At 37.7% G+C, this 72,089-nt stretch overlaps 3 protein-coding genes across 3 annotated transcripts; all 3 read right to left on the minus strand.

The window, feature by feature from the left end:
• Positions 1–19,012: 19,012 nt before the first annotated feature.
• On the minus strand, positions 19,013–20,671 carry LOC127094562 (uncharacterized). The gene has a single exon (XM_051033383.1). The coding sequence runs from the start codon at positions 20,669–20,671 to the stop codon at positions 19,013–19,015; it is 1,659 nt and encodes a 552-aa protein (XP_050889340.1).
• Positions 20,672–41,784: 21,113 nt separating this feature from the next.
• On the minus strand, positions 41,785–42,669 carry LOC127094565 (uncharacterized). The gene has a single exon (XM_051033385.1). The coding sequence runs from the start codon at positions 42,667–42,669 to the stop codon at positions 41,785–41,787; it is 885 nt and encodes a 294-aa protein (XP_050889342.1).
• Positions 42,670–65,721: 23,052 nt separating this feature from the next.
• On the minus strand, positions 65,722–66,957 carry LOC127097016 (universal stress protein A-like protein). The gene is made up of 4 exons (XM_051035534.1): positions 66,623–66,957; positions 66,430–66,533; positions 66,108–66,226; positions 65,722–65,987 (listed from the first exon to the last, which is right to left on the minus strand). Exons 1-4 carry the CDS (start codon positions 66,855–66,857, stop codon positions 65,888–65,890), a joined length of 558 nt encoding a protein of 185 aa, XP_050891491.1. The 5' UTR covers positions 66,858–66,957; the 3' UTR covers positions 65,722–65,887.
• Positions 66,958–72,089: the final 5,132 nt, after the last annotated feature.

Consider the following 72,089-nt stretch of genomic DNA (forward strand, 5'->3'; position numbering starts at 1 on the left):
CACATGCCCTTTTGGTACCTTCGCTTATAGACGAATGCCGTTTGGCTTGTGTAACGCTCCTGCAACTTTCCAAAGGTGCATGATGGCAATATTCACCGATTTTCTAGAAAACATCATGGAAGTATTTATGGATGACTTTTCCGTATGCGGACAAAGCTTTGAAGAATGTCTTGAAAACCTAGAGAGAGTTCTAGAGCGATGTGTAAAAGTAAACCTAGTACTTAATTGGGAAAAATGCCACTTTATGGTACAAGAAGGAATTGTTTTAGGACACATCATCTCGAACAGAGGAATTGAAGTAGACAAAGCTAAAATAGAGGTAATCGAAAATCTTCAACCCCCGAAAACTGTGAGAGAAGTACGAAGTTTCTTAGGACATGCCGGTTTCTACCGACGATTCATTAAAGACTTCTCTAAAATAACTAAACCTTTAACCGGGTTATTAATGAAAGATGCTGAATTCATATTCGACAATAAATGTTTAGAAGCATTTCAAATGCTTAAACAAGCACTGATCTCCGCACCCATAATGCAGACACCAGATTGGAATGAACCATTCGAAATAATGTGTGATGCTAGTGATTACGCTGTAGGTGCTGTTTTAGGACAACGAAAGGATAAAAAGCTTCATGTTATATATTACGCAAGTAGAACTCTAGATGAAGCACAAATGAATTACGCCACAACCGAGAAAGAACTTCTAGCAGTAGTGTTTGCGCTAGATAAATTTCGTTCTTACTTGGTCGGAGCCAAAATAATCATCTACACTGACCACACTGCTATCAAATACCTCTTAACAAAAAAGGATGCTAAACCTAGACTCCTAAGGTGGATCCTTTTGCTACAAGAGTTCGATTTGGAAATCAAAGACAAGAAAGGAACTGAAAACGTAGTAGCAGATCACCTCTCTAGACTTGAGAACCTTGAACCGGAAAGAACATCGATCAACGATGATTTCTCGTACGATAAACTTATAGCTACTTTGGAAGAAAATAACGCTGATAAACAGGTAGAAACCACTTTAGCTATATCTGTTACACCGTGGTACGCTGACCTCGTCAATTATTTAGCTGCCGGAATAGTTCCACCTACCTTATCCTCCCAACAGAAGAAACGATTCTTCTATGACATAAAACACTATTACTGGGATGATCCCTTACTTTTTAAAAGAGGCCCCGATGGTATTTTCCGTCGGTGTATACCCGAAGAAGAGGTAGAAAATATAATCCAACACTGTCACTCCGCTCCTTATGGTGGACACGCAAGTACATCCAAGACCTGCTCTAAAATCCTACAAGCCGGTTTCTATTGGCCAAATATATGGAAGGATGTACATGCAGCTATTAAGAAATGTGACAGATGTCAACGCACAGGAAACATATCTAGACGTGATGAGATGCCACAAAAGGACGTTTTAGAAGTAGAGATTTTTGACGTGTGGGGAATAGACTTCATGCGACCTTTTCCATCCTCTTTCGGTAACAAATACATACTCGTGGCAGTTGACTACGTATCGAAATGGATTGAAGCTATAGCTTCTCCAACAAACGACACACGAGTAGTAACTAGACTCTTTAAGAATATAATATTTCCAAGGTTTAGTGTCCCAAGAATAGTAGTCAGTGATGGTGGATCACATTTCATATCCAAGGTACTCGAAAAACTACTGCTTAAGTATGGCGTAAGACATAGAGTAGCGACACCTTACCACCCTCAAACCAGTGGGCAAGTGGAAGTGTCTAACAGAGAAATCAAACAGATACTAGAGAAAACAGTCGCCACTTCAAGGAAAGACTGGTCATTGAAATTACCAGAAGCTTTATGGGCTTACCGAACTGCTTACAAAACTCCCATAGGGACAACCCCATTTAAGCTAATTTATGGAAAATCCTGTCACCTCCCGATAGAATTAGAACATAAAGCCTATTGGGCTATTAAAAATCTAAATTTAAACTATAAAGCCGCCGGCGAAAAGAGAATCCTTGATATAAGCGAATTAGAGGAACTCAAAAGAGACGCTTACGAAAATGCCAGAATCTACAAAGAAAGAACAAAACAATGGCATGACAAGCGCATATCAAGGAAAATCTTCAAACAAGGCGATACAGTCCTTTTATTTAACTCCAGACTAAAGTTATTCCCGGGAAAACTACGATCTAGATGGTCAGGTCCTTTTCAAATCACCAATGTTTTTCCCAGTGGAGTAGTAGAAATTAAAGGCAAATCTATGGAACCATTTACCGTAAACGGGCAACGTCTAAAACATTATCACTATGCAGAAAACACTGAAGATTCGCAAGTCTTGCACTTAGACGAAATGCCTCAAGAACTTATAGATTATAATTGATAGTTTTTATGTCGAGCTTGCGACATTAAACAAAGCGCTTAGTGGGAGACAACCCATAAATATTCTATTATTTTCTTCTATTATTATTTTTCTATTTCTTCCTTAATTATTCTTTTAATTTTTGTTTAGTATTCATTCTTAATTTATTTTAATTTATTAAAAAACTTTTCTCTTCTTTCGGCATTTGGCCAAATCCTGACTAAAACTCTTGTTTTTCTTTTCTCTAGCTAACACTAACCTGATGGGACAAATTGATCGTATGGGTATCAAATTCAGAGGAACAACTCAGAAACAAAAGTTTGAGGAACTAGCCACGAGAGAGATGCTACCTAGTCTGTATGCTGATGACTGGGCAATGACTGCCCTTGGACTAAGACAAAGTGTCCTGTATTTGCTGAGTCAGATAGGGTGGGAAACCGCTCCTATCCGTAGACAATTCGTCACTTACCGGAGACTGACTCTAGAATTCCTTAGTTCTCTGATCTATCTACCCAGCCATGGAAAAGGAATAAGCAGAGGTTTCATCCAGTTCAGAATGTTTAACATGGAGTACCAATTTAATATTCAAGATTTTACCAACCTTTTAGGTTTCCCTACATCCTTTGACACATTCACAGTGAGCCAAGAAGAACTTTTTGAATATAGAGAACTTGAACACTTTTGGGGTAACTTGACTGGAAATGACGATCCCGAGGAACATGAGTTTCTCTCTGGAAACATACATAACCCGACCTTCCGTTATTTCCATAAGATCCTGACCCACACCTTATTTGGGAAGAAGCCAAACAGTACCACAGTTTCACGTGATAAACTCTTCATCATATTTTGTGCTTCCCAGAACCGTCCAGTAAACGGGGCCACTTTTATGTTGGCAAATTTAGACCACCTTATCCAAGATGAACGAGCACCAATCCGAATAGGCGGTTTGATAACCATGATTGGTAATGCTATCGGATTACGTCAGCCTATGCTTGACTTAAGCCCTTTTTGTGGCATTACTACTATGAGTATACCCTTCCTCTTCAACACTATGTTTATAGCAAACCTAGGATCTGATGAGTTTGAGCTTATAATTAATAACCAAGTTCTTTGCCTATTCACCATGCCCGACCCTAGGACTAGTGTTCATAATCGCAATAATTGGCTCTACAATCTGAACGAAACCCCCTCTCCTGCTAGATCCACTGAATCCATCCAGGACTATGAGATTTGTGATGACCTGATTCCTTATGCTGAATCAGACCCTCAGACACCATCTGGTTATTATGACATTGATCCTCCTCCTCAACCTGTTCAGACCGAAGAATCGGCAATACCCGACCTTAGACATCATATGCCCGAAACTGATTATAACACTGCCATTGAAGCTTTGATGTCAGAACAAGACGCCCTCCGAGAAGAGTTCACCAGCTTGAGACACGAATTTCTGGGATACATGAACAGTATGACAAATCAGTTTCACGAGTTACTATACCATGTTAACTCCTTTGCTCCTCCAGCCAGAGATCGTGCAGATGGATAGAAGCCGTTTTTCTTAATTATCTAGCTTTAGTTAGTTCTATTATTTAATGTTATTTCAAATTATGTTCGTATTTGTTTCTCTTTCGCATTTTTGTTTTTCTCCATTGTTACATTATGATTATTTTATGAAGCTATTGAATTCTCCTATTTTATTATGAATTATGCAATATCTACCAAAAAAAATGCTCTCTACTGTTGCTGCCTACATAAATTATTAACAACATAATACATTTATGCACTATTATACAAAGTAGAATAGCATGCAGGAAAATTAAATAGCAAAATAAAATAATCTGAAGCAAAACAAAATAAATAATAAAAAAATAAATTACCAAAGTTATTCTGAACAACGCTAGCAGAACCTTGCCAAAAAGACTGTGTGACGAGCGTCACACAATCTTTGACGGACGGCACGCCAAGTACTTGTTACGCCCGTCACGCCCCTGTGACGAGCGTAACACCTTTCTGACTAGGTGAACGTTACAGAGCCGTTGGAGACGAACGTTACACCCTTTCACCTTTTTACCTTCCCCATTTATTCCCATTAACCCACATTTATTCACTTTTCAACCACCTCTTTTCCAACTTCCAATTTTTTTTCCTATAAATACCCACCAAACCTTCCTTCATTCACCACAAACCACTCTCTAATATCAAATACATTTCTTTTCTTTATTACTCCTTTAAATTCATTCATCAGTATGGCGGGAAATCAGAATTTCGGAAATATCATCTTCCGATCCGAAGATGAAAACTATCAAAGGGAGCAATTCGAGCGCTTTCAACAACGAGGTGTCACTTCTACCAGGTATCCTGATTCAACTTGTTTACAACAATTAGGATTACTTCAAGGTATCGAGTGGATGCTCCGCCTTGCCGATCTAACCTTTCTATGCACACATAATCAACCCACCTACCCATCCCTAACCTTAGAATTCTTAAGTTCATATGCGTACAACACTCCCACCGGTGAGGACGAATTCTTAACCGGTACCGCAACCTTCCGTATGTTCAATACCGAGTACTCCCTATCCCAAAACCAATTGAGTACCATGCTACAATTCCCCATAGAAGGTCAAGTCTACCCCAGAATCCCTCCAAACCTAAACTGGAGCACAGTTGCTGCTTTCGACCTCTTTAGGAAAATATCCGGTGTAGATGCCAACAACTGGGAAGAGCTCCTTGTTTCCCATATACATAACCCAACTATCCGGTACTTTATCCGCATCCTACAAAACACAGTTTTTGGAAGACCGAACAACAGCAAGGTCAACGCAAAGGAACTATTCTTCCTCGAATGCGTCTTCGAACCGAATGCTAAGGTAAACGCCGCCTCCTTCCTATTTCATCATATCCGCACCTTATGTGCTAGAGGCCGTCAACCTTTTGTAATTGGTGGATTAATCACCACCATAGCACTTGGCTTAAACCTAGGGGACCGACTCCAAACTTTAGAATCTTTACCTCCCCTCTTTATGGATATAGGCTACTGTCGGTCCAGCCGCCTAATAAAGAACAGAGTAGGCGGAAAATATTACCTTATGGTGAATAACCAGGCAGTCCCAAGCGTTGTTCTACCCAACATTGCCTTAACCGATGTCACCAATCCCAACCGCCACCTCTATGATCTGAATGCTCCCGAAGCTACCGAGCCTTCACATACAAACCCGTCTGCAGACGAGTTCGAAGACATGGAGCAAGGTGATAACGCTCCTGCACAACAATCAGTCCCGCTCAACCCTTCCGATACTGCAGCTGGCCCATCCTCCCGACGTCGTCGACGAAGAAGGCCTGCAACCAACGACGACATCATGGATGCTATTGATGGTATGCAAGCACAGAATCTTGAAATGATGCGCCAAATGCAACAACACCAGGAAGAGAGGAATGCCATAACCGACCAGCGGTTCACTGATTTGCTTAGCAGGTTCGACAACTTAGAAGTACGTCAAAGATCACCAGGTCCAAGAACAAGAGGCGGCAGGCAACCTTAACTTTAGTTTTTTTCCTTTCTTTTTGTAATTCATTTTTTTCCTTCAAACATTGAGGACAATGTTTCATTCAAGTATGGGGGGGGGGGGGGGGGGGAAACCATGTTCTTTCTATCCTCCTTTTTCCTTTTCAAGTATGTATCTTTCTTTTCATTGTTATTTCCCTTAATATATATATATATATATATATATATATATATATATATATATATATATATATATATATATATATAATAAAATAATATTTCTTATAATATAGATTTATTTTAAGTTAAGTCCCAAATGTGAAAACCTTCTATTATCTATTCCCCTCAATTTTCATGAGCCATAACAAAAATTCATCACACTCAATAAGTATAAAGGTCGCTTATTTTATAAAACTTGAGTGAAATCAAGACAAAAATTATTACCATAACAACGCTCTAAGAACCTCAACATGTTAGATCAGAATAAGTACCTATTATACCAATCCCTTGAACTTTTAGTTTTATAGTAACCCCGAGTAGTTTATACGAGAAGTCAGCACCATCTCAATAGCAAACTACGTGGAAGGCCGATGAATATAAGTGAATGATTCCCAAAGTAACATAAAAAAAAATATATATATATATATCAAGAAATGCACTAATTAAGTTAGGTGATCCTTACCAGATCATTTAATCTAAAGGTTGCAGATCATACAAAAGCATAATATGAAAGATCCATTATGAGTTGGTTCAGCAGGTATCTGGTACTGAACTTGGTAGGGCGGACTACGGTCCGATCCCCCGCAATTTGCAATGGACTGAATAACGAAGTTATCCGACTTATGTACCAGAACTTCTAGCTAAAAGGGGATCAGAATCACTAACCGGTTACTCCACTATGTGCGCGAAAAGATAAAGGGCTTAATGTGATTTTGCTAGAATGAAAACGGGTGAAATAAGAGTAAAGGAACTAGGATAGCTATAATGGCATTACTCGAACTGGTTTGCATAAGGTGAGGTTATCTGAGGTTGTGACGGTGGTTGTTGATGTCAAGATTAAAACCAAGTTACTTCTAAACAAGGTTTACAGGCAACCTAGTACGAATTGATGTGTGTTTCGAAATTTCATCTGGCTAAAAAATTTTAAAACAAGTTCTATACTGTATTTTGCTTGAGGACAAGCAAAGATCTAAGTATGGGGAAGTTTGATAACATGAAATAGTATCACATTCTAGGACTCAATTTAATTAAATTATATTATTATTTACTTCAATTTATTTCATTTTATTAGATATTACGCAGTATTTTCTTTTTATTTATCTCAGGTGGTTTATTTGAAGCACAAGTAAAAAAGGAAGAAAAGGAGGTGCAAAAAGGAATGAAAAGAAGCAAATATCAAAAGCCAAAGCCCAGCCCAAAAAGCACAGGCGTTGTGCCTGTGACGAGCGTCACGCTTTGCACACTCCTGTGACGAGCGTCACACATGGTGTGACAGACGTCACACCATTCCCCTATATTTTTGGCACCAGGAACGCAACAGACCACGTTGAAGCTACTTTCACGCTTGACCCTTTTACAACGTAATGGCTATATTTACGGAAAACCCTTGGAAGCAGTTGCAATAAGTATCAGTATAAATAGAGCTTTTTGGAAAGCTCTCGGTTCCACACTTTTTCCAGCTTTCTTTGCCGTTTTCGCTTTTTCGCATTTTTCCTTTTCCAGCAGCTTAAGTATATTTTTACAGCAATACTTGTACGAGTTTTATATTGTTTTCCCTTGCAAATTTCTATTTTCCTTTTTAGCATTTAGTTAATTCTTTTTCGCACAATAGTTTCTACACCGGAAACTATTGTGTACGTTTTACCGGATCTAACCTTACGTTAGAATCTAGTTTTTTATTCCTTCGCTTTTATTTTATTTTCCTGCCTGATTGAAGAATTCAAGAACAGATCCAACCGACCTGTGGTGGAGTGTTCAAGACTGCTATTTAATTTCTCAGGTTCTTTAATTATTGTTTGAATTTATATATGCCCTGTTTTACTGTCTATTTATATTATTTGCCTGAGATGAATCTGTTTATGCATGATAATTATTTAAGTCTGTTTAGCATGTCTGGCTGATTCACTTAGGTATCGGTATGTAGAGTAAGCGGAATGAAGGAATCAAAACCAAATTGGTTAAATTAAGTTTAAAACTAAAATCACTCTTTTTACGGTCTCAATTTACAGGTTTAATAACAAGGTTTTTGTACGAAAGTGAAAGACATAAAGAAGTTAAAAGCAATAGAGCGAGAGTTTGAGTTTTTGACTGGACAGTGAAAATTGGACATTAATTCTAGATCAGGGCGAGAGCTATTTTTAGAGTTAATTAAATTCTAACCTTTTTCAAAAAGTATTTTTAAAGATTGAATGTGAGGACGAGAGTTAAGCATTTGAATTTAATTATATAACCTAAGTCAACAGAGCGAGAGTTTGAGATAAGGGTGTTTAAACGATTAGTGTTTTCTTAAAAAGAGTTTCTACGGATCCTATTGTTTTCAAAAAGTGGTTTTTGACTTAACTATAAGTGACAGCTACGTTAATATAAAATCATAGTTTATTCAACAGAGCGAGAGTTTGAGATAAATTTTTTAATCAATAACGTCAACTGAAAAGATTTATTTTAAAACCAAGAAACCAACAAAGAATTGATTCCCTAATTACGACGAACTACATACCGATATCCACTTATTAGATATTTATTTTAGACCTTATATTAGTTTTAGCTTTTCCCCCAAACAATCAAAGTATTACCTGCCTTAGCTTTACGAAGTAACCTTAGATAACGGTATATCGATTCATAAGTCCTTGTGGGATCGATATCTTTTAAAACTACACGATAGAACTGTGCACTTGCAGTTTGTACCCCAAATTCGACTCATAAAGTCGCGATCAACAAGTTGAGAATCATGGAAGATATGGAATAATAGAATGCTACCTTTAGGGAAACTTTGGCTCAAGTCTAAGGCAGAATGGACACCTTCCAATGTAACATGAACACTATATTAGAGTACCTTCAAGCTTAGAAGGCCACTACCTCCACTTCTGCTGCCAATCTTGCTTCTACTGTAGTTACTGATGCTATTGCCGTCACCACTTTTGTCGATGTTGTTGTGGATACTGTGGTTCAACCTATGAGCCAATCTATCTGTCATCCATTCCCTAGTAGGCACGCCATTGCCTATCCCTGGGGATTGCCTCCGAATTTTACTCCCCAAGCTGCTAATGGGAATGCTTTTGTGCCATATCAACCATTTGTTGTTCATCTTGGCAATGGGAATCCTGTTGCCCATCCTTGGGGCATGACCACTATTTCTCCTCAAATGGTTAATGCTGATAGCCACGAGATCAACCCAGAACAGGTTCTTCAGACTTTTGCACCAGTGATTGTTGAGACTCCCAATGACAACGAAGATGAATACAGAGGCCCAACTCTCCACCTTTGTCTTCCTCCTCGAGCTACTCAACCTACTGTTCAGAATTTAAATCAAGGTGTTCACATACCTCCTCCTCCTCATCTTGGGGCATCTTCTACTGTTGCACCTCCATTTGTGTAACCTGGGGCACCCTACACTCCATATCAGAATTAGTATGGTCAGACTGTTGGTCAGATGGTAAATCAGGGTTTAATGTATCCTCAAGGGTATCCTTAATTTGCTTTTCCTCCAGTCATCGCTCAGACAACCTCTCAGGGTGTTCAACCTCCTAATCATCAAGTTAATCCTCAACCTGAAAATCAGATTGTTGTTAATTCAGGTTAGAACACACAGGCAGACTATCAACTACTTGATGAAAGGAATAAGAGCCATTGAAGGTTTCTTCGCTTATGGTATGGATGCTAAGGACTTATGTTTGGTTCTTAATGTGGTGCTTCCTCCTAAGTTCAAAGCACTAGACCTACCAAAATACAAGGGTTTAAGTTGTCTAAGAAGTCATGTCATCATGTATTGTAGGAAGATGGCATCCTATATTGATAATGATGAGCTTCTCATCCATTTCTTTCAAGATAGCTTATCTGGGGCATCCTTAGACTGATATATGAGCTTGGAGCGCATTAAAATCAGATCTTGGAAGGACTTGTCTGAAGCCTTTCTCAAGCAATACAAATATAACCTGAACATGGCTCCCACTAGGTTACATCTACAAAATCAAGCCTGCAAGAGCAACGAAACGTTCAAGGAATACACTCAGAGATGGTGCGAGATGGCTTCCCGAGTTAAACCTGCACTGACAGATGCCAAATTGGTTGATATCTTTATGGGCACTCTTCAAGGTCTATACTATGAGAAGATGGTTGGTAGCTCATCATCCAACTTTGCAGACATGGTGACCATTGGAGAACGTATTGAAAATGGGCTAAAAACTGGAAAGGTTGCTAGTATTGATAGCCAGATAGTGGGCAAGAAGTCTCTGGGTTTTGATAAGAATAAAGAGGCCAAGGCAAAATTCTGTAACAGCAAAGGTCTATCCTCCAGTTCAAGCACTTATGGCTCCTATGCCATACTACCCTTATCCATACATTACCGTTGCTTAATATCAGCAACCTGCATACCAGCCGCAGTATCAGCAACCTCCACAGGCCCAACTCCTCAGAATCAGTAAAACAACAGAAACTAGAATCAAGGTCAACATAGACGGTTTGATAAGAAGCGTCCTCAGCATGACCAGATCCATGTATCATACACTCAGTTGTTGTCGTATCTTGTTCAGCAAGGGCCAATTGTGCCAAAGGGGATTCCGCCTGCAATGCCTCCCTAAAATAACAAGCATAATCCTAATGTGTCTTGTGCGTTCCATGTTGGATACATAGGGCATTCTACAGAGGATTGTTTGGTCCTTAAGGCCAGGGTATAAGAGTTAATTGATCATAAGGTTTTGTCATTCTCTGAAGCAGGGCCTAATGTCATAACCAACCCGCTGCCAAACCACTGTGGACAGATTATTAATGCAATTAGTGGCGAGGATTGCTCAGATTCAATGGCTTCTTCAGAGGAGTATCAGGGCTAGAAATATCACATTGATTTAATCATGTCTTATTTGTAATCTTTCCTTGTTTGTTATATGTTGTTCATTTGTAAAACTTGTATGGTTTTCAGATGATAATAATAATGAAATAAACGTGCATGTTTTGCTTAAATCCATTCGTGTTCACTCATATTTTATTTATCAGTATCAAACAGTTTGTCAAATAAAATCAAAAGAGAATGACGCAAATTAAAATACGCAAGATCGTTGCCTGTATGCTTTTGAATAAAGACTGTGTTGATGATGTAAGGCATTGTTCAATCCCTAAACACCGAATATATAAGGAAGTTAATCCCTAGTCAACCCCTTTGGGCCTTGAAGTAGGAGTTTATTTCTTTATACATACAAACCCTCATGTTAAACCAGAGGCAGGGTAGTGTTCAGTTCAGTTTAGGCTTGTGATCGATAAAATAGCAAGCATACTATTTGCACCAATGTAGTAATAAAATGGGAGTTATCCCGAGTATCGATCTCGAGGACTGCGTAATAAGTACAAATCTTTACAATAATTCTATTGAACAAAAGATCATAGGGGGTTTGATGATTGTTTTTAAAATAATAAGAACGAGAATAAATTATATAAAGCGTATAAAAAACTGTTAACCGATATGAGAAAGCATGCTAAGGTAAGATGTGTGAATTGCTTTGTACTACACTACTTCCATATTATATAACATCTAGTTGTAATTATTCAAAACCGATTCTCAAGAATTGTTTTCTCTAATTCCTTAGCCGAAAACCATTAACAGTCAATTTCAATCCTAATTCCTTAGTTATTCAAATTGACGTTACGAAATATGCAATTGATCAAGAATTAACGGCTACTACGGTTTGATCCTTATTCCTAAGTGATTAAACAGAAGTATTATTATACAACAAACGATAAGGTGGTTTGTCCAACCTAAACCTTAACCAGAGATCAAAATTCCATTTGTCCGATAAAATAAAGCATTAAGAACGTTGTATAATAATTTGAATAAAGAAAACATCGATGATCATAAGAACATAGAAAAAGTGTTCATACAGTAGCAATTCAGGGACACCCCCTAGCATTGGGGGGGTTTAGCTTCTCATAATATTCAAAGACAGTAAATTACAAAATAGAGACATTACAATTTGTTATTGATGAAGGTTGATCTTCAATCTCTTCCGATCTTGAAGATCTCTTCTTCTCTAAACACCTTGAAAGCTCTCTTCTCCTTTTGTCTTTTTCTTCTACGATCAAAAAGTGCCCTCTCTCTTCACCAAAATGCAGACTAAATAGGTTCCAATCAACTAAAAACCTCATGAAATACCCAGACTGCCCTCCGAACGTACACAGGGATCAAAACAATAAAAATCAGCAAACGGGGCGAATTGGCCAACACGGGCCGTGTTAGGTGACACGGGCGCTCGTGTTGGCTCTCTGTCAAATTAAATTCTTCAGCTCTTGCTGACACGGGCACCCGTGCCAGCTGACACGGGCACCCGTGTCAGCCCCTTGGTTTCTTGATTCTACAATCTCTATTCTGCACATGCTGACACGGGCACCCGTGTCAGCCCCCCTGTTTTTGCCTTTTCTTGCTTTGCACGATGTCCTTGGCTTCCATTCTTCCGGTACGCATCTTTCGGGCTTATTGTTAGACCTGGAAACCAAACAGCATTGCCACGGAAACGCATAAAATGCGACAAAAAGAGATGAACTCCTAATACAACATAAAACAAAGCAGAAATTTATAAAATTCGGTAAACTTAAGAAATCAACTAAAAGAAAGGACAAAGTGTTACCGATTCTTGAAGATTCATGCTAGATGGATGATGAAAACTAAGTGCAAATGGTGACTGATCACAACCCGAAACTTATCTCATTGCTTGTCCTCAAGTGATGTAAGAGACAACACAGAGGTCAACCATGGATTCTCTTCTTACCACAATATAGTTGATGCTATTCGCAACTTATCTTCCTCCTTCCCGATTAAGCTTCTGGTTCATCCATTCAAACTATCCACTACATTATCATATTAGAGTGTTCCTTCACCTGCAAACTTCTTCACACCACTCACCAAATCTCTCAGGGTTAAAGTGTTTAGCACTCATGATATCAAGGTATGCAATATCAACTCTTAATTTTTGAATAGATTCTACGTTAACTACACAAACCAAATTCACACACTTTTAGAGGTCTTCCGGGTTGTAGCGGGGCTTAGGTACGGTGGGGGTAGACAAGAAAATGGATGACAAAGGTTTAGAACTCGGCATTCATGTTGTTGCTTTTCCTTGTGCACAAATTCTTTTATGGGGTGTTGTCCAACTTGACTCCTTTTCACTCAATTTTTCTTTTGAGTATCCCATTAATGCATGAGTCTTTGACTTAGGCAAGTGCTTATACTTCATTTCTATTTTTCATTTCTTTTCTCTTTTTTTTCGGTAGAAGCGGATGTTTCTACACACTTTTTTTTCTTTTTGTTGCACTTGTCCTTTTTCAAAAATTTTCTAAGGATCACCACCCCAAACTTATCTTTTTGCACAAATTTTACACTACAACAGTCATGCCAAGCGAAGGTAGGAAATGTTTTGCTTATGGTTAACATGACGGTTTACACAAACAAGGGGGTACAGTCTCAACGGGTTTAACAAAGGATAAATACAAAATTATGGATGGCTAGAAAGGCTAAAAGGGTGAAAACAAACAACGTGCCTCAGTGTGCGTCTTTGTATTGTGCTGTATCAGTAGAACTTACGCAAAATTAGAGAGATAAAGTCATACCTGAATGCGCTCTTTTGTGTTTGGTTATGTTGAAATCTCACCATGTTGGATAAGCTTGCAGGCTCCAAACCACTCTTTATGGCAAACAACCTCTTTTTCAGCTTGGGTTTACCTTCCCCTCTTTTGGTCTAGAGTTGCCAAGTTGCGTCCAACATTTTCTTTCTCAGCTGTATCAACTTCCAAGTTGCCTCGGGAACAAATCTGGGGTTACATCTTTCCTCACTGGTCACTAGTCCATCATTTATCCAGTAGAATCCACTTTTATCGATAACTTAAGGAAATAAACAGCCACACAAAGACAAAACAAAGTAATAAAGCAAACAAACACAACTAAAAATAAAATACAAAACAATAACACCCCCCCCAACACACATACTTGAACCAAACATTGTCCACGATGTTTATTGTCAAGATAAGAGGGGTACTCACAATGTTTACTGAGGAGGTGGGGGCGGGTACGGATAATGCAACATCATGCGTTGCATCATCGCATTCATCTCATTCATCTCACCCAAAACCGTCCCTTGGCGGCGTTGTTCGACTCCGAACCTAGTGAGCTCCTCACCTTGCCTTGATTGCTCCGTGCGAAGGTGACCGATCTCATCTTGAATCCAACCCATTGGTCTTGTGGCATGGAGTAGGACCCCGAAGCTTGAGTCGGTTCTTGCAGTTGCTGGTAAAACGGCTCCTCAGTGCTCGATGCACCCTCCATATGTTCATCTGTAGGTAAAGAATCAAGAAAATCTTCGTCCCCCTCATCCAGGTCGGGACACTCATAAAGCCAGTTGGCTCTGTTAGTAATACTGATGAAATCATAAGCGGGTAAAGCAAGAACATAGACTTTTTGGTAAATAAGAGAATAATAATCTTGTTTTACCTCAATCATGCCTTGTTGAATCAACACGGCCATGTCCATTTTATTTTTACCCGACACCTGTGGAGAGTCAACAAGCGCAACACCAAATCCAAAATGGTCGGCAATCTGTGTGATCATGCCGCCAACCAAAATGTCGCCTGAAGTAGCGCGACCAACTCTACCTAGGTAGTCAGCTGCAAATGCTGCTACGTTGATAGGAGTTTGTGCTGCCATACTGTACGGAAAGAACAACTCCCTTTGGGTGGCGACACCGATGTTATCTCTGCGACCAAACATGGTGTACGCCAAAGCCTTCTGCGAGTACCTGAAACAAGGGTTATGGATACCCGATGCTTTTGCCCCTTTGGAAACATATTTAGTGTTACCTGTTATAGCAGTCCATAACTCCGCCAAAACAAAAGTATCGGGCACCGTTCCAGGGCCTACGATTGGGAGTTTTAGGATACTCCCTAACTCATCCACATACAATTCCATATCAGTATTAAATAAACGAAAATGCAAAGTACCGTAGTACTCTTTCTCCGTTCCATTCCACCTATTTTTCAGCTTAAATTCAATGGTACTCAAGAATTCAAGAGTAATACGCACAAAAGTTGGCGCTTCTAACTGCATGAATTCCAACATACCTAAGGTGTGGAACATTCGGTGAACCTCAACTTACAACCCCAATTCCTGCAAAGTGTCATTACACATGTACCTGGTGGGGGTTAATTTTCTTTTAAGATGAACCGCATACCTCTTTTGGTGCTCCAAGTTTTCAAACATAATGTCGTGCTCATTCAGAGTTCTTCTCGCCCTTTGACGTGGCCGGGATGATTCCGCCACATTTTTGCTTCTGTCTACTCGGCGAGACATGTTCTTACCTGCACACAACAAAAAAAAACTTGAAATTGAAAAGAGAGATTAGGCAAAAAGATTACCGTAGGAAGGTAGAGGATGGAAAATGGAAGAACTTTTGTGAAGACGGATGGAGATTTGGTGGAGTTATGAAGTGAAAGTATGGAGCTTTATGTGAGAAAAAAATGGAGGTTTTTAGGTATTTTTGAGCGAAAGAGAGATGAAGGTGAGAGAATAAGTAAGAGAAGAGGTTAATGAGGAGTGAATGGGTGATAAAATGGATTTAGTGGGGGAAATTCGATGGTGCGCCCAAGTGCCAACGGGATTTTTTTTTGAAAAATATCCCACTGCGCTTGCTGACACGGCCGTGTCAGCTGACACAGGCGACCGTGTCAGCGTAAATGACCTCCTTGACATGGGTCGTGTCCTTCCATGTTACAACTTGTTCACGCAGGGGCTGACACGGGCACCCGTGTCAGGCCCCTAGAAAACTTCCTTCCTGATCACTTCCTGACACGGGTAGTGTCAGCTGACACGGGCACCCGTGTCAGGCCCCTGATTTTTCATTTTCTTTCATTGCTTTCTCGAGCTGTGCCAGGCTTCTGCTTCCGATTTTTCCAGAGACTTTTTGCGCACGAAATTTTTAGCTCCTCTAGCAAACATTGTTCAAACCTACAAGTAAATAACACAAAACCAAACAAAGAAAATAGTTAGACACTAAAGCGTGGGTTGCCTCCCACGTAGCGCTTCGTTTAACGTCGCATGGCTCGATGGTTGTTCATCTTATTAGACAAGATGAACAACATCGATTTGGCCAACTTCTTGCTCCACATTGTAAGGCTTCAATCTTTTGCCATTCACTTTAAAAATGTCCCCATTAGATAGATTTTTTATTTCGATTGCTCCATGGGGATATACCTTGTGTACCATAAATGGACCCGACCATTTCGATCTCAGTTTTCCCGAGAACAACTTCATCCTCAAATTAAACAATAGTACCATTTGTCCTTCCCAAAATTCCTTCCTTTGGATCCTTCTATCAAGCCATTTTTTGTTTGATCTTTGTAGATTTTGGCATTTTCATATGCCCGGTTCCTAAATTCTTCTAACTCATGGAGTTGAAGGACTCGGGATTCTCCCGCTTTCGCAAGATCCAAGTTAAGGAATTTTGAAGCCCACAAAGCTTTGTGTTCAAGTTCTAAGGGTAAGTGACATGCCTTACCATATACCAATTGATAAGGGGACATACCAATCAGTGTTTTGAAAGCAGTTCGGTATGCCCAAAGCGCATCATCAAGCTTACTTGCCCAATCTTTGCGAGAAGCATTAACCGTCTTCTCCAGGATTTGTTTCAGCTGCCTATTCGACACTTCAACTTGACCACTTGTTTGCGGGTGGTACGAAGTGGCTATCTGATGTTTTACATTATACTTCAAGAGTAGCTTCTCCATTAGGTAATTTAAGAAGTGAGTTCCTTCATCACTTATTAGAGCTCTTGGCACTCCAAACCTGACAAATATATTTTCTTTCAGAAAGTTGACTACCACTTTTGCATCATTCGTTGGTAGAGCGACTGCTTCTATCCACTTGGATACATAATCCACCGCCACCAAAATGTAATTCCTTCCAAATGAAGGTGGGAATGGTCCCATAAATTCGATACCCTAAACATCGAAGAGTTCAACTTCCAACATGGGGTTTTGCGACATCTAATTTCTTTTCAAGATGTTTCCCATCCTTTGACACTTATCGCACTCCTTGATTACTTGTTGAGCATCTTTGAAAAGTGTAGGCCAATATAAGCCTGACTAGAGGACTTTGGTTGCGGTTCTATAACCACTAAAGTGTCCACCATAGTCAGAGTCATGGCATGCTTTCAGGACATCTCTTTGTTCTTCTTCGGGAACACATCTTATGACCAACCCGTATACTCCTTTCTTGTACAAGAGTGGGTCATCCCACAAGTAAAACCTGCAATCATGCACAAACTTTTTCTTTTTGTTAGAGTCAAATTCGCTAGGGATCACCCCGCCTACAAGATAGTTCGCATAGTCTGTGAACCATGGCATTCCAATAACAGCAAGGATGTGTTCGTCAGCAAACTCATCCTTTATTGGACGTTTTTCATCATTCTCCTCTATGGGGGACATCCGAGAGAGGTGATCTGCCACAGTATTTTCACACCCTCTTTTGTCACGACATTCCACATCAAACTATTGGAGGAGTAAGATCCATCTCAACAGTCTTGGCTTAGAATCCTGCTTAGCAAATAAATACTTCAAAGCAGCATGGTCAGTATAAACAATGACTCTAGAACCCAACAAATATTGCCTGAATTTATCGAAGGCATAAACCACCGCTAGCAACTCCTTCTCGGTAGTCGCATAGTTCATTTGTTCAGGGTTCAAAACATGACTAGCATAATATATGACATGCAACAGTTTATCTCTACGTTGTCCAAGAACTGCTCCCACTGCAATGTTACTCGCATCACACATGATCTTAAAAGGTAGAGACCAATCTGGAGCAATGATAATTGGTGCCGTCACCAGTTTATTTTTTATAGTTTCAAATGCAATGGCACACTCTTTATCAAATATGAAAGCCTTGTGGTTAACCAATAGGGTAGTTAAAGGTTTAGCTATCTTAGAAAAATCTCTTATGAACCTGTGGTAGAAACCTGCATGCCCTAAGAAACTTCTTATACCTTTTTCGTTCATAGGAGGGGGTAGCTTTTCTATTACCTCGATCTTGGCTTGGTCCACTTCTATTCCTTTGTGAGAAATTTTATGACCCAAGACTATGCCTTCTCGCACCATGAAGTGGCACTTCTCCCAATTGAGAATCAAGTTGGTATGTTGGCATCTTTATAACACAAGGGAAAGGTTAGTTAAACAATTATCAAAAGAGAAACCAAATACCGATAAGTCATCCATGAAGACCTCCATATGCTTTTCGAGCATGTCCGCAAAAATGGAAGTCATGCATCTTTGAAATGTGGTTGGTGCATTACATAACCCGAATGACATTCTTCTGTAAGCAAAAATACCATAGGGGAAAGTAAAAGTTGTCTTCTCTTGATCTTCTGGTGCAACCGCTATCTGATTATATCCAGAGTATCCATCAAGGAAACAATAGTACTCATGACCAGCCAACCTTTCCAACATCTGATCGATGAATGGTAAAGGAAAGTGATCCTTTCTTGTCGCCAAATTCAACCTTCTGTAATCGATGCACACACGCCACCCCGTGACCGTCCTTGTAGGGAGCAACTCATTTTTTTCATTCTTTATCACGGTAGTTCCTCCTTTCTTTGGAACCACATGAACATGACTCACCCAAGAGCTATCGGATATGGGATAAATCAACCCAACATCTAATAGTTTAACAACCTCTTTCCTAACCACTTCCTTCATTGTGGGATTTAGTCTTTTTTGGGGTTGCACCACTGGTTTGTGACCATCCTCCATGATAATTTTATGCATACATACCATAGGGCTTATCCTCTTCAAGTCTTCTATTGCCCATCCCATTGCACTTTTGTGCTTCTTCAGAACCTTGACGAGCTTGTCTTCTTGGGAAACTTCTAGATTATAGCTTATAATAGTCGAGCATTTCCTTTCAGAATCTAGAAAAACATACTTGAGTTTTTCAGGCAATTGTTTCAGCTCAGGCACTTTCTTGTCTCATATTTCTTTTCCTTAACCTGGGGTTCCCTCAAGTTTTCCCATCGGAGTGATCGGGATCCCTTAAAGGGTGGTTGTGTTGCCATCATAGTTAACACTTCCCTCTCCTTTTCATCAACTTCTTGAGTGTCTTTAGAAATTGATAAACTTAGAACTCTCTCCAAGGGCAATTGTGGTTCACCTAAAGGATTATTTTGTAGAACCATTTGATCAATCACCTCTATGTGTTGGCTGGTAGCCACATCATCTTTGTATCTCATGGTGTTACGCACATCAATTTTTAACTCTTCATCGTAAACTTTTAGAGTCATGGTGCCCTCTTCTATATCTATCAAACATCTTCCGATCTCCAAAAATGGTCTACCAAGAATGAGTGGTATCTCTTCATCTTCCGACATTTCTAAGATGACAAAATCCACCGGAAATACAAACTTATCAATCTTCACAAGAACATCTTCCACCACTCCATAAGGTCTCTTCACAAAGTGGTCACCAAATTGAAGTGTCATTATGGTATCTTGCACTTTTCCAATCCCCAACCTCTTGTAAATGGATAACGACATGAGACTCACACTTGCCCCCAAGTCTATAAGGGCCTTTTTGAAAAACCTATCCCCGATAGTGCAAGGGATAGTTACCGAGCCTCGATCTTTCTTCTTCACTGGAATCGTCATACCCTGCAAAATTGCACTACAAGTTTCGGTTAGTACAATAGGGTCAGTGTCAGTGCTCCTCTTTTTAAAAATAATATCCTTCATAAATTTAGCATAAGAGGGCATTTGTTCAAGTGCCTCTAAGAACGTAATGTTAATCTCAAGCTTTTTGAACATCTCCAAAAATTTCTCGAAGTTCTTCTCATGTTGCTCTTTCTTCTTATTTCTTGTGGGGAAAGGGAGTTTGATAACCAACTTTGATTCACTAACTTTTTCTTTAACCACCAGTTTAGGTACCACCACCTCTTCACTCCCAACCTCATTTTCTTTTATTTCCAACTCAACTTCAAGCAATTGGTCTTCTTGGTCATCATCTTTCTCAGGGACTTGTTTCGATTTACCACTCCTTGTGGTTACAACACTCACATTATTATGCTCTCGTGGATTTGTAACTGTAGCACTCGATAATGCACCCGGTGTTTGAGAACCCGCAAGTTGTTGAGCAATCTGACTCATTTGCACTTCCAGATTTTTTATTGAAGTACCAGTGTTTCTCAGATTACTTCTAGTCTCCTCTTGAAATTGTGAACTTTGAGCCGTCATTTTTTCAATGGCAATTTCCCAATTTGCTTTTCTTGGAACCTGTTGTTGAAATTGTTGTTGGGATTGGTGAAACTGCTGCTGGTAAGGTTGCTGTTGTTGTGGTCGATACTGTTGTTGTGGTTGGCTTTGATATTGGGTGGGCGCTTGCTTATGAGCATTTCCTTGCTGGTCCTTCCAGGAAAATTTTGGATGATTTTTCCACCCAGGATTATAAGTATTGGAGTAAGGGTTGTTCTGCTTCAGAAAATTAATCTCTTCTACCTGTTGTGCAGTTGCCACACAATGCATGGCGAAGTGAGGTCCCCCACAAATTTCACAACTAACTGCTTGAATAGGTTGAACTAGTTGAACTTGTGCCACCGTTTGAGTGTCAAGAGCCATTTTCTTGATTCATCGCTCTACTTCGGCTGTTATTTTATCTTCCATCTTCACCACTTAATTTGCTAGCTTGAGATCAATGATACCTTCAGGTTGACTTATAATGCGGTCATAGAGCTCCAGATGTTCATTTGCTGCAATGGCTTCAATGATTTTCTTTATTCCAGTGGCTATTGTAAAATTTGTTGAGCCATCGGCAACTGTGTCTATGAGTTGCTTAGTCTTCATTCTAAGGCCATTCACAAAATTTTGCATCTGTTCAGTTGCATCCATGTTATGAGTAGGACATGCAACCAACAATCGTTTGAACCTCTTGTAAGCGTGTCCGAGTGACTCTCCTTCCTTCTGTTTGAAAATAACAATATCATATCTCTTACGGATATACACAGAAGCAGGGAAGTACTCATTCAAAAATGTTGTCTCCATTTGTTGCCAAGCTGTTATGCTTCCCGCGGGTAAAGAGTAAAACCAGTCTTCGGCATCTTCCGATAGTGTAAACGGAAACATCACCAACTTTTTAGCTTCCTCTGAGTGTCCCTCAATTTTCAATGATGTTGTCATGGTCAGAAATCTTTGTAAATGCTTGTTGGCATCTTCATTGATTTTTCCAAAGAACGGTCTCCTTTCGAGTTGACGAATCGCTGAAGGGTGTAGCTGAAAATGATCAACATTTACCGGTTGGTTCACAATTGTTAACCTTCCAGTAGGAGCATTTGCACCTCCATAGTCACCCAGAAGTCTTTCCACAGGAGGTGGAGCTTCAGCCATTGGTTCAGAAACGGTTTCGGAGTCTTCCGAATGAACTGAAATAGCTTCTTCTTTTTTAGACTCAGAAACAACGGGGGTTGCTTCTGAAAGTTCCAACCTAGCTTTTCGTCGTCTTGCACGCATTAGTCTTTCTGGTTCTGCGTCAAAAAGAAATTCAGTTGAGGCCTTACCTCGCATACACAGATTAGAAAATTATTAGAATTTATAAAAATAAACAATAGTACATAAATTTTTTGGTTGCAGAGCAACAAAATTTCAATTGAATTATTTTTCAACTTATACTTTGGCAGTCCCCGGCAACAGCGCCAAAAACTTGATCGGTAAAATAGCAAGCGTACTATTTGCACCAATGTAGTAATAAAATGGGAGTTATCCCGAGTATCGATCTCGAGGACTGCGTAATAAGTACAAATCTTTACAATAATTCTATTGAACAAAAGATCATAGGGGGTTTGATGATTGTTTTTAAAATAATAAGAACGAGAATAAATTATATAAAGCGTATAAAAAACTGTTAACCGATATGAGAAAGCATGCTAAGGCAAGATGTGTGAATTGCTTTGTACTACACTACTTCCATATTATATAACATCTAGTTGTAATTATTCAAAACCGATTCTCAAGAATTGTTTTCTCTAATTCCTCAGCCGAAAACCATTAACAGTCAATTTCAATCCTAATTCCTTAGTTATTCAAATTGACGTTACGAAATATGCAATTGATCAAGAATTAACGGCTACTACGGTTTGATCCTTATTCCTAAGTGATTAAACCCAAGTATTATTATACAACAAGCGATAAGGTGGTTTGTCCGACATAAACCTTAACCAGAGATAAAAATTCCATTTGTTCGATAAAATAAAGCATTAAGAACGTTGTATAATAATTTGAATAAAGAAAACGTCGATGATCATAAGAACATAGAAAAAGTGTTCATACAGTAGCAATTCAGGGACACCCCCTAGCATTGGGGGGTTTAGGTTCTTATAATATTCAAAGACAGTAAATTACAAAATAGAGACATTATAGTTTGTTGTTGATGAAGGTTGATCTTAAATCTCTTCCGATCTTGAAGATCTCTTCTTCTTTAAACACCTTGAAAGCTCTATTCTCCTTTCTGTCTTTTTTTTCTACGATCAAAAAGTGCCCTCTCTCTTCACCAAAATGCAGACTAAATAGTTTCTAATCAACTAAAAACCTCGTGAAATACCCCGACTGCCCTCCGGACGTACAGATGGATAAAAACAATAAAAATCAGCAAACGGGGCGAATTGGCCAACACAGGTCGTGTTAGGTGACACAGGCACCCGTGTTGGCTCTCTGTCAACTTAAATTCTTCAGCTCTTGCTGACACAGGCACCCGTGTCAGCCCCCTGGTTTCTTGATTCTACAATCTCTATTTTGCACATGCTGACATGGGCCATGTCAACTGACACGGGCACCCGTGTCAGCCCCCCTGTTTTTGCCTTTTCTTGCTTTGCGCGATGTCCTTGACTTCCATTCTTCCGGTATGCATCTTTCGGGCTTATTGTTAGACCCGGAAACCAAACAGAACTACCACGGAAACGCATAAAATGCGACAAAAAGAGATGAACTCCTAATACAACATAAAACAAAGCAGAAATTTATAAAATGCGCTAAACTTAAGAAATCAACTAAAAGAAAGGACAAAGTGTTACTGACTCTTGAAGATTCTTGCTGGATGGATGATGAAAACTAAGTACAAATGGTGACCGATCAACTTGCATTCAAATTTCATAAGGAGAATATCTCACCAAGTGATCAATCGTATCATATCACTCTCAAGAGGATGGAATCACCAATTCAAACGGTTATCCCTTACCAACAAAAAAGAGTGAGAAAGTCACGAACCTTACAACAAATCGAGAAAGCAGTGTCACAAGATTTGCTCAAATACAAAAAGAAAAGATGAGACAAAATGAAAAAATAAAAAGCAAATGAAAAGCCCGCTAACTCAAGAGCTCGAAAACAAGATTGACTTAGGCAAAAGTTAGGGTATCCTGGTGGGCTGCAGACCCAAAGGATCAGCCTAGGCAAAAATAAGGGTAAGCAAAACAAAAGATTAAGAGGGTCAACATCAAAATCCTCAATAAGAGAAAATATATGTGATTACAAACAAAAACAGAAGGTGAGTGGCTATCGCTCCAAACTCTCATAGGGTTCATTCGCCATCATTGCTGATATTCAAAATCCTTTTCCGAAAGATGAACGCTCGTTTTAAGCTAACTGAACGTAGGACTGGAGAATATCACGAAGAATGGGTGGGTTAGATTAGGTCTTGAGCCTTATATCCTTTCCTTCTAAACCGTGAACCAGACCACGTTACAACCCTCAAAAGGCCTAATTGAAGCATGGTCTATTTCGAAAGCATACTATGGTAGGATCACGTTAAACTGACTCCTAAAGATTTACTTGTAATCTGTATTGATACTGATATGGCATTCTAATACTAGATGTCATAATCTTAGTGAACACACTTGAGTTTTCAAAACTTGCATGATCATGACATTACAATTATTATTTGCAAAATGAGCATTTACATGCGAGCAGTCATTTGACATTAAGGAAGCTTACACAATGGGAAGGTTAATCAAATTCCTGATATCCCATAGCCCAGATATCTTCAAGAGACAGTCAATCTGGGGCAACCACGTCAAGATTCTACAAATCTCTATAAATCAGTCGGGTAGGGGCAAAGTTACTTCAAAGCTCATATGGGGGCAGACCACCTCAAGAGCCTGAGAAGTCAATCGTTCCCAAGATTGTTAATCAAGAGAACACAGTTTCAAGACACCTGGGCAAGGCAGTTTGAGATACTCAGACGTTGAGACCACTCCATGACGAGTGACTGGGGCAATTGGTGCAGATATCCAGTATATTGGGGCAGAGGCAGGCTACACAGGTACAAGCTCTCTCCATGTTTCCAATCAAGTCCAGAGGTGTGATTGCAACTACTTAGTTTGAAGTAGGTGTCAGAGAGTCATGTCTGGATGACCATATCCTAGCCCAAAATTCCCACCTCCCTCTATATGAGCATCTGGCCTAACCATCGCATAAATCATCATCATGTATAAATCACGTTGCTTCACTCATGCATATTATTCATTTAGCATAACATGAGGCTGTTTGTGAAAATCAGAGGAATCAAATCCCAATATTTATTGGCATCTTCAAAATCCAAACTTGCCTGGTACCTTTTAAAGGCAGCTCGTTTGACACTCCTTCCAAAATCCAACTTGCTTGGCACCTTTTAAAGCCCAATTCGTTTGGTACCTTTTTCCAACCTTTAGGGTTGACGATCCTTTTTCGGACCTTTAGGGTTGACGACCTTTGTTTCCAACCTTCGCGGTTGTTGAATCCTTTTTTTGACCTTTTGGGTTGATGACCTCTGTTTCCAACCCTCGTGGTTGTTGGATCCTTTTTCCAACCTTTAGGGTTGAGGAACCTTTTTCAATCTTCAGGGTTAATAAATCTTTTTCCGACCTTTAGAGTAAATGACCTTTGTTTCCAACCTTCGCGGTTGTTGAATCCTTTTTTCGACCTTTTGGGCTGATGACCTTTGTTTCTAACCCTCGCAATTGTTGAATCATTTGTCCAACATTCGTGGTTGATGAACCTTTTTTCAATCTATATGATTGATGAACCTTTTCCCAACCTGCGCGGTTGATGACCTTTCCTTTTTTTTCGAACCTCTGTGTTTGATTTTGTTTCCAATTGTTGAACTGACGATTCATTTTTGAAATCCCTTGATTGCAAGGGTATTCTGAGAAATCACGGGCTCTCTGATTAGCATATGTGGCCTCATGTTTCATAAAATAATAAAAGATACATATATCATGCATATCATGACCCTCATTGTACCATATCCCCACAGTACACCAATAAAACCACCAACAGACGAACTTGTAAAAGTCAAATTGTCATCCCTACAGCCATATGATTGTCCCCGAGAGGCAAATTTTTGGATACGTTAGTATTTAATCCTCTTCCACCTCGAATACCTAAAAAGCTTCCGCAATTCTTGTATTAAGGTTCAAGAAGATTAAATAGGGGCAGCTGTTGTACCCCAAAATTTTCCCTCCCCTTTTCACTTTTTATTCAACTTATAACTTAAGACCCGTCTGTACCTATTCATACTTCATACATGTGCATCATACATTCACACATATGTCCTAAATATTATGCTTCACTAAACCTTAATCAAGGAAGATGTGTCCTAATGGGCCTCATGGCTTGTCTTTTCATTTGGTGATGTTGGAAACCTCAATCTCTTGATCTGTGGGACATACATTCATGAAGACCTCATTATGGCATCCCTTAGGGAATGAAAACCCTAATGGTGGCTCCTAACCCTAATATCATGTGATCTTTCACTTAGTGTGTTTTACTCATCCTCCTGTGCTTGGTTCATTCATTTGGTCTCCTTGGTTGTGGTCCCATCTGTCGCGGTGCGAAAAATACCCGAGCGTAAGGAACGCTCGAAATATAAACAAAACAGAGTCGCCACCGAACTTTATTTATTCCCAAAGAGGGAAAGGGGAAATATCGATAAAACCCACAAAAATCAAAAAGAAATGGTCGTCGCAACCAAATCGGGTACAGGAGTCGGTTATGCAAGAGGAAGGTATTAGCACCCCTCGCATCCATCGTACTCGATGGGACCCATTTAGTTAGTTTCGTGTTAGAGTGTTAGCGTGATACCGTTTGAGAACTTCTACTTATCGAGTGAGAAAAGAGAAAGAAAGGAAAGACTTAAGGTTTTTTAATATTAATGTGCCTAACAAGATTTCGCAATCCTGCTCCTACATATCTCCAGGTGCTATGAAGAACTCAAGGCATACGTAGTTCTACCTAAAGAGAACTACTAGATGGATTGCTTTTAAAGAGAGTGATGCTTGGATCACATTTGAGCGATTAAACTTTTACTTGCTGCTCACTCTTGGAGGCTGAAGTCTTTGTTTGTTTTGCATCAAAATAGATGTTGCATACTCTTTTCTGAAAATGTTTTCGGGGTCGCACGAGGGCGGAAAATAAGTTTGAAGAGTTTGAGTTGATTTTAAGCGGAGACAGGCATCCAAGCAGGGAGCTCTACTGCAGTACTCGAATGCCCGAAAAGGAAGAGGCCTAAGCCCAATCACTCTCTTTTCATCCAAAAGTTTGTTGTGAAAATGTGTGGCAAATTAGGTCAAAGTTCATTAACGGAAGACAATTAATCAGACATAGAGCTCTACAGCAGTGTCCAAATAATCGGGAAAGAGAAGGTCGATACCCAATCAATCTTTTTCTTCTATAAGAGAAATGACTTAATTCTGGTAATTACTGTATGTTAATATGGAAGACGAATGTTTGAACATTGAGCTCTACAGCAGTATCCTAACATTCGAAACAGAGAAAGTCTAAACTTAATCAGCTTCTTCCATTTTTATTGAGAAAAGATAAATAATCTTATTAATTAACTTTTATTAGTGAAAAAAAACGGCATGATATTTGACCCAACACCTAAATAAGGTTCTAATCCTAGATTTAAGATATTATTTAAAATTTAAAGTAAATCAATTTTGAATAATTTTCCTTAATCAACGTCCTAATTATTTTATAAGCATAAGAGGTGTTTTTTATGATAGGTATAAGTTTCAATTAGAATCATAACCTAAAAAAAATGATGAAATAAACAATTAATAAAAATTATTGAACTTTTGTCCAATTTAAAAAAGAATTCCATATGTTGCACAAGAAAGCTAAAGAGAAACTTCAACCAATATATCAATCACGTGCAAACTTTTTCTAGATTTTAAATAAACTAGTCAAAAATTGTTATAAAAGATAATAAAAATATATGAAACAAAATCAACAATGTATGAAAAGCCTTGAATACAAACATCACGTACAATACTAAAAAAAATGATAATGTTTCTGTGTTCTAGATTAATTGTAATTTTAAATATTTTTATTCAACTTTTTAAGTTTATTATATATTTAAATGATTAAAAAAAACTCTGTATAATCCAATTTAGATATATGAATCATATTTTCACATAAGTAGACAATTTTATGCCAAGTAACACAATTATAATATTAAAGAAGCAAGTATATTTAGTGGACATTTAATATAACATGATATAACACACATGCTTATTTTTTGTCTATGTTTTCATTATGGTTTCACATGTAGACAAAAATTGAAAATTAAAACATGTTTATCATCCTAACAAGCTGTATAAACAAGAATCTATAACTCAATAACTGTCCTCTCTCTCATACAAAATTGAAACAAAAATAAAAGGAGAACCTTTCTTCTTCACTCAATGTTCTTTATCTTTTCAAAATCAACACTAACCCTCCTTTCTCATTCAAAGAAACAAAATTAAAAAAGGGTAAAAAGAGTATTAGCGATCCAAACCTCCAAATGGATGATGTCGGTGATGCAATTGAGGGGTGCACGACGGCAGCTGCACGAGACACGGTGGGGGCGTGTGGAATGTGATTCGTTTCAGTTTCAGAATGGTGGTCAGAGTGATATACGGTTCAGCGGTGAGCGATGGTTTCAAACTCACGGTTGTTTCGATTATGACTCGAATCTTCTTCTCTTTTTTTGTGTGGCTCATGCATGTTGTTTGTACTCTTTTTCCTTACTACTCGTTGTTATTTGATGATTGGGCTTGATGTTGTTGTTAGAGAGAGTTTGAAATAAGTTACGGTTATGGAGGTTGTAGTTTTTGAAGTGTCGCTGCTTTGAAACGGAGATGGATGCTTGCGAAAGGTCACTGTATGGTAATTACAAGAAAATGAGGATTATGTTGGTTTTTCAAGTGAATTCATAGTATTGTATGTGTGTTTATTACGGTAAGTGAATGAATGTTGGATGAGAGGGATGATGGTGTATTATAAATGGAGTGTGTTTGCGGTTTACTGTCATGAAAAAGAGAGGAAAGTGATGTGTTATTGTGCTGCATTTTCAGTAGAATGAAAACCTCATTTTTCTTGATTTCTATTTTTACTTTTCATTTGAGAGAGAAAGTGAGGTATGAATCCAGCTTTTTCTTTATATTACCAACAGAGAGAGATATATCATAGGTGTGTGTGAGACACCTTGTTTTTTATTCAGAGGGAGGGAGTTTTCCGCCTGAAAAATATGAGAGAGAGAGATAACGTGTGGGTTGGTTTTAGTGCTCTTCCAAGTTGTTGTGAGGTTGACTTGAGAGATGCAGTGAGTAGGTCAGGTTATGGGGCTCAAGAAAAAGTTATGTCAATCCAAGTAGCAGAAAAAGAAAAATTAAGTACATGAATAGCAGGAAATATGATTATGTGAATGCAATATCACGTGTGAATAGAGGTAGAATTCTACTATCAACCAAATTATCTTATTTTCTATTTCATTTCCCCTTTTTTTTTGGTATTGAAATATGTTAGTTAGAAAAGAATAAGATACAAATCTATCATTTTCAATAAATTCAAATTAATTACTCATTAATCCTAGTTAATTTAAATAATTATTTTGACTAAAAAATAAAAAATAAAGGAATAACAAAATGTTTAAAAAATATTGGATACAAAAATGCCCGAAAAAATAAACGGAATGCACCAAAATGATCAATGCAAAATAAACTTTTTCGAAAAAACATACAGGTTTCGACAAAATTTTGAAATAATAATAAAATGACCGGTAAAAGGCTCGGGTTGATTGAAATGCGGTTGAAAAAGTGGTCGAAAAATTAAAATGAGCATGCCAAATTAAAATACGTGAATCGTAGATTAATAAAACTGACATCTGCAAGCTCAATTTTGAAATTTTTCGCCCGATAATTCGACGTACAGTTGAGAAACAATTTGACCGGTCTGTCTGTAGATCCGAAAAATTAATTCGAGCGACATTTTAAGTGTTATGTGAAACAAAATGCATGTTGTGACAAGTATAAAATGCAAACAACTTTTAAATGCATTGAATTCATGACTGAATAATCGTGAACAAATAACCAGATGCAAATGAATTGCTTTTGGACCATTTACTGCTGATTCTCAAACACAAAGAAAACCTATAAAGATTCAGACGATGACAACACTTTTGATTATCATCTTCTGAACCTCTGAAATAAGATGCAACATAATGAATGATGCATGGAGATTTGAGAAATCAAGTTTTTTTTTATTTCTTAATCAACAAATGACTGAATGAGTGTCATCAAGACCAGATAAAATTCCAGAATTCATGACTTTTCATCTAAACTCTGATAAATGCTTTTAACTTATGAAATACGTGACAAAATGGATCAATTTTACTATAAGGATGCAAGTGAAAACTCAGGGTAAAATTTAGGGTATGACAGTTGCCCCTATTTAAACATCTTTAACTAGAGGATATGAAGAACTCTTCTTTAAATCATCATGGTGAAAGATAGTTTAAATACTAAACAGACCCAAATTTTGCCCTTTAATGTAGAAGAATGATATGCTGATGATTATGACCGAATGCACTTGGATTTAAGAAATACTCTTGATTTCTTAATCAACAGACAATAATGCAAATGAATGCAACGAGATTTAAGAAATACTCTTGATTTTCCTAATTACCGTGCGATATGCATGTAAATGAAGGTTAAGAAGTAATCTTGACTCCTTAAAAATGAATGCGAACGAATTGAGAAATACTCTTGATTTCTCAACCGTATGAATGACAAATGATATGGATGCTAAGAAGTACTCTTGGTTCCTCAGAGATGAATGAATTAAGAAAAAAAATCTTGATCATCATATGGCTGAATGAAAATGCAAATGAATTGAGAAATGCTCTTGATCTCTTAATCATCGGATGATAAATGATATGAGAAATGCTCCTGATTTTTCAAATGCTATGCAGGTTAAGAAGTACTCTTGACTCCTTAAACATGAATGAAAATGAATTAAGAAATACTCTTGATTTCTTAATCATCATATGACAAATGATATGTATGCTAAGAAGTACTCTTGACTCCTCAGAGATGAATGAATTAAGAAAAAAAATCTTGATCTCTTAATCATCATATGGCTGAATGAAAATGCAAATGAATTGAGAAATGCTCTTGATCTCTTAATTCTATGAAGATGAGTTAAGAAATACTCTTGATTCCTTAATCATGAATGCAAATGAATTGATAAATGCTCTTGATTTCTCATATGACATGCAGATGAGTTAAGAAATACTCTTGTTTTCTTAATCATGAATGTAAATGAAATATGTATGAGTTAAGAAATACTCTTGATTTCTTAATCATGATAATGCATATGAATTAAGAAATACTCTTGATTCCTTAATCATGAATGTAAATGAGAAATGCTCTTGATTTTCTCAGATGAAATGCAAATGAATTAAGAAATACGCTTGATTCCGTAATCATGAATGTGAATGAATTGAGAAATGCTCTTGATTTCTTAGATGACATGCAAATGAGTTAAGAAATACTCTTGATTTCTTAATCATGAATGTAAATGAAATATGTATGAGTTAAGAAATACTCTTGATTTCTTAATCATGAATGTAAACGAATTGAGAAATGCTCTTGATTTCTAAGATGACATGCAAATGACTGGGGATGAGAGAATCACGTTCAGTTGCTCTTTACTGACATTAGGTACTCCTGGGAGAACAAATGATCATATTCAACTTCTCTTGGCTAAAGATGTCATATTCAACAACTCTTGGCTGAAACTGATGCTTTCAACGACTCTTGGTTGAAGCAAAAACTGTAAAATAAAATAATGTTCAGCTGTTTTTTACTGAAACCACTGCATTCAACCGCTCATGGTTGAAGCAAAACTGGGAGATAAAAATAGTGTTCAACTGCTCTTGGCTGAAACTACTGCATAAAATAAAATGGTGTCCAACTGCTCTTGGCTGAAGCTAATGCATTCAACTGCTCTTGGTTGAAGTAAACTGCTGGAAAATAAAATAGTACTCAGCTGCTCTTGGCTAAAACTAATGCATTCAACTGCTCTTGGTTGATGCAAATTGCTGGGAAATAAACAAAATGCTTCCTTTGGGGAATAACCACATGTTCACCTGCTCTTTGCTGACAGAAGACTCTTTTGGGGAATGAGAAGATCCCGGAGACTTACTGGGGGATGAAAAGTTAATGATATTCAAAAGGATTAACCCTACTCTCAATTATCGAACTGATAGGTCCAACCTAATGCTGCATCGCATAGTAGATCAACATGGAACACTAACTCTTCCGAGGATTGATTGAAGAAACCTGTTGGGGAATACAAGAGACTCTCTGGGAAATAAACACACAGGAGGCTCGCTGGAGATATACTGAGGAACATTCAGTAAAACTTGTTTGTTCATGGAACTCTCGTCTATTAGACTCATTAGGGAGATTGTTAACTTATAAATAGATGTCCATCTAGACAACTACTTCAAAGAGACTTGCTGAAGATAAAATTATTGGGGATACCTTTCTCAAGGAAGCATACTGCTATGAAACTCGCTTGGGAAGTTCATGAAGTTTTGTTGGAGAAAATACAATGTTGGAGAAACTCTGTATGGAGATATCTACTGGGGAAACCAAGCAGAAATTCTGTTTACACCAAAGTTCCAACGGAAGAAAATCAATCACCTTGCTGGGGAAGAAACTCGTCTTAAGAATCATTACCAACAATGAATGTATTATGAAAATACTATAGTACTGGAGAAGATAACTGCTATACTCTTGAGAACACCTCTTGCATCTTGGTCTGCTGAGGATTACACTGAACTTTCTTGAGAGGTTGCTGAATTCGGCTGAGGTTTATGCATGATCTGTTTTTGTACATGATATGCAAAATGAATGTGAATGCATGAATATATTAGTTTATGCATTTTGTGGGTATCAAGCTCGGATTCCCCAACGCCTTGTCTTGAATAGCACTGACACCATGAAATAATTTTTTTGTTGCGAAAAACTCTGATTTCTGCTTTTTCGCCAAGCGGGCTTTAATGAGGACTTCTTGCTTCTGGAAGAAAATCCATTTCAAACTTGCCTTAGATTACAATGATCCAGGAAATGTCCCACGTCTTGTGAACCAGATGCATTATTGTAAACCAACAAAAATTCCTTTTATACTTTCAAAATCAAAACAAATTAAAGTTTTCAAAAGCTTTGTCGTTTCCACTATTTTAATCTTTTTATCTTATCAAAAATAAAAAGCGACATTAAGCAGAAAAACAGAAACAATTGGTAAAACAATGTTCAACTGAACAATTTTATTTGATGAGAAGAATAACTCATACATGGGGTTCATGAAGATGTAAACCCCTCTAAGAGGAGATTACAGAGAAAGAAAGCAAGTAAATGGCAACAAAAATTTAACTGATTTTCCAACGAAATACAACTTTGCTACTATCCCCTATGTCCTCTAGTCTTCATTACTTTGCTTCTGGAGATGGTAACTGGACTGTTTTATTCCATCTGAGCTTTATTGCAGTGTTGACTTGTGTCACAACAGTATTATGCCTTTGGATATTCCCTAACTTTTGCGCGAACTGCTCCTTAAGAGTTTCAGTTCACCGGGAGATTTTACCCTTTTTTTCCTAAGTCGCCCTTTCGGGTTTTCGACTTACCGGGCTTAATTTTTTTTATTTATCCCTAATTTTTTCTTGAGCCACCCTTTCGGGTTTTCAACTCACCGGGATGCTCATTTTTTGCCTAAGTCGCCCTTTCGAGTTTTCAACTTAGCGAGCTTTTATTATCCATCTCTTTTTCTTAGGCATAATACTTTCTGACTGCATCAGAATTGACGGGGTGTGTCAACTCTTCTCCGGCCATGTTCGTGAGAACTAAAGCTCCACCAGAGAAAGCTTTCTTCACCACAAATGATCCTTCATAGTTTGGAATCCACTTGCCACGTGAATCCTTCTGGAGGGAGATTATCTTTTTCAAAACTAGTTCACCTACATTAAACTCTCGAGGTCGGACCTTCTTGTCAAATGCCCTCTTGAGTCTCCTCTAATATAACTGACCATGACACAATGATGTCATCCTCTTCTCTTCAATTAGATTGAGCTGGTCAAATCTGGTTTGAATCCATTCTGCTTCTTCTAATTCTGTTTCCATCAAGACTCTCAACGAGGGGATCTCAACTTCTATCGGTAGCACAGCCTCCATGCCATAGACTAGTGAGAAAGGGGTTGCCCATGTTGAAGTGCGAACAGCTGTTCGATATCCATGCAAAGCAAAGGGTAGCATATCGTGCCAATCTTTATAAGTTTTCACCATCTTCTGAATGATCCTTTTGATATTCTTGTTAGCTGCCTCTACAACTCCGTTCACCTTTGGCCTATAAGGTGACGAGTTATGATGTTCAATCTTGAAATTCTCACACAACTCCTTCATCATCTTATTATTCAGATTTGATCCATTATCAGTGATAATCTTGCAAGGAGTTCCGTAGCGACAAATTATCTCTTTCTTGATAAACCGAGTGACGACTTGCTTTGTCACATTGGCATAAGAAGCTGCTTCTACCTACTTAGTGAAGTAGTCAATGGCAACCAGAATGAACCGATGTCCATTTGCAGCTTTAGGCTCAATCATACCAATCATGTCTATGCCCCACATTGAGAATGGCCATGGAGCTGATAAAACATTCAGAGGAGTAGGTGGCACGTGCACCTTGTCAGCATAAATTTGGCACTTGTGGCATTTCCTGGCATAGTGGTAACAATTTGTTTCCATTGTCAACCAATAGTAACCAGCTCTAAGGATTTTCTTCGCCATTGCATGTCCGTTTGCATGAATTCCGAAAGAACCTTCGTGGATTTCTTTGATTAGTAGGTCGACTTCATGTCTATCCACGCATCTGAGCAGAACTAAATCAAAGTTTCTTTTGTATAGAACACCACCACTTAGGAAGAAATTGGATGATAACTTTCTTAAGGTCTTTTTGTCTATGATGGATACATCATCTGGATACTCGTGCTTCTCAAGATATCGTTTGATGTCATAAAACCAAGGCTTGCCATCTATTTCTACTTCAACTGCCAAGCAATGTGCTGGCTCGTCTAGACGTTGAATTGTAATAGCAGGTGATTCGTTAGCCCACTTGACCTTGAACATAGATGACAGAGTAGCCAAGGCATCGGCTAGTTGATTCTCCTCCCTAGGAATATGATGGAAATTAATCTCATCAAAGTAGGGGATTAGCTTCATGACATGCTCTCGGTATGGGATCAAATTGGGATGGCGGGTCTCCCAATCTCCTTTGATTTGATAGATGACAAGTGCTGAGTCCCCATACACTTCAAGAATCTTGATTTGTAGGTCAATAGCTGCTTCAATTCCCTAGATATATGCTTCATACTCCGCCATGTTATTGGTGCATTGGAAACATAACCTTGCCGTGAAGGGAAGATGAAAATCCCTTGGAGAAGTTATAACAGCCCCAATTCCGTTACCCAATGCATTTGAGGCACCATCGAACACGAGCGTCCACCGCGATCCTGGTTCGGGTCCTTCTTCCAGGCCTGGAATCTCATAGTCTCTTATGTACATGACGTCTTCATCTGGAAAGTCGAGTCTCATCGATTGATAGTCCTCCACTGGCTGGTGCGCAAGGTACTCTGATAACACACTACCCTTAATGGCCTTCTGAGTTACATACTGAATGTCATATTCTGATAACAACATTTGCGAGCGAGCGATTCTTCCAGTTAATCCAGGTTTCTCGAAGATGTACTTGATGGGATCCATCTTGGATATTAACATTGTTGTATGATAAATCATATATTGTCTCAGACGACGAGCAACCCATGCTAATGCACAATAAGTCTTTTCTAGCATGGAGTACCTGACTTCACATTCTGTAAACTTCTTGCTCAAGTAGTAGATAGCATGCTCTTTTCTACCCGTCTCATCATGTTGCCCCAGTACACATCCCATGGATTCATCGAGTACTGTTAAATACATAATGAGAGGCCTTCCTGGAACTGGTGGCATAAAGATTGGCGGTTCTTGCAGATACTGTTTGATTTTATCGAATGCACTCTGGCAATCATCACTCCACCTAACGGCTTGATCTTTTCTTAACAACTTGGATATTGGCTCGCAAGTGGCTGTCAGATGCGAGATGAATCTGGAAATATAGTTCAATCTGCCCAAGAAACCACAGACTTGCTTCTCTGTCCGAGGTGCTGGCATCTCTTGAATACCTTTGACTTTGTCAAGATCAACTTCTATGCCTCTCTGGCTCACAATGAATCCTATAAGCTTTCCAGATCTGACTCCAAAAGTGCATTTAACAGGGTTTAAGCGCAGTCTGTATTTCCTCAATCTTACAAACAACTTCTTCAGATGAATAACATGCTCCTCTTCTGTCTGAGACTTGGCAATCATGTCATCCACATAGACTTCAATCTCCTTATGCATCATATCATGGAAAAGAGTCACCATGGCCCTTTGATAGGTTGCCCCAGCATTTTTCAGGCCGAAAGGCATTACCTTATAACAGAAAGTGCCCCATGGTGTAATGAAAGTTGTTTTCTCCATATCTTCGGGAGACACTTTAATCTGATTATATCCTGAGAATCCGTCCATGAAGGAGAATACAGAGAACTGAGTTGTGTTATCTACCAATACATCAATGTGAGGTAACAGAAAATCATCTTTGGGACTAGCTCTATTCAGGTCTCTGTAGTCTACACACATTCGAACTTTTCCATCTTTCTTCGGAACTGGCACAATATTAGCAATCCACTGCGGGTAAGTTGCAACAGCTAGAAAACCTGCATCAAACTGCTTCTTGACCTCTTCTCTGATCTTGACAGCCATGTCTGGTCGAGTTCTTCTCAACTTTTGCTTGATGGGCGGGCATTCCAGCTTCAACGGTAGCCTGTGCACAACTATGTCGGTGTTGAGTCCTGGCATATCCTGATATGACCAAGCCAACACATCCACATATTCATGTAGTAGCTTGACTAGTTCCTCCTTCACACTTTTTTTCAAAGCAGTTCCGACCTTGACTTCCTTTCTATCCTCCTCAGTCCCCAGATTGATCACATCCACTGGTTCCTGATGAGGCTGAATCATCTTTTCCTCTTGTTTCAAAAGTCTGGTCAACTCTTCTGGGAGTTCACAGTCTTCCTTACCATCCTCTTCAGCTTGGTTAATCGGGAGGTCAAAGTCATAGGGAATTATAGCATTGTCGTGTTCAATGGATCCAATTATTAATGATCTGCATGGAAATGATTTTTTCTTTTTAGCGGAAGATTTTGAAAAATGAAAGTGATGTGAAATCAAAATTTCCATTTTTTAATTTTGTTGTTTATTTGTTTGTAAAAAAAAATTAAAAAGATGAAAGACAGGGATCTCAAAAAATGTGCTTTGTATTGATGATAAGGCTTAAATATTAACTCAAAATGGGCCCTACAAAGCTATCCATATGCCTTGGGCGTGGCATTGGATGTTTTTAGAAAACAGTAAATTACTTTGAAAAAGAAACTATATCCGGAACATTTATTGCCTTCCAGTTAGTGAGAGTGGCATCCGGAGGTCCACGAAGCATTATCTTGGACAAATCTGGATCTTCATCTTCAAGAGCATTCACTTGATCATCACTTCAAAAACCAGGTTTGGAGAATATTTCCTGGATGCTAGGAACCTTCCCCTGATGTATCTTCTGATCTTTGAAAAGTTCAATAGACGGCTGATATCCTAATCCACACTTGTCTTTCTTCTCAGGCAATTCAATCATTGTGCCCCAACTTCCAGGGCAACTAGCTTCAATTGCAGCTTTCACACTCTTCCACGAGGTCATGACCCCCTTGGGTTCTTCAACAAGTTTCGGCTTAGTCTGGACCACATTGACCACTTCAAGGGCTTGGAGAGGAGTTTCAACAATGTCTTCACCTACTTCAATGTATCTGAAAGAAGTCAAATGGCTGACAAAAATATCTTCCTCTCCGGATACTGATACCAGTTTACCAGAAGTAACAAACTTCAGCTTCTGGTGAAGTGTCGAGGTGACAGCTCCAGCAACATGGATCCAAGGTCTACCTAACAGACAGCTATAGGCATGCCTAATATCCATTACCTGGAAGGTAATACGGAAAATTTGAGGGCCAATCAGGATTGGGAGGTCAATCTCCCCAATAACTGTTCGCTTGACCCACCAAAAGCTTTCACTATCAAAGCACTGGGTCTCATCTGCACCCCTTCAATATTCAATTGTGCCAGGGTAGTCTTAGGTAACACGTTCAAGGATGAACCTGTATCTACCAGTACTCGAGCCAAAGTAACATTTGTACATTGAATGGAGATATGAAGCGCCATATTATGTTCTCGCCCATTAGGGGGTAAATCATCATCAGTGAACATCAAACAACTACTAGCATTGAGATTAGCAACCACATTATCAAACTGAATAACACTGATGTCTTCTGCCACATAAGCTTCGCTCAAGAACTTCAATAGAGCAGTCCTATGAGCCTCAGAACTCATAAGTAGAGAAAGAATGGATATTTTTGAAGGAGTTTGGTTGAGCTGATCTACGACCTTGTAATCACTCTTCTTGATGATCTTCAAGAATTCTCTATCCTCTTCAGCAGTCACTGCTTTCTTAGATGAGCCTTCTCCTGCTTATGGAGGATTCACCTCTTTCCCCTTCGTTGGTTCAACTGTTGGTGCACTTTCTTTGTTTGGGATCACTTCAGGAGCGAAAACCCTTCCACTTCGAGTCACACCACTAGCTCCAGCGATGTTAGTCACATCTGGCTCTTTCAAGATTACTGGTTTGTTACCCACATAAACTACAGGCTCATAGTTCCAAGGCACTGCTTTGGTACTATCAAATGAGAATGGAGCGGGAACATAAATAACCATGGGCTCAATCTTCTTCACGGACTCTAGGTCAACGTTTCTCTGATAAGGGACCACAAAAGGCTTGGGAAGCCTCTCTTGATCAAACACAGGCACAATCACAACAACGTCCTCATCAATCTTTGCTCTAGTGAACTGAATAACCCGCTGATCCATCAAACGTTGAAGATAAATTTTGAATTCACCACACTGATCAGGATTGGACAAACACACCACACAATTATCATGTACTCCATTCATCAATTCTGCTTCCATCAATCTAGCATGGACCACTATTAAAAGAGTCTTCAACTTGAACACATCCTTTATCAATCCATCATCAGTTGAACTTCCTATAGCATTGACACCTGAACTATCATGTTTAGGCAAAGGATTGTTCCCCACATTTGGAACATCAGCAAAAGACAATATTTTCTGATCTATCAACTCTTGGACCCGAAGCTTGAACACCTTGCAATTCTCTGTTGTATGACCCTCTGAATTAGCATGAAAGGCACATCCATCATTCTCATCATACCAAGGCTTATGCGGCTTCGGCATTGGAGGTAATGCCCTTGGCACGACAGTCCCATTCTGAATCAGATACGGTAGCAATTGAGTGTAAGTCATTGGGATAGGAGTGGTATTCACATTATTGTACTGTTGATATGGCCTCTGTTGATTTGGTCGTTGCTGTTGAACTAGACGTGGTTGATTATTTTGTTGATTTCTCTGTTGATGTTGAGGTGGAGGAGCCTGGAACTGAGGTTGTGGAGCTTGATATTGAGGAACTGGAACTAGATACTGAGGTACCAGAGCTGGAATAGGAACATGAGCAATTGGACGGTAAGGCATGGTTGGATATTGAGCAGCCGCTACGTAAGGGTACTGATAATAAGGCACAGAAGCAGGAGCCTTGTATGGTACCCTCCCTCTTTAAGAAGAAATGGCACTAGTCTCACCCTCCTTCCTCTTGAATCCGTTGAAAGGCTTCTTCAAGATTGATTGACTGTTAGAACCTCCCTGGATTTTACCACTTTTCAGTCCTTCTTCTACTCTTTCTCCCACGATCACCATGTCAGAAAATCCTGCGGACACACTATTGATCAATCTTTCATAATATTGGCCCTGCAAGGTACCCATGAAAATGTCAATCAATTCACGATCAACCAATGGTGGGTGCACCCTTGTAGCCAATTCTCTCCAGCATTGTGCGTATTCTTTAAAAGATTCATTGTCTTTCTGGGCCATACTCTGAAGCTGAGTACGGTTTGGTGCCATGTCAGTATTATATTTGTATTGCTTTGCAAATGCTTCAGCCAACTCATCCCAAGTGTGGATGTTGCTACACTCCAACTGCATGTACCAATCCAAAGATGCCCCAGTTAGACTATCATGAAAGCAATGGATCATGAGCTTATCATCTCTGGCATAGGCAGCCATTTTTCTACAATACATTTTCAAGTGTATGTTAGGACATGTGAGGCCTTTGTATTTTTCAAATTCCAGCGCTTTGAATTTTGGAGGAATCACCACGTCTGGGACCAAACACATCTCCAAGGCACTCAATCGGGTTGAGTTATGTCCTTCCAAGATTCTTAGCTTTTCGGCCAGAGCACGACACATCAAGATAGCCTCAGAATCTTGGGCAGCGGTAGGGATGACCATTGGAGTAGCTCCATTGTAATTCTGCATTTCAAACTCGTCCTGGAGCTCCTCATCAGTGCGGGGAATGACCACTTGATTGACTATCGGAGGTCCTTGCGCAACAACTCCATCAGCTACTCCAGAAGTATGCGTAGGTGGAGGCACATGAGTTCTTTCAGGAGGGGGAACAAAACCTGGAGGAAGACCGTAGATAACGGGATTTGGAATAGGAACTGAAGGTCCTGAATGAAGAGCAACCCCTTGAACTAGAGCATCGTTCCTTGTAGCAGCGGCAACACGAGCCTCTTCTTCCCTTCTAGCCAGAGCTTGTATAGCCTCAAAGATCTGCTCAATCTTGCTTTTGACAGAGTCCATCTCCTCTCTGAAGGCAGCTTGTTCTTCTCTAACTACATCCATGATTCTTCTTGTGTTGGAGCGAGTAGCGTATGCACGTTGAGGAATCAGCTTGAACTACTGGAGACGAGGAAAAAATGAAATGAATTTTTATTTTGAGAAATGAAATGCATGATGCATACTTTGATGCACGTGGCTATAAAAAATGTTTTTTTATGTTTATGTTTAATTTTATTTTCAGGGAATTGTGTTAGATTCCTTATTATTTAGCAAGCATTCAAAGAGATCACGGGGAATAAAACAAGAATGGAACCAAACTTTTTGTACAAAAGAAACTCAAAACCCTTCATTCATTCAATTCAAAACAGAGTACAAGGATTGAGTACAAAATATTCTTTCAAACACAAAGGAAAGTACAAAACGACAGGGTTAGACTATAAGCTTCTGTTTGTTGAGCTCTCCCAACTCTCCTTTGAACCTTTTCATCATGTCTTCACAAAGATAAATAAATTCGGTCACTGAAAGAGGGATGTTGTCATTGTCTATGTCTTCCAGGGCACATCTTAGCATCAAAAATACATTCGTAGCCATGCCATTACAGAAGTCTATCAAACTGGTAAACTTATCTCGATACTCATTTCTTTGTTCATGTAAAAACTGGATGGTTTCCTCGCAGGCTGCCAAACTAGCATTCACATTTTCCCTTGCGTTCATCCAATCTTCACCTTCTCGTAGCAAAGAGTCATGTCGGCCTCTCCAGTATCGTTCCCACTCATTAGCATTTTCAACCTCCTGGCACTTTCCTTTCCATATTTCAGGTGTAACCTGAGTAGCAGCCAGAGCACTCTCTTTACTGCGGCAGTCTCGTTCTTCCCTTTCTTTTGATTCACAGAATGAAACACTGAGGTTGACTATCTCATCCTCAAGCGTCTCTCTTATCTCCTTCTTTTGTTTTGTGGCGAGCTTCCACCATTTCTCTTTCTCACGACAATCCCTCTCAGCCGCTTTCAGTTGGATTTTGACGGTATTCAAGGAGCTGTCAGCCTGATCTAACCCCTGTTTGACTCTTTTTCTCTTATATTCCTCCTTATCAGTCCTTTCCACATTTGCTTGAAGTTGTGTTTTCTTCCGCCCAAGCTCCCACTTATGATTATCCCTTTCTTCAGTAATCCGGAGAAGGTTCAACCGTAGCTCTTCATTCTCTTTTTCCAAACTTTGGATGACAACTTTGAGCTCTTTAGCTTCCTCCATAGTGACGTGAGTAGGTTCTGGAAGATTTGTATGCATTGGAGGCTCATAAGGGTAAGGTAGTTTGTCTTGAGAAGCTCTGGCTTGGACCCAACTTGTATATGGCCCTCTAGCTATACAATTCTTCTTTCCACGCTCCCTTTTTCCTTCTCTACGAACTTTAGTCCAGGCACGACCTATCCTCTTTACCAGATCAAAGTCCTTCACTCCTTCTCCCAGCAAGAAACCTTCTAACAACTTGTCTTCTGGTTTGTCATCCATAGGAAACCCAAGTTACCGCATAGCAAGCTCAGGGTTGTAATTGATGCAACCTCGAGTTCCTATGAGTGGCACATTATGGAAGTTGCCACATTTGACGATTATGTCCACATCATCATAAACACGAGAGTACCAGGCGATGTCATTGGTAGTGAGAGACATGATTTTTTGAGACCACTTGAGGTTATCCTTGTTCTGAACAAAAGGACCTTCGCTTGGTAAGTGAGATAAGAACCATTTATACAGTAAAAGAGCGCAACACTGGATCATCCCCCCCTTCTTCTCATTTCTCCAATGGATAGAGTGATAAATATCTACAAGCAAGGTGGGAATGGGATTCTTGATCAAGAAAATGCGTATAGCAGTCATGTCCACGAAGTCATCAATGTTCGGGAACAAGACAATCCCATAGAGTATCAAGGCTAACACATCATTGAAAGCGACCCAATCTTCTTTACTTTTGAAATATGAAGCTTTTCCCACTAAGAACTTCAAAGTGAAGCCCAAAGTGTCTCCTTTTGGTCCAAGATTAGCTTTCACTTCCGCTTTATCTAGATGTATAGATGAACCTATTTGTTGATGTGTAGGAGATTCCCCTAGACCGGTGTAAGGGACTTCCTCCTTGATACCAATGTCTGCTATATGTGAGAACTCTTCCAGTGTTGGCGCCAACTGGAAGTCCTGGAATGTGAAACACCGCAAGGGAGGATCATAGAATTGTGCCAAAGTGAAAATGGCCCAAGCATCCACCTCGGTGTTCATGATAGTCAACAGGTCAGCATACTCAACATAAAAGTTGTTCCTTCTGATTTTTTTCATATCTGAGATCAACCCCTTAATCAATCCTAGCTTTGGATTCCTGAACTTGAATGAATAAGTACTTTTTTGATTGCTACCCATGTCTTCTGAATGCCTGCAATCAAACGAGTCTTTAGGTCCCTTGAAAATATGCACATGTCATATGTGTTATGATTATGAAATGTTTTATGTTTATGTATGTACAGTTGGGTAGGTGATCATTGGAACATTCTGATTAATTACTTCATGGAGGAAAGGTTCCGGGAATAGGAAAACCAAACACAGGTAGGCTCTAGGGTTTAAAAGGTTCCTAGAGTCATGGATCCAATTCAAGAATATTATCGTCAGAACGACTAATCATAAGACAATAATATTTTAAAAAGGATCTATTCTAGGTGAGGTCTTTATATTAACCCAATGAGTCCTAAGTCTCATAGGTCAATACTACACAACCATAGACTCCACGGTTCTAGACACGGTTCCCAGAGTCATGGATCACACCTGATAATATTATCGTCAGAACGACTACTCGTAAGAGAATAATATCCTCAAAGAATGATCTATTCTGATTGAGGTTTTAGCATTAACCCAACGAGTCATAAGTCTCATAGGTCAATACTACACAACCATCGGTCCTAAAAGCCATAGGTTCAGGGTTCTACAAAAGGTCCTCAAAATCATAGATCGAGGTTGAAAGTGTCACCGCCAAAACTGTAACACCCCGATAAAAATAAGATAATTATTTAATTTAAGTTAATATTATATTTATTAATTTAATTAAATAATTGGAATTATTGGATTATTATTATTATTATTGGAATAATAATTATTGGAAAGTATATAAGTTGGAAATAAGAAAAGAGTTTCATTTTGGTAAAGAGGGTTTTACGTGAAAAGCAGAGAAACGGCTGAAAAGAGGAAAAGGGCAAAGAGACAGAACAAGAGGAAGAAGGTGGGAGAAGAGAAAAGCTTGAAGCTTAAAGATTCGCCGGATTAACTCAGGTAAGGGGGGTTTATCGTCGTTTAATGGGTATTATGGGTTAACATGTAATGGGTAGTGATAAACCGTTGAATTGACCCTAATTGGGATGTTGAATGCTGAAAAATTATGTTGGATAAGTTGTGTTAAAGCTGTAATTGAATCTGTATTTGTGTGAGTTGTGATTTCCCGAACGTATAGCTTTTTACGGAATCTGAATCGGAGGTCCGGAAGTCCTCCAACGGCGGAAAATGCGGAGAATTCTGCATTCTGCTTCGTGTTAGCGCAGGAACAGCTTTCTGTCTTGCGTTAACCGGTTAACCCAGGGTGTTAACCGGTTAACACTGTTAGGATTTGTGAAGTATTGCTGTTTTGCTTGCGTTAACCGGTTAACCCAGGGCGTTAACCGGTTAACACTGTTGTGAGTTGTGAAAATATTGTTGTTCTGTCTGCGTTAACCGGTTAACCCAGGGTGTTAACCCGTTAACACTGTTGAGTTTTGCCAGAAAGCGTGTTCTGTGTTGCGTTAACCGGTTAACCCAGGGTGTTAACCGGTTAACACTGTTGGAAAAGTGAAAAATTAATATTTGAATAATGTGTGCATAATTGGTGTTTGGCCTATATTGGCGTATGATGTAATAGGGATTAATTCCCGCTGTTTTGAGCAGTATAGGTATTAGTGGAGTGTGCTAATACTGTGATTAATTATTTGACATGATATGATGTTTTGATACATGTGTTGATGATGTATGATGGTATGCATAATGCTGTGAATGTATATGTTATGTATGCAATTGTGAATGGACTGTTTATGGCTTAGAGTGTGAGCATATGTCCATTGTGGATTATTGTTGATGATTTTGCATTGCTAGGTGATTTAGCATGCATATTGTGGCCTTTATGGTGGTAGCTAATTCCCATGGTGAGGAATTAGTGAGTTAGTCATTATGGACTGTTGTTGATGTTTGCATGCTAGGTGAATTAGCGTGCATAGCATGGCCCTTGGGGTGGTAGCTAATTCCCATGGTGAGGAATTAGTGAGTGAGTCACTAGGTCTCAAATGAGTGGGACTAGTGGGCTTGGTAGCCGTATCTGGATTTGATCGGTGAGGTTGAACTGTATGTTCACGAATAGTCGGTACCGCATGCATGGAGTCTCATTGCATAATGTATGTATGGTGTATAATATGAATGGATGTATTCCAATATTATACGTGTGTTTGTGTTGGCATTGAGTATGAGTATGAATTGTGTTGGTATTGAGTATGATATTTGAATTGATGTGCCGTTACCGAATGTGTGATATGATTAGGGTGATTAATGTGTTATTTACTTAGCATTACATGATATTTTATAATGCTTTTTATATCGATTGAGGAACTCACCCTTACAACTATTTTTCAGGTAACGAGCAGTGATTGAGTAGAAGCTAGTGCTTGGAGTCTAGTGTAGTCTCCTTAGTGGGTCATGCTCTGATAGATGTAACATCGGGACGGGATGTTTTACCTTGTTGAATAATTTTACATGTAATGTGTTACATGTTTTGCATGATTGATTTGATTTCTATCTGCTGCGTATTGTGCAAATGCTTTATGTTTTGAATTAATAAAAGAGCATGACAGTTATTATGGTGAATGGTGTGAAATGATTGTGTGACACCCTTAATTGCATATTTACTCTGATTGATATATTGTTATTTTAATTAAATATTTGGGGTATTTTAGAAGGGTGTTACATTAGTGGTATCAGAGCATAGTCGGTCGAGTCGAGTCGTAATTATTCTGTTTCCCTGTACGGGATAGGTGTTGTGTAACCCTATCAGTACTTATTGTTTTAGCTTAATTGGGTTTTCAGAATAGAGATGGCTGGAAGAGGTAGAGATGATGCTGCGATTGCTGAGGCTCTGGGTATGCTAGCTGGAGTACTTGGAGGGAATCCGATTGTTGTGGGAATGGGAGCTGCTCGTCAACTGAGTGAGTTCCAGAAGAACAATCCTCCAATGTTCAAGGGAGCATACGATCCAGATGGTGCTCAGAAATGGTTGAAGGAGATCGAGAGGATCTTCCGAGTGACTGAGTGTGCCGATAACCAGAAGGTCAGGTTCGGTACGCATATGCTGTCAGAAGAAGCAGATGATTGGTGGGTTGCTACCCGCACTGAGTTGGAATCTGCTGGGAATGCTGAGATCACTTGGGCAGTGTTCAGAGAGAGATTCCTGAGGAAGTACTTTCCAGAGGATGTCAGAGGAAAGAAAGAGATAGAGTTCTTAGAATTGAAGCAGGGCAATCGGTCTGTTACTGAGTATGCTGCTAAGTTCACAGAGCTGTCAAAGTATTACACTCCCTATGATGAGGCTACTGGGGAATTTTCAAAGTGTGTGAAGTTTGAGAACGGGTTACGTCCCGAGATCAAGCAGGCTATTGGGTATCAGCGGATTAGAGTGTTTTCTGATTTGGTTGACTGTTGCAGGATTTTTGAACAGGATACCAAGGCCAGAACGGAGAGCTATCAGCAGAGGGTTGATAGGAAAGGCAAGAATCAGAATGATCGTGGGAAACCGTATGCAGCTGGCAAAGGTTTCCAGAGACAGAGTGGAATGAAGAGGCCTAGTGGGGGAGACTCTAGTGCCCCTGCTAAGTGTTACAGATGTGGTCAGGCTGGACATCATGTCCATGAGTGTACCAGTGCTGAGAGGAAGTGTTTCAAGTGTGGAAAAGGTGGTCATTTGGCTGCAGAGTGCCGGTCGAAGACTGTGACTTGTTTCAACTGTGGAGAAGTGGGTCATATCAGTCCACAGTGTCCTAAGCCGAAGAAAGAGAACCAGTCGGGAGGCAAGGTCTTTGCTTTATCGGGTTCTGAGACTTTTGCAGATGATCGTTTGATCCGAGGTACGTGTTATATTAATGGCTTTCCTCTTGTAGCTATTATTGACACAGGTGCGACTCATTCCTTTATATCTTTGGATTGTGCTGTGAAACTTAAGTTAGAGATATCTGAGATGCATGGAAGTATGGTGATTGATACTCCTGCGAAGGGTTCAGTGACTACTACTTCAGTTTGTTTAAATTGTTCTTTGAGTATTTTTGGTAGAGACTTTGGGATGGACCTTGTGTGTCTTCCACTAGTGCAGATTGATGTTATCCTGGGTATGAACTGGTTGGTGTTTAACCGAGTTTATATCAATTGTTTTGATAAGACTGTGATCTTTCCTGAGATTGAGGAAGGGAAGAGTTTGTTTCTATCAGCGAGGCAGGTGAATGAGGCAGTAGCAGATGGGGCAGAGTTGTTTATGCTGTTAGCGACTTTGGAGGCTAAAGATAAACTGGTGATTTGCGATCTAGCTGTGGTGTGTGATTTTCCTGATGTGTTTCCGGAAGAAGTGAATGAATTACCGCCAGAGCGTGAAGTTGAGTTCTCGATTGATTTGGTACCTGGTACTGGGCCGGTGTCAATGGCTCCGTACCGTATGTCTGCTGTTGAGTTAACTGAATTGAAGAGTCAGTTGGAAGATCTGTTGGATAAGAAATTTATTCGTCCGAGTGTGTCACCGTGGGGTGCACCAGTGTTATTGGTTAAGAAGAAAGAAGGTACTATGAGGTTGTGTGTGGACTACAGGCAACTGAATAAAGTGACGATCAAGAATCGGTATCCTTTGCCGAGGATTGATGATTTGATGGATCAGTTGGTTGGTGCGAGTGTGTTCAGCAAAATAGATTTGAGATCTGGGTATCATCAGATACGTGTGAAAACTGAGGATATTCAGAAGACTGCTTTCAGAACAAGGTATGGACATTATGAGTATTCTGTAATGCCTTTTGGTGTGACTAAGGCGCCTGGAGTGTTTATGGAGTATATGAATAGGATTTTCCATCCGTACCTAGACAAGTTTGTTGTGGTGTTTATTGACGATATTTTGGTGTATTCGAAGTCTGAAGAAGAGCATGCTGAACATTTGAGAGTGGTTTTAGAAGTTCTACGAGAAAAGAAGTTATTTGCTAAACTGTCTAAGTGTGAATTTTGGTTAGAAGAGGTTAGTTTTCTTGGTCATGTGATTTCAAGAGGTGGTGTTGCTGTTGATCCTTCTAAGATAGAAGTGGTATCTAAGTGGGAAGCTCCGAAGTCAGTTCCTGAGATAAGGAGTTTTCTTGGACTTGCAGGCTATTATAGGAAATTCATCGAGGGATTTTCTAAGTTGGCGTTACCGTTGACGATGTTGACCAGAAAGGGGCAAGCGTTTGTTTGGGACTCAAAATGTGAAGAAGGTTTCCAAGAGTTAAAGAGAAGGTTAACTACTGCTCCTATTCTGATATTACTGAGTCCGTCAGAACTATTTGAGGTTTACTGTGATGCTTCATTGTTGGGTTTGGGTGGTGTGTTGATGCAGAATAAGCAGGTTATAGCTTATGCTTCGAGACAACTGAGGGTTCATGAGAGGAACTATCCGACACACGATTTAGAGTTGGCAGCTGTGGTTTTTGTTCTGAAGTTGTGGAGGCATTACTTGTACGGGTCAAGATTTGAGGTTTTCAGTGACCATAAAAGTTTAAAGTATTTGTTTGATCAGAAAGAGCTGAATATGAGACAGAGGAGATGGTTAGAGTTTCTGAAGGATTATGACTTTGGGTTGAATTACCATCCGGGTAAAGCAAACGTAGTGGTTGATGCATTGAGTCGGAAATCATTGCATATGTCTATGTTAATGGTTAAGGAATTGGATTTAATTGAGCAGTTTAGAGACTTGAGTTTGGTGTGTGAGAGTACTCACAATAGTGTTAAATTGGGAATGTTGAAGTTAACGAGTAGTATTCTGGATGAGATTAGAGAGGGTCAGAAATCCGATGTGCTTTTGGTTGATAAGTTGACTCTAGTGAATCAAGGTCAAGGTGGTGAATTCAGAGTTGATGAGAATGGTGTTTTGAAAATTGGTAATCGGGTGTGTATTCCGGATGTTACCGAACTTAAGAAGAGTATTCTTGAGGAAGGACATCGTAGTGGCCTGAGTATTCATCCTGGAGCTACGAAGATGTATCATGATTTGAAAAAGTTATTTTGGTGGCCGGGAATGAAAAGAGAAATTGCGAGTTTTGTTTATTCTTGTTTGACTTGTCAGAAGTCAAAGATTGAGCATCAGAAGCCGTCTGGGCTAATGCAACCGTTGGCTATTCCAGAATGGAAGTGGGATAGTATCAGTATGGATTTTGTTTCTGGTTTACCGAGGACAAGTAAGAATTTTGAAGCTATTTGGGTGATTGTAGATAGATTGACGAAATCGGCTCATTTCATTCCGATCAGAATGGATTATCCGTTAGAGAGATTAGCCGAGTTGTATATTGAGAAGATTGTAAGTTTGCATGGTATTCCGTCGAGTATTGTTTCGGACAGAGATCCTAGATTTACATCAAAGTTTTGGGAAGGTTTGCAGAAGGCTTTGGGAACTAAGCTGAGATTGAGTTCTGCATATCATCCGCAGACTGATGGTCAGACTGAGAGGACGATTCAGTCACTAGAGGATCTTTTGAGGGCTTGTGTTTTGGAAAAGGGAGGTGCTTGGGATTGTTATTTACCTTTGATTGAGTTTACCTACAACAATAGTTTTCATTCGAGCATTGGTATGGCACCGTTTGAAGCCTTGTATGGTAGAAGATGTCGGACACCTTTATGTTGGTATGAGTCCGGTGAGGGTGCTGTGGTTGGACCAGAGATTGTTCAACAAACTACGGAAAAGATTAAGATGATTCAGGAGAAGATGAGAATTGCTCAGAGTCGTCAGAAGAGTTATCACGACAAGAGAAGGAAGTCACTTGAGTTTCAAGAGGGAGATCATGTGTTTCTTCGTGTTACTCCGATAACTGGGGTTGGTCGAGCTTTGAAGTCGAAGAAGTTGACACCTCGATTTATTGGTCCTTATCAGATTTTGGAGAGGATAAGGGAGGTAGCCTATCGTATCGCTTTACCGCCGTCACTTGCGAATTTGCATGAGGTTTTTCATGTGTCTCAGTTGAGGAGGTACGTTCCTGATCCGTCGCATGTAGCCCAAATAGATGATGTACAGGTGAGAGATAACCTGACTGTTGAAACATCACCTATGAGGATCGAGGATCGAGAGATGAAGCAGTTGCGGGGTAAAGAGATTGCCTTGGTAAAGGTAGCTTGGGGAGGACCAACAGGTGGCAATGTGACTTGGGAACTTGAGAGTCAGATGAAGGAGTCTTATCCTGAGTTATTCGCTTGAGGTATGTTTTCGAGGACGAAAACTCTTTTAGTGGGGGAGAGTTGTAACACCCCGATAAAAATAAGATAATTATTTAATTTAAGTTAATATTATATTTATTAATTTAATTAAATAATTAGAATTATTGGATTATTATTATTATTATTGGAATAATAATTATTGGAAAGTATATAAGTTGGAAATAAGAAAAGAGTTTCATTTTGGTAAAGAGGGTTTTACGTGAAAAGCAGAGAAACGGCTGAAAAGAGGAAAAGGGCAAAGAGACAGAGCAAGAGGAAGAAGGTGGGAGAAGAGAAAAGTTTGAAGCTTAAAGATTCGCCGGATTAACTCAGGTAAGGGGGGTTTATCGTCGTTTAATGGGTATTATGGGTTAACATGTAATGGGTAGTGATAAACCGTTGAATTGACCCTAATTGGGATGTTGAATGCTGAAAAATTATGTTGGATAAGTTGTGTTAAAGCTGTAATTGAATCTGTATTTGTGTGAGTTGTGATTTCCCGAACGTATAGCTTTTTACGGAATCTGAATCGGAGGTCCGGAAGTCCTCCAACGGCGGAAAATGCGGAGAATTCTGCATTCTGCTTCGTGTTAGCGCAGGAACAGCTTTCTGTCTTGCGTTAACCGGTTAACCCAGGGTGTTAACCGGTTAACACTGTTAGGATTTGTGAACTATTGCTGTTTTGCTTGCGTTAACCGGTTAACCCAGGGCGTTAACCGGTTAACCCAGGGCGTTAACCGGTTAACACTGTTGTGAGTTGTGAAAATATTGCTGTTCTGTCTGCGTTAACCGGTTAACCCAGGGTGTTAACCGGTTAACACTGTTGAGTTTTGCCAGAAAGCGTGTTCTGTGTTGCGTTAACCGGTTAACCCAGGGTGTTAACCGGTTAACACTGTTGGAAAAGTGAAAAATTAATATTTGAATAATGTGTGCATAATTGGTGTTTGGCCTATATTGGCGTATGATGTAATAGGGATTAATTCCCGCTGTTTTGAGCAGTATAGGTATTAGTGGAGTGTGCTAATACTGTGATTAATTATTTGACATGATATGATGTTTTGATACATGTGTTGATGATGTATGATGGTATGCATAATGCTGTGAATGTATATGTTATGTATGCAATTGTGAATGGACTGTTTATGGCTTAGAGTGTGAGCATATGTCCATTGTGGATTATTGTTGATGATTTTGCATTGCTAGGTGATTTAGCATGCATATTGTGGCCTTTATGGTGGTAGCTAATTCCCATGGTGAGGAATTAGTGAGTTAGTCATTATGGACTGTTGTTGATGTTTGCATGCTAGGTGAATTAGCGTGCATAGCATGGCCCTTGGGGTGGTAGCTAATTCCCATGGTGAGGAATTAGTGAGTGAGTCACTAGGTCTCAAATGAGTGGGACTAGTGGGCTTGGTAGCCGTATCTGGATTTGATCGGTGAGGTTGAACTGTATGTTCACGAATAGTCGGTACCGCATGCATGGAGTCTCATTGCATAATGTATGTATGGTGTATAATATGAATGGATGTATTCCAATATTATACGTGTGTTTGTGTTGGCATTGAGTATGAGTATGAATTGTGTTGGTATTGAGTATGATATTTGAATTGATGTGCCGTTATCGAATGTGTGATATGATTAGGGTGATTAATGTGTTATTTACTTAGCATTACATGATATTTTATAATGCTTTTTATATCGATTGAGGAACTCACCCTTACAACTATTTTTCAGGTAACGAGCAGTGATTGAGTAGAAGCTAGTGCTTGGAGTCTAGTGTAGTCTCCTTAGTGGGTCATGCTCTGATAGATGTAACATCGGGACGGGATGTTTTACCTTGTTGAATAATTTTACATGTAATGTGTTACATGTTTTGCATGATTGATTTGATTTCTATCCGCTGCGTATTGTGCAAATGCTTTATGTTTTGAATTAATAAAAGAGCATGACAGTTATTATGGTGAATGGTGTGAAATGATTGTGTGACACCCTTAATTGCATATTTACTCTGATTGATATATTGTTATTTTAATTAAATATTTGGGGTATTTTAGAAGGGTGTTACAAAAACGACTAATCGTAAGACACTAATACTTTCAAGTGATCTCATATGAGTGGGGTTCTCGCATCAACCTAACGAGTCTGATGTCTTGCAGGTCAATACTACACAACCACCATCCTAACTTAAGTTTTCCTCATAGCTCGGGTATAAAGCTTTTCCTCACACAAATGCCAATAGTCCAGAAAGTTCCAATGATACCATATATTAATAATACAGCAATTGAAAATACAGATAATAAAGGCATATATAGATAGAACAAATAAGAAGTAAATAAATACATAAAAGGAACACTCAAGCACAAAATAAACTAAACTAAGGTGGACTCGCATAAGAGATCATATCTGTCCCCAGCAGAGTCGCCAGCTGTCGCGGTGCGAAAAATACCTGAGCGTAAGGAACACTCGAAATATAAACAAAACAGAGTCGCCACCGAACTTTATTTATTCCCAAAGAGGGAAAGGGGAAATATCGATAAAACCCACAAAAATAAAAAAGAAATGGTCGTCGCAACCAAATCGGGTTCGGGAGTCGGTTATGCAAGGGGAAGGTATTAGCACCCCTCGCATCCATCGTACTCGATGGGACCCATTTAGTTAGTTTTGTGTTAGAGTGTTAGCGTGATACCGTTTGTGAACTTCTACTTATCGAGTGAGAAAAGAGAAAGAAAAAAAGGAAAGACTTAAGGTTTTTTAATATTAATGTGCTTGACAAGATTTCGCAATCCTGCTCCTACGTATCTCCAGGTGCTATGAAGAACTCAAGGCATACGTAGTTCTACCTAAAGAGAACTACTAGATGGATTGCTTTTAAAGAGAGTGGTGCTTGGATCACATTTGAGCGATTAAACCTTTACTTGCTGCTCACTCTTGGAGGCTGAAGTCTTTGTTTGTTTCGCATCAAAATAGATGTTACATACTCTTTTTTGAAAATGTTTTCGGGGTCGCACGAGGGCGGAAAATAAGTTTGATGAGTTTGAGTTGATTTTAAGCGGAGACAGGCATCCAAGCAGGGAGCTCTACTGGAATGCCCGAAAAGGAAGAGGCCTAAGCCCAATCACTCTCTTTTCATCCAAAAGTTTGTTGTGAAAATGTGTGGCAAATTATGTCAAAGTTCATTAACGGAAGACGATTAATCAGACATAGAGCTCTACAACAGTGTCCAAATAATCGGGAAAGAGAAGGTCGATACCCAATCAATCTTTTTCTTCTATAAGAGAAATGACTTAATTCTGGTAATTACTGTATGTTAATATGGAAGATGAATGTTTGAACATTGAGCTCTACAGCAGTATCCTAACATTCGAAACAGAGAAAGTCTAAACTTAATCAGTTTCTTCCATTTTTATTGAGAAAAGATAAATAATCTTATTAATTAACTTTTATTAGTGAAAAAAAAACGGCATGATATTTGACCCAACACCTAAATAAGGTTCTAATCCTAGATTTAAGATATTATTTAAAATTTAAAGTAAATCAATTTTGAATAATTTTCCTTAATCAAGGTCCTAATTATTTTATAAGCATAAGAGGTGCTTTTTATGATAGGTATAAGTTTCAATTAGAATCATAACCTAAAAAAAAAGTTGAAATAAACAATTAATAAAAATTATTGAACTTTTGTCCATTTTAAAAAAGAATTCCATATGTTGCACAAGAAAGCTAAAGAGAAACTTCAACCAATATATCAATCACGTGCACACTTTTTCTAGATTTTAAATAAACTAGTAAAAAATTGTTATAAAAGATAATAAAAATATATGAAACAAAATCAACAATGTATGAAAAGCCTTGAATACAAACATCACGTACAATACTAAAAAAAATGATAATGTTTCTGTGTTCTAGATTAATTGTAATTTTAAATATTTTTATTCAACTTTTTAAGTTTATTATATATTTAAATGATTAAAAAAAACTCTGTATAATCCAATTTAGATATATGAATCATATTTTCACATAAGTAGACAATTTTATGCCAAGTAACACAATTATAATATTAAAGAAGCAAGTATATTTAGTGGACATTTAATATAACATGATATAACACACATGCTTATTTTTTTGTCTATGTTTTCATTATGGTTTCACATGTAGACAAAAATTGAAAATTAAAACATGTTTATCATCCTAACAAGCTGTATAAACAAGAATCTATAACTCAATAACTGTCCTCTCTCTCATACAAAATTGAAACAAAAATAAAAGGAGAACCTTTCTTCTTCACTCAATGTTCTTTATCTTTTCAAAATCAACACTAACCCTCCTTTCTCATTCAAAGAAACAAAATTTAAAAAGGGTAAAAAGAGTATTAGCGATCCAAACCTCCAAATGGATGATGTCGGTGATGCAATTGAGGGGTGCACGACGGCAGCTGCACGAGACACGGTGGGGGCGTGTGGAATGTGATTCGTTTCAGTTTCAGAATGGTGGTCAGAGTGATATACGGTTCAGCGGTGAGCGATGGTTTCAAACTCACGGTTGTTTCGATTATGACTCGAATCTTCTTCTCTTTTTTTGTGTGGCTCATGCATGTTGTTTGTACTCTTTTTCCTTACTACTCGTTGTTATTTGATGATTGGGCTTGATGTTGTTGTTAGAGAGAGTTTGAAATAAGTTACGGTTATGGAGGTTGTAGTTTTTGAAGTGTCGCTGCTTTGAAACGGCGATGGATGCTTGCGAAAGGTCACTGTATGGTAATTACAAGAAAATGAGGATTATGTTGGTTTTTCAAGTAAATTCATAGTATTGTATGTGTGTTTATTACGGTAAGTGAATGAATGTTGGATGAGAGGGATGATGGTGTATTTTAAATGGAGTGTGTTTGCGGTTTACTGTCATGAAAAAGAGAGGAAAGTGATGTGTTATTGTGCTGCATTTTCAGTAGAATGAAAACCTCATTTTTCTTGATTTCTATTTTTACTTTTCATTTGAGAGAGAAAGTGAGGTATGAATCCAGCTTTTTCTTTATATTACCAACAAAGAGAGATATATCATAGGTGTGTGTGAGACACCTTGTTTTTTATTCAGAGGGAGGGAGTTTTCCGCCTGAAAAATATGAGAGAGAGATAACGTGTGGGTTGGTTTTAGTGCTCTTCCAAGTTGTTGTGAGGTTGACTTGAGAGATGCAGTGAGTAGGTCAGGTTATGGGGCTCAAGAAAAAGTTATGTCAATCCAAGTAGCAGAAAAAGAAAAATTAAGTACATCAATAGCATGAAATATGATGATGTGAATGCAATATCACGTGTGAATAGAGGTAGAATTCTACTATCAACCAAATTATCTTATTTTCTATTTCATTTCCCCTTTTTTTTTGGTATTGAAATATGTTAGTTAAAAAAGAATAAGATACAAATCTATCATTTTCAATAAATTCAAATTAATTACTCATTAATCCTAGTTAATTTAAATAATTATTTTGACTAAAAAATAAAAAATAAAGGAATAACAACTTTTAAGTGTTATGTGAAACAAAATGCATGTTGTGACAAGTATAAAATGCAAACAACTTTTAAATGCATTGAATTCATGACTGAATAATCGTGAACAAATAACCAGATGCAAATGAATTGCTCTTGGACCATTTACTGCTGATTCTCAAACACAAACAAAACCTATAAAGATTCAGACGATGACAACACTTTTGATTATCATCTTCTGAACCTCTGAAATAAGATGCAACATAATGAATGATGCATGGAGATTTGAGAAATCAAGTTTTTTTTTATTTCTTAATCAACAAATGACTGAATGAGTGTCATCAAGACCAGATAAAATGCCAGAATTCATGACTTTTCATCTAAACTCTGATAAATGCTTTTAACTTATGAAATGCGTCACAAAATGGATTAATTTTACTATAAGGATACAAGTGAAAACTCAGGGTAAAATTTAGGGTATGACACCATCATTGGTGCTTGAGTCTATTAGTCATAACCCAAGTCCTTGGTCTCATAACTTCCATTCATCATGATCATAGAAGCCTAAAATTTAATCCATTTCAAGTGACATATTCATGTATTTTCATTCAATTGGCCAATTCCTTTCATTTTCATCCTTAAAATATCCATTACATACAAAATATGCAAGTAAATGTCATAATACATTGCAAAAAACTCATTTTTGGAAGTTTCAGCTCTGTGACTTGACTCATGACTCGAAGCAAAACCTTCGGGTCCAAACAAGTCGACTTAATTATGGGAAACTAGAGTGAGTCGACTCATCCATTCCTTACATCGACTCATTCCCTTTTTTTTCTTGAACTTTGTCCCTTCGGGTCCAAATAGGATGACTCCCAAGTCGACTCAATTCTAGAAAACTTGAATGAGTCGACTCGTCCGCCCTTTTCGTCGACTTATGTCCTATTTTTCTTTGAACCATTTTGATGCGGGTCCGAACAGGTCGAGACATAGGTCGACTCAACCCTGGAATAAACTTTGTTTGAGTCGACTCATTCCATGTTTGAGTCGACTCATAGCTTATTTTACAGGAATTTTTGCACTGCTGTGAGAATTGAACCACTAGATCGAAACATGAACCCCCATCATTGAAGATAGCTAAGGCTTGCAATTCAAGACAAATGCACACCTGCATAAACACCAGAAAAAGACCATGAGTCAGCTGAAGCATCCTGCAGAACCTCATTCATGTCACGACAGTTCTCGGTATAAGCACTCGACGAAACTTCAAATAAAGCTTCAACCAAGTACATGGTGAATACAGTAAATCTGCGGCAAACAAGTGCAACAAAATTCACAAACAACTATCAGTTGGCAATGTATAGCAAAACAAAGGAGTAGCAGAACCCATAACAGAGTTTGGCTCACAGAAGGTTCAACATGTCATAGCATCACACTTGAATTGTCATTTACCTACAGCTGCAAGTCATCCACACCAGAGCCAATTGAATAACAGGCCATAAACAAAACTTCAAAGCCAAATCCACTTAAGGTCAACCTGTTATAACCAATCACTATTGGAATCACTCAAAACTAACCAATTAACCAATTAACCAATCCAACCAACTAACTTCCAACTCAGTGAGTTAACCAACTAAACTCACTGAGTTCACCCCAACTAACTCCTAAGCTGACTCCTAACCTGACAATAACTAACTCCAAGCCATATTAATCTCAAGCCTAATCACTATAAATCTACATCTTCATCATCATTTCAGGGACCTCGCCTTTTGGCAATCATCACCTTCAATCCTCTGCAATCATTCTCTCTGAATCCTCTCCCTCTTACACTCAAAGCTCAATTTCTAAAACTCCATTGAAGCTTCACATTGAAGCTTCAAGAAGAGAGAGCTTAACCTCATCACACTACATAATTTTTGAAGAAGAAGAATTGGAAAAAAAGTAAATCGGAAGGAAGTAAAGGCAATACTGTACCTGTTTGTACAAGTGATTTTCCGTCTTCATCTTCTCCGATCAACACTCGCCGGAGCAAGTCTCAACTTCGGACGTAGGTCCATTTTCATCATTTCATTGCATTTTGGTTGCTATGCTGAACCTTGCACCATGTTGTTGCAAACCCCTATCATGAGGAACCTCGAATCTTATTCATGGAGGTGTATTCTAGATTTGATCTTTTAGGGGTTCTTAAGGATTTGGTTTCAGTTATGGATCTAGGGCAGAAGTTAGAGAAGTTGGATGTTAGATTCTTGTTCAGGAGATCGAGACGAAGATGGAGGTGGTTCCACTATCCATTTCTGGCGGCCACCGCAGCCGAAAGCGATTTCCGGTGCGGTGACCCATGGTGGAGTTCCAGCGCCGGTGGTCTGGGTTTCCGGGAAGAGCACGGATGCGTATTCAAAATTATGCTGGTTTTTTCCAAGTCAATTGGGCTTAATTCTATTTGGTCTTGGTTTATTCCAAGCCCAATGCAGTACCCTCTCACTCCAATTTCTCTACTGCACCCCCTGGCTGAAAAGAACATGTTCAACATTGGGCTTTGGCAACTGAAGCCCATGCATTTGTACCCTATCTTGCCCTCTTTTTCCAGCACACACCCAAACCGGGCCTGCACCCCCTGTTATGCAAAAGCCCATTCTCTTTTCTTTGTTTTTTGTTTGTTATTTAGTTTTGTTAATTAGATAATTTTGATTGTTACAATTTAGCTTAATTAGACCAATTAGGAGTTAATTAGGATTGCCAAAATATTAGCAATATTGTTAGGTTTGTTAAAACTCTTGATTTAAATTTGAATAAGAATTTTTAGGAATATTAATAGTTTTAGAAATTGGAAGATTTTAACACCTAATAGCATTTTTAGCAATAGAGTAGTTTAGAATTTAATCGAGCTTAACTAGAATTTTCATAATTGGAATTCTTGATTCAATAACCATAAATTTGTCAAAAGACCATTTTACCCTTTAGGGGCAATTTTGGACATTTTTTCCTATAATCACATGCTCCTTTAAGAATAGAATTTTGTTGGTGTAAGCCCTAGAGGCCAATACTTTTGGTACTTGTATCGAATTATTTATTAATAATAAAAAGGCATTTTCTTTATTATGGTTGATTAATAAAGTCCCTGGAATAGATAGTCCGTTTAATGTATTAAGTGTGACTTAATCATGAGAACACATTAAACATAAGGACACTATTCTTAAAGTATCCGTAGTCGAGCTTTAGTGTGAAGTGGGATAACATTAAAGCATTAAGACTATTATGTTTGTAGACTGATGATCACATCTCATGGATCATGGATAAAGAGTTATCAAGTCTTAAACATAGGTATGAATATTAGGAGTAATATTTATACCGGATTGACCCGCTATGAGAATACTATATAGAAAGTTATGCAAAGTGTCATAAGTTATTCTCATGGTGATAATAGTGTATACCACTCTTCGACCTGAAACCACTATGGATCCTAGATGTAGAGTCGAGTGCTTTATTGCTGATCCAACGTTGTCCGTAACTGGATAACCATAAAGACAATTGATGGGTACTCCACGAAGCATGCTGAGGGACATGAGTGTCCTAGATGGAATTTGCCAATCCTGCGTAACAGGATAAATGTCTATGGGCCCAATATTGAACTGGACAAGGGTGACACGGTCTATACCTTGTGTTCAATATAGACATGAGGGCAAAGGGGTAATTATACACATAATTATTATCACAAGAGGTTTTGTCAGATCACATGACATTTTCGTGACTTGGGTAGCAGTGATGTGTTGCTAGATACCGCTCACTGTTTATTATGTTAAATGCGTGATTTAATATAATTGCCAACATCGCGAAAACCTATAGGGTCACACACAAAGGACGGATTGATGAGAGATAGAATAATTAAGGAACATCGTAAGGTACGGTGTACTTAAGAAGAATACGAAGTATGGTAAGGTACCAAATACTTAAGTGATTTTGGCATATTATGAGATATGGGCCAAAATACATTTAAGTGGGCTTTTTGGCTTGAAGCCCACACAAGTGGTTCTATAAATAGAGCTCTTGTGCAGAAGCTTTGTATGGGAATACAACACAACTGAAGAGTTGGAATTTCGTATCTCTCTCTCACTCAAAGCCTTCATTCATAACAGCTAGCACTGCGATTGAAGGAATCCGTTCGTGTGGACTGAGTAGAGACGTTGTCATCGTTCAACGTTCGTGATCGCCCCGTGGATCTGTATCAAAGATTTTGATCATTATCAGAGATCTGCACCAAAGGTTTGAATCGCCACAAGAGGTAACGATTCTATCACTGATCATGCCCATTCGTAAGGATCACTAAATGGAGAAATTTTTAAATTCCGCTGCGCCTTGGATGGCAATTCTCCAACAAAATTAACATAGAATTTTAATCCAAAAGTCTTAAAAATTAACATGCTCCCTTAGTATTTTTATAACATATAATTTGTAATCAACTATGGCATAACCCCTTAGGATAGTCTAATTCAATTCTGACCATTAGATTAGGTGCTAACCTAGTTTTCAAACCAAATCAAACCCACAATTCAAATTGATCAAAAGCCATTTTGATTAATTAAATCCTTTGAACCTGTATAATCCCACAGTCTAAATTGAGTGACCAAAAGACCCTTGGTCACTGAATGAGATTTTTTCTTTTAAGCTGTGGAGCTCGAAGCCTCAAGTCAGATTCTCGATCAAGGCATCCTTAGTCATACCAATCAGCGGATTATACAAGTACTTCAAAGGTGAAACTGCAAAAGCTTGTTAAATCAAAGTTGGAATTGTGTGGCATGATCCTTAAGTAATAGAGAAGGAATGAGACTGGAGAATTCCTACCCCCATTATGGGTATCTTTGGGTATGGGAAGAATGACCCAACGCTCATCGTATTCACCTTTATTCATAGACTTTAGCACAATTCGAATCATACGATTGACAAGTCTCACTCTTCATAAAGCATCATGCAACAAGCAAGGACTACATCAACAACTTATCAATCCCGAATCAAGTTGCACGACACGAGCGTTAAGCAATAGAGAAGGAGTGGGACTGGAGAATTCCTACCCCCATTCTGAATTTCTTTGGGTATGGGATGAATGACCCAACGCTCATCGTATTCACCTCTATTAATAGACTTTAGTGCAATTCGAATCGAACGATTGATAAGGTCTTCATCGACACAAGAAACAACAACAAATATTCTCCTCCACTTGAAAGTTAAGACGAGACTTACATGCCACGAGCCTTAAGTAGTAAAGAAGGAATGAGACTGGAGCTTTCCTACACTCATTCTGGATATCTTTGGGTGCGAGACATTTGGCTCGTTGCTTATCGTATCCACCGTTACTCATAAACTTTAGTCTGATTCTTATCAAGTAACTATCAAGTTTATTCCACTCTTTCATTTAATCATTCAATCACATTCTTTCGCCTCCAATCACCTTTGCTTTCAGCCCTAGTGGGTTGAACTACGAAAGCTCTAATTTCCTTATTGAACTATAAGGATACGTAGGCAGGAGAATCCAGATTCTTCGCGAGCTATCTTATTTATCAATCTACCTTATCTATTCCTATCTCATTTATCAATCTATTCTACTTTAAAGATCAATCATTCAATCCTCATCCAGTTCATGCATCTCTTGGGATTGTTATCTAAGGGTCACATATCCATTTCTCAATCAATAGCTTCAAGCACTGCCTATCAGTTTAGACTATGATTTACTTTATTGCTTTCCCTCAAGGTGCAGACCTTGGCAACCTCCTTTAGCCCATGGAGTTCATACTCTGGCTTTATCACTTTAAGGTGCAAACCTTGGTGACTTATTTTAGCCCATGGAGTTCATACTATGATTTTGCTTCTTGCCCTCAAGGTGCATACCTTGGCAAACCCCTTTAGCCCATGAAGTTCAGACTCTGGCTTTATTCTTTGCCCATAAGATACAGATCTTTGCATTCTCTCCCTATTGAGTTCAGACTCTGGCTATCTTGATTTTCTCTATACAATTCATACTTTGACATATTTTTCTGCCTTACATTTCAGACATTGGAATTCATTTATCCAACCCTTGGAGTTCAGACTCTGGCTACCTCTTGCATTGCACATACAGTTCGTACTTTGGAACCATACTCTTCCACCCTGATGGAGTTCAAACTCTAGCATTCAAATCAGTTCCTTTGCCTTATAGTTCAGACTATGGCATGCTTAAACACCTTGCCCATGGATTTCAAACTCTTGCAGCCTTCGACATTGACTCCAAGTTCAAACCTTGACATTATATCTCCTTTGCCCCTTCAAATTCATACTCTGGAAATTTGTTCCTTGCCTTGCATTTAGTTCAAACTATTGCATTCATCTATCTTGCCCTATGGAGTTAAGACTCTGGAAATATCTCGCTTGTCCTTGTGGATGATCACCATCTTTGGTTAGTACCACGACCTTGCTTGTTAAGCAATCTACCTTGCCTCTGGGCAATCCTATCGAATCTCTCTTTGCTTTCAGCCATAGTAGGTTGAACTACGATTGCTCTAATTTTCTCATTGCACGATGAGAATACGTAGGCACGAGGGTTCGAATCCTCCGCGAGCATACTTATTTATTACTCCTGCCTTAGGGCATTCCTCTCATTCATCTCCATGGAATATTAATCACTACCTACATTCATAATCTACCTTCATTCACTCCATGTGATATACCTACTCTTTGAGCCAAATACACTATACCTTTGTGCTCCATCTTGTACCTCCTTATGAATCAAGAGTTGTTTGGCCCGTAACCCAAACATCTGATTCCTCTCCTTCTTGGTTGACTCAATACAGTGATACTGTGTTGTAGGCCCTCACTTGTTGGTTCATACCTATTTACTCTTGGGTTCATGTTTTCACCCCTCGTTGGAGTTTAAATCATACAATTCTTTGGTTCAAACCATACTTTGATCACATTTCTTTTCATCTCCCATTAATAGTTATTCGAACTACGGAGCTCTGAATTCCTCATTGCACTATGAGGATACATAGGCATGAGGGCCCTTATCCTCACCGAGCACTTTATCTATTTCTTTTCCTTTTCCCCTTCTTTTGCTAGTAATCTTTAGTTATCACACCTATTCGAGTGAGAACAATCAAAATGGTTCCCATGGAGTACCATGGATGTTTGGGGTGCTAATACCTTCCCTTTGCATAACCGACTTCCTTACCTAGCATATCTCTTTCCCCCGGGTTTTATCGATATTTTCCCTTCCCTTTGAGGATAAATAAAGTTCGATGGCGACTCTATTGTATGTTCGAGCGTGCGATACGTTCGGGTGTATTTCCGCTAGCTTCAGATAGTGCTTCATCAACAGAAGTAGATTCAATCATATAGATGATTCTTAACATTGAATGTTCTTCTTTGAATGTAGAACTTGTCTTTAGAGGACTATCTTTATTTCCAATTATTAGCTCTTATGTATGTGAAGACTTATACTTAAAAGTCTTATTGGATTGTGTTGCTTCTTGTAAGACATCATGAGATTCTTTAGAGGATTCTTCCTCTAGATGAGCTTCAGAAGTTGGATCGGCTTCTAGGCCTCCATCTTTTGGATATTGTGCTTCTAAAGGCTTGGTAGCTTCTGAACCACCATCTTCTGAAGTGTCTTAAGATATTTGAGTATCTAAAAAAAATTCAACTAGGTATGACTTTTTATTGTCAGACTCTTTGTCATCAAATTTAATGTGTGTTGACTCTTCAACCACTTTGGTTTCAGAATTATACTGTATGTATAACTTTGAGCGTTCAGAGTATCCAAAGAAGATACCCTTTTGATGTCTAACATTAAATTTATTTAGATAGACTTTGTTGTTTTAAGATGTAACATCTACATCCAAATTGATGAAAATAAGAAATACCTTTCAAAAAGTGACCAAAGGAACTTTCACAAAAACCTTTCAGTAAGAGCAAAGGAACTTCCACATAAAGTGAACAGGATTCTTATCGTTGAAGCATCCCTTATGATCATCTTTCTTGTCTCTGGAACTTGATCCTCTGAATCCACTACTTCTGCATGAGAACCTTTTGTTATTCTTAGCCAGATACTGAAACCTTTTGATTATAAATGCCATCTCTTCATCATCCGAACCTTCTATAGAACCTTCTGCATAAGAAAATTCTTATGGTTCCTACAATTTATGAGACTTAACCGATTTACCAACAACTTTAAAGGTGTGAAACTTGGATTTATTTGCAGGTTCATCTCGTATGAGCTCAATATCATGACTTTGGAGATTGCTTATCAAGCTTTCAAGACTTATTTTATTCAAGTCCTTGTCTTTTTGGATGGTTGTCAGGAAGACTCCTAAGAATCTTCTTGACAAGATAAAAAGTTGTATAACTTCTGTTAAGAACTTGAAGTCCATATATCATAACTTGAAACCTTGAGAACATAGTTTCAATATCTTCATCTTTTTTCATTATGAACAGTTCATACTGTTAGACCAAAATGTTAATCTTTGCCTCTTTCACCTACTGATTGCCTTCATAGGTAGAAACCAAGGATTCAAAATGGTTTTTGCAGTAGACTTATTGGTTATTTTAAGATACTCAGAATGAGGTAGAACATTCTATGATGTTCTCTATAGATCTTCTTTTGAGCAGGCGTGAGGTTTTTTCTACCAATAATCATTCCAACTACATCAACTACAATATCAATACAATCTCCAAGAATATCCCATAACTCATCATCAATGCTTATTATGTGAGTGCACATCTTGCTTTTTCTCCATTCAAACTCAGTGGAATCTCCACTGAAGGTTTGATATTTTGTAGTATAGTTTTTTCTCTCGGAAGCACTATAATCATATTTCACATCACTGTAAACAACATAACCACCAGGAACACCGAGTTATCAGACGCAACAAACATATTTTTCTCTTAGGATCTCTTTTGTACAAATGTTAATTGTTTATAGCACAGACTTTGCTTTGATTCCAACTGAAGGTGAGAAAAATACAAGAAGAATGGGTTGAATTGTGTTAGCTTTTTCTTTATTTTCTTCTAAAAATCTCTTATCAGATTCTGAACTTAACGTCTAAAATCTGATACTGAGTTAAGTTTTTGTAGCGGATAAAAACAAGTTCAAAGTTAAAGAGTGAAAGAAAGAGATACACAAACAGATTTATCCTGGTTCCTCCCACAAAATGAGAGAAGTTCAGTCCCCTTGTATTTCTAAGGAATTTCAGTATAATCACAACTGATTACAAATGCTCAAGCACATAAGTAAAAGATTTTCAATGTTCAAACACACTAATAAGAGGCATTTGATGCTCAAGTACACAACAAGCGACATCAGATGCTCAAGCACATAAGCAAGAGACTTCTTATAATCTAATTTAAAAGATTGTTTAAATATTATACTTAATATACACAAAGGTGTAAACAAAATACAACTTAAGAAGACTCTTAAAACTTATGAATTTCTAAGAATATACAAAGGATAAGAAATTCTAAGTTAAACTTGTGCTTTTTGTTTGAGAGAGCAACATCTCTATTTATTGTCAAGGATTGGTTGTCTTTCTTCAAATCTTCAGCTCCTTATATAGAGAAACATAAAAAGAGTCGTTGAAGAGAAGAGTTAGCACAAGTGAGTTTTGGAGAAGTTTAATCATAATCGTTGGAATGTTATTAGATATGATTAATGTCTTTGAAAAGATATTTGGAATCTCTTTATTTCAAAAAGAATTATCCGTTACATCCCAGATGTCTGTGTAATTTTTTGTTTAAATCTTCACAATGCCCTCTCTGTCTAATAGTGACCTATTAGAGTCTTCACGATTTTTACATCGATTAACCCCAAAATCTGATAATGACCTATCAAAATCTTTTTGATCCTTGCGTTAACTGATTTCAAAGTCTTAAAGCTTCAGAGAAAGTTAACCTTCTCCAGAGTTTGAACCTTCAAAATATATATCTCAAAGGTTAACTTTCTTCATAGTCTAGTCTTTAAAATCAGATTCTGATCCCGAATCTCTTAAATATTCATATTTAATACTAATAATAAATTTCTATCCTAAATTTATGTTCATATTCAATATTAATACTGAATTTATATCCTAAATTTGCGTCTATGAACCTTGCACATATATTATTAGTATATTTAATTATTGTTTAAATGAGAGATTTTTTTTATGTTTGTTGAAAAAATCCAATCTTTCACATAACTTTTATTATGGGGCGGCGTTTTTCGTATTTAAATATGTCCCACCAATTAATATCACAAGAGGGTGAAGTAGGGATTGTGTGAAAAAATAAACATGCATTCTTTTTTTAAAAATCATCTAAACCCTTGATTTTTAATTTTTTTTAATGGCGTGTGTATAAAAAAAGGGTTTACCGGTGATCAATCACTTGATAGATCAATCAAGTTAGATAGTTCATTTTGACTTCCCTAAATATAAAAACTAAATTTGTCCATTTAGGTATTGACACGTCAACATACCGAAAAACACATTTACATAAGTACATGGGTTTCTTTCTTAGTAATTCGTCATTAGTTAAAAAAAAAAGTGCAGAAAATTACCAACCTAGTCTTCTTTACGGAATGGAAATTAAAAGATAGCACAAATCTTGCTATCCATTGAAAGACATGTTTAAACATAAAACTATGAGTGGCTCTTATGTTGCTCCTCTTGTGGTTTCACAATCAGAATAGGTGCTTTTGCATGATGCGCACAATAGTCGCTTACACTTCCAAGAAATGCTCTGAAACCAAAATTAACACAAGTTTATTCCTTCAATTTCAACATCACCAATTTATTAGTACTACAATATTAGAAAAAAACGGATTGAAAATAATTATAAAAAAAAAAATAGTACAGTGACCTTTTGATTGTGCCAAGTCCACGACTACCCATGATTAAAAGATCAACTTGCATTTGTTCTGCAGCTTGACAAATCATTTCCCTTGGGTCTCGATTTAGAATTACACTTTCTGCTTTTACCTACAATTCCATTAATACAATATTAAAGTTATTTGATAAAGTCGTGATTGGCGGTGGACACTTGATAAACCTCAATTGATATTAGTGATTGAAAACAAAAATAAAATTTTGGTACACTTTAAAAAAAAAAGTTCGGAGAAATCAAATATGCATGACTTGACGGCCGGAACCCATTTTGTCACCCTAAATGAATATAAATTTACCAGCTTATCCTTGCACATTTGCAAAGCCTTTGAAAGAATAGCTACAGATTTTTCTTGTTGAGCTTTCTTCACCGAATCCACAACTACAGATGCTGGATAAAAAGCTGTTGAAAAATGAACACATCAAAAGCAAACCTTAAAAAATTGCATTACATAGAATCAAACATGAATTTTATTAGCAAAGGATACGAACCGGCACCAGCTGGTCCAATAGCATGCACATAGTTTTGAAAAGTTGGTTCAACATGAACAAGAAAAACCATTCCCTCATTTTCAGAACTTGTTGCATCTTCCATACTAGTCATAACATTGAAGAGGTTTTCAAGTACCCATTTAAGAGCATACAAGCTTCCATCACTATCGTCTATTGCTACCATCACTTTCATCTTCATCCTCTTCTCTTCTGCACCTCCACCTAACTCCTCCATCACCCCTTCCTTTGCTAGAATGGAAACAATGGAGTAAATTTAAAGTGAGTAGGTGAGTGCATAACAATTAAAAGAGAATAATTCCAAAAGTTTTTTTTTGAATTAAAAAATTATTTTATTGAAAGATAAGTTATATATTTTCTTTGAGACATAGTATCTTGGATTGAGCTGGATTTAACACTTGTCAGAATCAGCTCTACCATGTTTGAATGATTAGTGGATACGTGTAAGCCTCTGCATATGTATTATATTACTCTTTGGTTTCATGCACAAAATAACAAATATAAATATAAATTATAAAATAATATGTTCTTTTGAAAAATATAATTTGAATGACACAGCCTTCTCAAATTATTATTTTTCATAAAATTAAAATATACTCAAATTTATATGGATACAAAAATGATTTTTTATTAATAAAATAAAAAATATTTCCTTAAAAAGAAATTAAAAGATAAGAGAACACAAATCTAAGAATGCATTCGCGTATTTGATGCAATCACGTATTTAATATTTTTTAATCATAAGATTAATATTAAATGATTATTATTTGAAATTAAATATTTTTTATTAAATAAAATTTAAATTTTATATTTAAATTTTAATCATTTAATCTTAATATAACGAAAAGAATGTAACAAATCGCGGTAAAAAATAACTGCAGAGGATTTCATTGAGAAAGATCCAATACCTATGTCAATCTCTTTCTTATATTTTTGTTTCTTATTTATGTATCATTTCTCTTATTTTTTTATATTATTTTTTAATAACATTAAATTATTAAATAAAAAAATAGAGACATAAAATTTAACCTATCAAACCTATGATAGTTGACATATTTGATTTATCCTTAAAAGAACTTTTAAAAATGAGAAGTAAATTCTATGAAATACCATAATCAACAGATAAATCTGCATTGACTTTTCTATTTGCACATGTCTTATTGTTTTTGAAAATTTGAGATATCTTAAATATAAATGAGCATATAGTGTATAAATTATTTTTTATTTAATTAAGAGATATCAAGAAAAAATATTCACATTAAAAAATGAACAAATGACCAACATTTAGTCAGATTTAAGTCAACGATTTATCTATTTTCTTCTATTAGCATATTTGATAGCAAACATACTTTCATGCAATTTAGCTTGAAAGGAAGTGCAAACTTCAATCTTATTTGAGAAAGCTCCTAAAAATGTTCCTAAATTATCTCTAAATATGTCACCACAAGTTGATATTTGAGGGTTTCTCCTTGAAGCTTCATATGTGTTACACTTAATTAAATTACGACTAGGAAAACACCAATTAACTTGTATGCTTTTAGGTGTAGGAGAAAGTTGACATTTGGTATCAAAGTATTTAATAATTGTAAACTCATAAATTTAAAAGTACATGTGCCCCTTGAAAGAAGTAGATGTCATATGGAACAATTGTTTAACATGAAGAATGTATTTATCAAAGTCAATTTTACCATTTTAAAACTTGATACTATTTTTTATGTGTCAATTTTTTCAAAGAATTATTATGAGGATAGTCATGATTAGATTCTGAATTTGAGAGCTCCAACTTCTATCAGCAAGTTTGAATAAGATTTCGTAACTAATTTTATCAATGTTAATGTCAATCGCTCCATCAAATGTAAGAAAAGTAAGATCTACTTGCATCTAAGAAATAAGTGTTACACATTTTCCACATCATGATAGTAGAGAGATCACCTCGAAACCATGTGCATTTCCCTTTGAATCAGGTTGTCTTCTGTTGCAATAATATTATGTATTAGCTTCCAAGTTACTAATGACTTAGCAGGTTGTGATTCTTCCTAATAAATTTGTAGGCATCTTTAAAAGCTAGACCTCTATTTGCATATCTTGTCCAAATGAGTTTATCATCAAAAGTATCATCAAATGACAAGTTAATCTTTAAAATATCTTCAATAATTTAAGGAGCCAAAATGAACATGCCACGAGGAATGTTTCAATTGATGTCTTAGATAATTGAATTGACCTTAGCTATTTGCATAAATTGAATATCCACGGAAAATACTAGATTTAAATATTTAATTTTGTATGCTAACTAATTGTCAGTCCATAAATTAATTATTTTCCCATTAATAACCATCCATTTACTATGTTTCTCTAGAAAGAAAAATGAACGTTTAATGTTAGGTCATATTAAATAAGAAATATGATGCACAATTGACTTATCCATAATATGATTGCATGATAATTTGATGACTATCAATAAATCATTGATTATTGATAGTCATCAACATCCAACAAAGAGATAAACAATCACCCTTTGTTTGTTGTCTTAATATCTTTGATACCAAGACCTCTTTCAAACTAATGTGAGCATATAACCTTCCAAGATGTAGTAATCAACTTTCTACTATCTATGCTATTTGTCCACACAAAGTTTTTGATGCAAGAATCTGGTTTATCAAGAAGATTTATTGGCCATTCATAAATCCTAAAATTATACATAATCACGCCTTACATGATTGATTGGACCAATTGAACCCTACTAGCTTAACCAATATTGTATCCGTATGAGCTGAAGATGAGGAGTTATAGGCTTAGCATTGAATATAGGAATTCCAAGCTAGTTAAATAGTGTTCCATACAGTGATTCCAAGCATATTTGTAATGTGTGTAATATCCCTCACTAGTCCTTGGTATTTGATTCGGGTCTTTAGTGCATTTGTTACTAGCCCATTTTTACATAAGAAATCCCTAATTCACGCCTCTCAATTGACTTTGGTCAACTTTTGACTGTTTGGTCAACCAATTGACCAAAGTCAATCATCCATTCCTAAGTCCATTTTTGTCTCGATTTTAGTAACATCGATCATTATCTATGTCTTTTCGATCATGATGCTTTTGATTTCATTGTTTTTTCTAATTCAAAATTAATTTTTAATTGATTTTAATTAGATCTTGGATTTTAATTTGATTTCATTTGTTTTTTAATTTCTAATTGATTAATCTCAAGTCAAGTCTAATTTCAAATTATTTGCGGAATTTCAATTTAATTTTTAATTGACTTTTAAATTGATCTTAATTTCAAAATGGTTCAAGCTTTAAATTAATTGAAATTAATTTCAAATGAATTTTATATTATTTAAATTGATTTTAATGTCAAATTGATTCTGATTAAATTAATTTGAGTTTTTCTAAATTAATTATAATTGATTTTAATTATAATTGAATTTTGGATTTTAAAATTAATTTTACTTGATTTTTTCATTCTAATTGGATTGATTATTTCATTTTTAGATTAGATACAATTCAGTAGCATTTAACAATTCTATTCTATTTCCACAATTCCATTCACCATTCAATGCAAATCTTTACATTCAATAATCTCATTCAATTCAAAAACATTGCAATGTTCATCCAAGAACCCAAATTACCTTTTTAACCTTCAACCTTAAACCATTACAAAACTGAAACCAATCATACAAATCCCTAAAACCATTAATTCAAATATCACACTCTTACTATTATTTAAGGCTATTTTCAATTTAGCATTCAAGATAAATTTCAAATTGACAATTTCATAAATAGGTTTAATTAATACATTTAATTGCTTTGTCTTTCCAAATGGATGACTCTATTATTATTATCTGAAATCCCATTTCTCCAAAGTATAGAGCCGCACATCCTCTCCCTAGCTGGAAATGTCGATCCGGATCACGGCCAATAGTGCGGGATCATGGATTTGTAGGTTTCGAACACCACTCACACAAGCCTGAAGAAGCTGGAAATGTCGATCCGGATCACAACCAATAGTGCGGGATCATGGATTTGTAGGTTTCGAACACCACTCACACAAGCCTGAAGAAGCGGCCATGTTATCAAGGATGGGGGATGAGCACCTACCAGAACAAATGCTGAGATCCTTCACAAAAATGAGTTAAATTTCAAGCCAACTCCCAATATTCTGATATGTACCTGCAGAGTTTAACACAGACAGATTTCAATTCATGGCAAAATTAATATCATATTTTTAACTAACACTGATATAAAAAATGCTAACTAACAACAAATTCATCACAATCAACTGCAGTAGATGTGAATAGACCGAATTTCATCCTAACTTTTTAAACACTGCTAGTAAAAAAATCCAATTCCCATTCTAACTGTTTTATACTAACAACCTTCTATTTTTTATCACTAACTATTTTAACATATTGTTTTTCCTGCTAACTAAACCTTAATTAAACACTTCACTAACAATTCAGTAACTAATTATACATAACATGATAATGCTAACATCCAACTAACCCTGCAGACTAAATCAAGCTCCTTCCTAATTAATATTTCCACCTGCAAGTATCATGATTCCAAACAGAGTCAAAACCATTTAATCTGGAAATTACTTAACCAAATTCATTCATTTTATTTTACAAAGTCATGACGGAATTTTCATCTCACAATTTCACTTAAGATTTCATCTTCATTCCAATAACATACATTTCACTTTGAATTCTGTTTGAATTTTATTTAACAGACTTTCAATTTAGATTGCATTTCATTCTAATTTCTAACGGAATGTAACTAACATATTCCATCTTGAAAGACCCCAATTTTGACCCTAAGATCCCTCATGCAATTTCATCATAAGCATTAACATTGGGATCATACCTTGGCATCCTCCTTACCCCTTTCTTCATTGGATTTGTTTTGGGAGAGATTACCAAGAACTTTGTGATTGTATCATACTTGTACTTTATCATTTTATTAACCAAAATATCAAAAATATGTCTTTGCATTTGCCTAACTCTTTTGTAGGAAGGGCATGATCTCATTGATTCATCAAGATCACATCTAGGGTTTGAGACCCTCATGAACAAAGAGCACAACCAAGAATTGATTCAAGAATGGTTATGAGCATCATATATGAGTCCCAATTTTCTCTACATGTTATATTGATCAAGTTTTCTTCAAGAGTTTGAGGGTGATTTGCCTTGGAAACCCTAGTTTGACTGGGTATCTTGAGTAACTTCTCCAACAAGCTATCTCACCAATTGATCAAATTTCTAAAGGGGTACTTCAAATTTCATCATATTATGCATATATGATCTACCATGATCCAATAAAGTCAAGAGAATTGAAGATTAGCAAGTTGGTTGATGGTGGTTGGCCAGATGAATTCATCTGATCAAAACTGGGTCTCCCTAGACCCTATCTCCTACAATTTTCACCATATGAAAATGATTCCAAGAAAAAA

The sequence above is a fragment of the Lathyrus oleraceus genome, chromosome 6 (assembly GCF_024323335.1).
Source record: "Lathyrus oleraceus cultivar Zhongwan6 chromosome 6, CAAS_Psat_ZW6_1.0, whole genome shotgun sequence".
In the NCBI taxonomy this organism is placed as follows: Eukaryota; Viridiplantae; Streptophyta; class Magnoliopsida; order Fabales; family Fabaceae; genus Lathyrus; species Lathyrus oleraceus.

Excerpts from the sequence above, each read along its gene's own strand:
- LOC127094562 (XM_051033383.1), bottom strand. The coding sequence starts at position 20,671 with ATGGCTCTTGACACTCAAACGGTGGCACAAGTTCAACTAGTTCAACCT.
- LOC127094565 (XM_051033385.1), bottom strand. The coding sequence starts at position 42,669 with ATGGGTAGCAATCAAAAAAGTACTTATTCATTCAAGTTCAGGAATCCA.
- LOC127097016 (XM_051035534.1), bottom strand. The coding sequence starts at position 66,857 with ATGGAGGAGTTAGGTGGAGGTGCAGAAGAGAAGAGGATGAAGATGAAA. Across the intron at positions 66,534-66,622 it reads TATTGGACCAGCTGGTGCCG|CTTTTTATCCAGCATCTGTA; the intron begins GTTCGTATCCTT and ends ATTTTTCAACAG. Across the intron at positions 66,227-66,429 it reads AAATGTGCAAGGATAAGCTG|GTAAAAGCAGAAAGTGTAAT; the intron begins GTAAATTTATAT and ends ATGGAATTGTAG.